The sequence below is a fragment of the Carassius auratus genome, chromosome 22, assembly GCF_003368295.1.
Source record: "Carassius auratus strain Wakin chromosome 22, ASM336829v1, whole genome shotgun sequence".
NCBI classification, from domain to species: Eukaryota; Metazoa; Chordata; class Actinopteri; order Cypriniformes; family Cyprinidae; genus Carassius; species Carassius auratus.
The window spans coordinates 16,371,683-16,443,771 of NC_039264.1; the positions used below are offsets into that span (position 1 = coordinate 16,371,683).

The following is a 72,089-nucleotide window of genomic DNA, read 5'->3' on the forward strand; positions in this document are numbered from 1 at the left end:
TGAAAAAGGTTGGGAACCACTGCTTTAACAGATTTTGATATTAGAAACATATTAGTATGTTATGTGTAAGCAAAGGTTAAAGAAATGGGTCTTTAATCTAGATTTAAACTGACAGAGTGCGTCTGCCTCCCAAACAATGTTAGGTAGGTTATTCCAGAGTTTAAATAGGAAAAGGATCTGCCGCCCGCAGTTGATTTTGATATTCTAGAGATTATCAAATTAAATGGGTTTTGAGAACGCAGCGGACGTAGAGGATTATAATTTAAAAGGAGCTCATTCAAATACTGAGTTGGTAAACCATTCAGGGCTTTATAAGTAATAAGCAATATTTTAAAATCTATACAATGTTTGATAGTGAGTCAGTGCAGTGTGGACAGGACCGGGCTAATATGGTCATACTTCGTGGTTCTAGTAAGAACTCTTGCTGCTGCATTTTGGACTAGCTGTAGTTTGTTTACTAAGATTGCAGAACAACCACCCAATAAAGCCTTACAATAATCTAACCTTGAAGTCATAAATGCATGGATTAACATTTCTGCATTTGACATTGAGAGTGTTGTGGCAAAATTAAATAAACTCTCATCAGCATAAGAGACAGACTCGCTCTCAGGTATAATTAAAAAGAAAGCTTTTATTCTTTGCAAAGAAGGTCAGACAGTCATACAGTAACGCTGCAGAGTGCGACGAGAGGGGAGGGCAGTCCTCCACCTTATATCCCTCTGCTGTGTCAAGGTTACAAAGTCTTAGCAGCTGTAAATTTCCATTGATAACATAAAACACACTCTCTGTGGTTTGTTTCTCACACATTTAGGACTTAAGTGACCCCCTCAGGTCATCTTCAGGCATTGTCCCCCCACTATATGGCCCAATGACCCTCTCAGGTCATTCTCAGACATCTGTTTCCCCCCCAGGTGTCGTCCTTCTGAACCCACACAGCAGTTCTAAGAAAACATGCATATATTTTATCTCTTCTTAACAGACCTTCTGCACCTTTTGAGAGCACACCTTATGGAGGACCAGATGAGCTGCCCAATAGTTCAGTGGGCAACAACCCAACTCTGAATAAAAACACTTCTCAATCAACTCTGAGCCTTTAGGAATCCAAACTCCATAAAGTTTGGCTTGGTTCATTAGAACAATTCTCAAGCTGTTTTTCCCCATTTGTCTTCACACATCAAAATGTTCACTTTGCCCACAATAATAGTCATAATATATTTATTAAAATATTATTATATTATATATTGCTATATGATATAATATATAATATGTTAATATGTGTATTATTATCTTTATTATGTATTATTATATTATATAATATAAAGAAAAAAATATTTTACTTTTTAATTATGTACTTTTTGAAATTTTAATAAAAAACTAGTCATAGCATTTGCATATTATTGCTCTTTTGTTGGTTTTGATTGATTCGATTGTCCTCATTTGTAAGTCGCTTTGGATAAAGGTGTCTGTTTAATGACTAAATGTTAAAAAAAGTAATAATAATCGGTTGGTCTAATTTACAGCACGTGAATTAATCAGTTTCTCCCAAAATACAAGTAATAAGTGGCCGGTGAACTGGGTGAAGAATATGTTGAACTTTATAGTTACTTACACTGCGTGTATCTGATATGAATAAAACACATCGCCAAATTAAATTTGAATGGATTGTTTTTGTTGCTTCCATAGACGTGTGTATTTTTCAATCTATAAATTTATTGTTTTACTAGTATTTATGTGTATTTAAATGTATTTAAAAATTAAAATATGTATTATGTGGTTAATAACACTGGATAGTTGTGATAATTTGATAAGAGCAGTGCACTTCTCTCCCTGGCTCAGCGCCAGCCAACGGGCGAAAACGCAGTTTGAATTTGACAGTTATGCAACGTCACCGAATGTTCCCATATGTGGGACAAGACTCCCAGGAGCACAGGAATAAGAATCCCATATATGGGACTGTACCGCTCAAAAGGTTAAAAGAAAAGTATCAATTGAATGTGAAGTGACCCACACTCCAGAAACCTGACGGTTAGGATGCTGAGCATGGAACTCTGCCAAAATGGCAATAGGGCTGGGTCAAGGATGCCATCATGTGTAACCCCCAATCTTTTCTCTGGGCCGTATCCTACCAAAGGTGTCGAGGATGGGATTGATGTAATATATGTGCTATTCATCTGTAATCTCTGCAAAAAGAGGAATGTCAGATTAGCCATTTCATATAAGATACGAGACCAAAGGGTGAGTGAATAGTTTAAGCAGGGAGGTGTGAAAGGTAGGTGCTATGTGGTAGCAAGAGGGGAGGTTGAGTTGGTAAGTGACGTTTTTTATCTGCCTTCTGATGGTGAAGGGACCTATGTAGTGGAAACTCAGCTTATGACAAGGCAGGCAGAGACAACTGTCCCTGGTGGAAAGCCAGACCTTTTGTCCCAGAGTCCCAGAACCACTAACTCTTTTAGAGCCAGTGGTTCACAGCTGGAACGACGGCTCACCTGACCAGGGAAATGGGCAGCAGGAAACCAAATATACACTGGAGGGTGGCAGGCCAGTGGTACTTTGCCATACAGAGTTCTGTGCATACTCACCCCAGGGCAGGAAATGGCTCTATCTGTGCTGGTGGTCATGGCAGTAGAATTGCAGGGATAGAGCCCGTATTCATAAAGATTCTAAGACATTTAACTTGTAAGCACAAAACACAAGATACTTCTCTTTTCAATATGAATAAGGCTTTATTAAATAAATCTAAGACATAAACTAACACATAAGCACACACACTCACATATTCATACAAGTTGCAGGATCTTTTCTCCGAATTCAAATTGTCAATAATTGTTCTAATGGTGTTAATTAGAAGCTATTCTGTGAAAGGGTTGGTTTGTTGTTCAACCACAGTCCAGGGGCCTGTACCATGAAGCTGGATTAGGTGGCTAGCCAGCTATGTTTCAGCTTAGTTTCTGTCAACCCTGGGTTTTAGGTACTATGAAAGTAGCTCGGCTTTAATCGGTGTTCGTGGCCATGGTCTCTTACGCTGCATGGCTAACCTGCTCCGGGGCAGGTTATGTTCTGGATTAGAGATCTCAAACTGAAGGTGAACCAATCAGATGTGAGTGAAGTGACACATGTCTGACACATTAACTCCTTTGGCTTTAATGATAATAACGGAGTCATTTTATGATTTATATAATTATTGTGATTCATATTATTAGTATTATTTATCTTTTACACACATGCAATTTTAGTTATTATAAATTATTTTAAATAATGTATGCAGATCATTTACTATAAATAAGCTGTAGTATCAAAAGATTGCATCATTTTAAAAATTACAAATCTGACCTTACATGTTCAAGTCTCTACCACTATATATTTTAAAATGTATGAACTAAGTTAACAAGTTTCACTTGTGACTTCACTGATAGAGCAAAATATATATTATTAGTCCACCTTCATTTTTCATATGACATTTAAATTTGTCATATTATTCAATCTCTTAACTTTTAGCAAAACCTTTAACCTTTAGTTTTGAATCTCGCTGGGTCTCTCACGAGAAGTAAATCAAACTTTCTTTTTGTTGCAAGGGTCGTGATTGGCTGTTTGTCAGTGATGTCACACATTCATGTGCACGCGCTCCACAAACTCAGGATCAAAGCCTGAATTGACAAAGAAAGTTGATGAACAGCATCATGGTACCAACAAAGCCGGATTGGAGAGGTTTGGTTTTGTCAACTCAAAACTAATCCTGTAACTCTGAATTTGTTCAGCTACCATCATGGTACAGGCCCCTGATCGACTCTTTAATTTGTCTGGTTCATGTCTGATACGCTACGGTGGTTTCTGTATGAGGAGAAACATTTGGTTCTGGAAGTTTCTTTTTATCCTTTCTCTGTTTAGTCAACTGTTTGTCTGGCCTCCTAAAACACTCCACAACCTCTTTTTCCAATGCCACCATTTTGTCACGGTTCATGAATGCACCGTCTCCTGCTCGTTTCATGTGGATGTTACCACTGATCATCTGATCAGCGGCAGCTGCAGCTCATTCCACCAGTCTACTTAATGCCCTGTCTTTCGTCTCTTGTTTGTCAGATCATTGTTTGAGGTCCTCCAGTTCAACTGCTTCGTGTCTTGTTCCTGTTTGGTCAACCTTGGATTACAGTCATCATCAAGTTCTATCACCATCACCACCACCAGCGCACTCAAACACTTACTCAACTGTCTGTGCTGCCTTCGAGGTCCCTGCATCACCCACCAGCATCTCCTCATCATTTACTCATCTTTAAAATAAATTAAATTAAATTTATGCATTTAGCAGACGCTTTTATCCAAAGCGACTTACAGTGCATTCAGGCTATCAATTTTTACATATCATGTGTTCCCGGGGAATCAAACCCCCAAACTTGCGCTTGCTTGCTTGCTAGCGCAGTGCTCTACCAGTTGAGCTACAGGAACACTATCCTTAATAAACATTCTATACTTATATTTGCCTCCTGTCCTCCAACGTAACGTCACACATTATCTCCTTCACGTATTCTACCATCTTAACAAATTTTTACGCCACACTCTCTCTACAACACATTTCACAGTTAAAATGACTTTAGACAGAGTCTTTAAAATCCTTCTACAGTTTTAAAACAATGTTTTTAAGAGAAAGCACTCCAGCACGAAGTCAAAGTCACAGTGAGGAAACATCCTTTTATCATTAAAATCTGCAGTAAAAAAAAAAAAAGTTAAAAAAAGCAGCACTTCCAAAATGGGTTGTAATCTTTTAACACTTTCTCAACACAGTTTAAAATCTAAAAATGATCCCCTTAATGGCCACCATATGTAACGCTCAGCCGAGTGGGCTGGGTTACTAAAATTTAAATGGGGTCTGATTTCTCTGTGTGAGAGTTAAAATGTGTTAAAAGAATGACAATAAACAAAAATATGGTTTCTCTGTGTTTTTCCTTTTCTTCGCTTACTATAATTTTCTTTCCCCTCTAGTCCTCATCAGGAAACTCACCTTTTTTCTCGCCAAGAAGGCAAAACCGAAGTGTTTTCATTGCTTTGTAAACATGGTTGTTGATCAACTAGCGGCATTTTTGTTTATGATCAATGCTCAAATTACTACATGTTTTCCGATATTTACTTCTTTTTAGAGAGTTAATGAGGTAATGCGTACGCTGGAAGCAAAGCTTGCTTAGAGTAGTTCTGGTTCATGAAGTGACAGTAACATTGAAAAGAAAGCTTTTCAAACGTGGGTATCCATTATGTGCCGGTGCAATAGACGGTAGCCTCATCCCTATTATTTCTCCCCAGGAGGATGCTGCAGCTTTCTACAATCGTAAGGGGTGTATTTGTCTTGTCGGTCTTCAAGAGAAAGAGTAAGACGAGGAGGAGAATGAGTAGGAGGACAAGGACAAAGAGGAATCAACAAAGGAAGAAATGGAGGCCATGCTAGAGGTAGAGGAAGAGGAAGACAAGAAGGTGCTCAAAGAGGACCGAATCTGACAAATGACATCCACGCAATACTGGTTGACCACATTGTCAACCACGGCCTGACACCGAGGGAGGCTGGACTGCGAGTACAGCCAAATCTAAGCCGATACACAGTGGCAAGTGTGAAAAGAACATTTTGACTGGAAAGTAGGTATTGTAAAAATGTCATCGTATCAAAAACATCTGCACGGTTTCAGTAACCGCTTAGAGTACTGTATTCTATGCATTTGTTACCTTTTCCTGTGAAATTACTATTGTATACTGTTTTTTTTTTACTATTTTTGTTCTACATATGATTGAGGGTCAGGAACGACCAGGGGGAAGGCCTCCTATGTTCACAGAACAGCAAGAGAGGGAGCTAGTAAAAATGGTTTTGGCCAACAATGCTATAAGACTCAATCAGCTCCAAGCTAACATAGTCAATAACCATGCCAGTTTCAACGATTTCCATCAGGTCTCAACATCAACACTGGCACACATCCTAAAAAAAAGGTGATTCAGCATGAGTTCATTTACATAGATGAGGCTGGGTTGCACCTGACGAGAACACGAAGAAGGGGAAGAAACATCATTGGCCACAGGGCTATAGTCAATGTCCCAGGGCAACATGGGGGTAACATAACACTCTGTGCAGCCATTACACAGAATGGGGTCATCCACCACCATGCCCATATGGGCCCTTACAACACCGCACTCACACTCACAATTATTATTATTTTATTTTTTTTACAGTAAACGTACAGTACAATACATAAAGTGACATTTTGTTACAATATTATGAATCTCCATGTCAACATTTTGGGTGTGTTGAGAAATGAATTAGTTTCTTCAGTCTGCAACATCGGCCTTGTTTGTTGAATTTACATTATATTTGTACTTTGTTGATGGTAGACTACTCTAATCATAGGGAAGTAGAAGTGCTAAAAGTGTTTTAGGTTTATCACAGCTGAGTGTAACTCGTACAAACAGAGTATAGTAGTGTGAAATGTGTGTGTTTCATATGGTAACAATGTGTGGTTTTTAAACAGAAGTGTATAGTTTATGCAAGAGTGTTTAGTTATACAAATGATCTATAGTGTTTTGCTAATTGAGTGTGTGCTTGTGCTAATTGTGTATAGTGTTTTGAAAATCATGCTTAAGCAATCCAAAAACAAATGTAAATCAGTCATTGGACTGGAGTTTTCTGGCTTTTTTAGCAGAGGGTGGTTGAGGGGATTAATAACCTGAGGTAATAACCTGGGGTTTATTAACCTGAGGTAAGCATGTGACACATGGTAGACAAAGAACACATTGTCCAGCAAAGTACACAATAGCATAGTTATTTGACTCACCAAATTGCTTTCCCTGGAAATATGCTCAATGATCTCCGAGCTGGACGCAACTGTGGACACCAAGGTGCAAGAAGAAGTGGCTACGACAGCAGAATCGTCTAGTTCTCCTGTTGTCTCATGTTCTTCATTCCTACATGGAGATGACGACATACTGCCCAGTAACATTACTGGGTTAGCCAAGTGGCTTGTTCCCAATATGCTGTAGCATAAATCGTAGAAAGGCCAGTCTAATCTTCCATTACCGCTCTTTTTTTTTTTTTTTTTTCTAAAAAGACAGCTTACTGATGTCCTGTGATTTTCTCTCTCGAGAAACCATGCTGATGCATTTTTATTTTTTTTCCTCACACACCATCACATCAGGTACCGTTCCACCGAGATAGCAAACGATATCAGCTTCATCACGGATACTGAGGAGCTCCGTGGTCTTGGCTTCTGTCCAGTTTGTGCAGATTTCTGAATGTTTTATTTTAGTATACAAACACCACTCTCTGCGTTTAAAACACAGACTTTACGACTTGCCTCACATTCACCCATTCATACAACTTATTAATACCACAACGGTTGTGGTGTCAGCCATTCAAGGCACCATCCAGCTCGTTGGTAGCAGCTGAGGTTAGGTGTCTTGCTCAAGGACACCTCGACACTTGGTCAGGTGGAGCCGGGGATTGAACCACCAACCTTCCGGTTTGTAGACAACCTACATGAACCACTGAGCCACTGCCGCCCAAAATAAAAATTAAAATATTTGCATCATTTGTCCACAGAGAGGCATCTCCTTTCAAACCGATGCCTCCTTAAATTTCTGAGCTGAATTGAAACTTTCAAAAGACAAAAATATTTTTTTTATATTACATACTCATGTTGTGCAATTACACTGGGGCAGTACTTAGGGGTGTGCTGGTTTCAGAATTGGTGATGACGGTTATGACGTGAGTCAAATGTGACGGTTCATAACATAACCGTTGGGGGGGGGGGGTTCTGATCGGTAAAGGGGCAGAGATTTCAGACCTCCGTTTATTAAGGAGATCTGTCACAAAACTCATCATCCGCACCATCGTTTTTTGAGCAAATTTCAAAGGCGCACCCGCCCGCCATCCGCTGATTGTTTTACGGTCTATGGGCGATGCAATGCTTTGCTGATCCGAGCCGCAAAAAAAAGCCATTGTCTGTTCTAGAAAGGATGCAGCAAAGATATTTAATGCTAATGTATGAGGCATAGGCCTACGCTGAGTTTCATTTACGATGAGATGTGCTCTAGTTCACAGTGCAGTGCAAGTGAACGCGGCGCGCTGGTGCTTCCATGTCACGGTTATCATTGTCTGCTTTACTTGCTTTTTATTTATTAAAATACATGCAATTGGTTGATGAAACATTTATTAAAATTAAGATAAAATTTGTACAAAACGAAATTCGTTTTTAAGAAAAGTTTTCTACAAAGCAAAATTTTATGAAGTGGTAAATATGTCTGACGATTTACAAAACTTCATTAAGTGGTAAAAATCATGTCTCCCGATATATTGCGCATCTGATGATCCTATCTAAAAAATTAAAATAATTTTTTATAAAAAATGTTTGTAAAAAATATTTTAATGACACGGTCTCACGGTTATATACTAACCGTCACACCCCTAGCAGTACTATTAAGTTATCATTGCACCTTATGTACCTGAAATGGTACATATTTGTGCCTTGAAGACATATTTCTTTAAAAGTACACTGCAAATTTTCTACCTTTCTAAGAGTAGATAAGACCCTTATGTATCGGCTGGAATTGTGTATTTTCCTTTGAAGCAACACTGAAACTGCATTGAATTCGAACTTTTAAGTCCACTATATGAAGAAAAACCCTTGAGTTTTTCCTCATAAAACTAAATATTTTGTGACTCAAGAAAGAAAGACATGAACATCCTGGATGGTACGGGGGTGAGAAAATTATCAGGAATTTTTTATTTGGAAGTGAACTTATCCTTTAACCATGCAACAAATATACAATTTCAATACATCCTTAATAACTGCATACACAAGAACCACTTCAACATTTTTAGACCAAAATGTAGTATCTGGAGTTTCTCTTCTTTTTAATTTAGCAGAAAAAAAACATATATATCTTTGCCAGTCACAAAATATACCCTATTGACAGCAAATAATCATGTTAACCCTCCATAATAGACAGTCTTTGAAAAAACATGGTTTTAGTAAAGGTTGATCACACAAACATTTGGAGCACCACTGATTTGGTATTATGGAAGTCAGTAGTGCCAAACACCACACTTTCTTTAAAGTATCTTCCTTTATGTTAAGCAAAACTACTTTTTTATACTGGTTTGGAACAACTCAAGAGTAAATGATAACAGAATTAAATGTATTGGGTGAACTATGCCTTTTAGCTTCTCAGATATATTAGTAATTGGAAAAAAAATAACACTTGTTTTTTCAAGCCAATTGGAAGGCACTACATCAATTGTGTTGGACCTGGGGGTTCCAAACCCTTGCACTGCACATAAAAACATATGCACAAGTATTTAGTTCAGTGTTCTTGGTTCATTATAACATTCTACCTATATTCCACTCTCAACATTAACTTTAGCTGGCATTCTGCAATATACAGACAAGTCCTAACATTCTGTCCCCTTGACATTTTACACTCAATATTTCCACAGTTTGCCATTTAACAGTTAACTAAATACAAAACAATCAAAACATTGAGAATTAAAACTTTCATCAAAAACCCTCATGCTTTGTGACCTTCTATGTAGCATGTAAAAATATAATGTGAAGAATAGTATGACTTCTTTTTGCTACAAAATGAGGATGGGAGAAGCTTTTCACATAACTCCAAGACAGCACTGATGCATGTAATTTGAAGGAAATTGCTGAATCATGTCTGTTTGGAGCATCCAAAAAGGAGACAACCAGATAAGCGATTATGCTCCTCCTGAAGCTGCTCACGGAAAGCCGATCTGTTCTGAGAGTAGCATTTGTCGTCTCTGGGTATACAACCCTCCTGCCATCCCAGAAGCATTTCTGTGTTCACTTCTCACAACCGAAATAACCTGAATATTGCTTTTTGCATTTAATAAGTGCTTTCCCAGGTGTATCACAACTGATACAGTGCAAATTAACTCATGAATGACCCATCAGTTTTTAATCCATTCAGTAAAATGTCCCTCAGGTCATGTACTACATCTGTCAAAAAAATAAAATAAAGATTTGTAGAGTTTGAGACACCAAATCAGATAGCAAGAGGAACGAGCATAAGGACTCAACTTGATTTGGAATAAAACTGGCCAAAGTGACTGACTGCTACTTTTAAGTAGTGGCAAGCCATCGATATTCAAAGAAAGTCCAGACAGTCTAATAGGGTTCATATTTAAATACCTACACAGCTGTTCTTTGTATCCAAAGTAGAAGTATTCCATCCCAGATTTAATTTCTCTGTTCACATTTTCACATGTTCCAAGTAATGTTCTTGCAGTTCTTGGGAGCCCTGGGTGTTGTTCGCCAAGAATTTTAAGAAGGCCATCCACTGCATTGTGTTTGACCTGGAATTCATTGTCCCACGTGTGCAAGTCTAACTCCTAAAGAAGGCCTGTCATCCAAGTCTGCATCATCAGAATTTGAATCAGAATTAGAACATGAATTTGCATGAACCCCCTGCATTTCAACATCACACTCAAATTCTCTGTGTTACCTCAATGGGCTGTGCATACTGGAGGGGCTCACTAAAGCTGGTGTGTATCTCATGTTGTCTACATGCCACAAATCCAATTTCTGCTGAGCTCTTTTCATTCTTTTGTCCCTCACAAACTATGCCAGACTCCATCTGCATGCCTGTCTCTGTGTGTATGAGAATAAAGAGAAATTATAAACATACGGTACACTTTTGATTGCTCTGTATATGTTTGTATATGTATGTGTGTGTGTGTGTGTGTGTGTATATATATAATATATATATATTAAGGGTGTAACGGTTCACTTCATAAACGGTTCACAAAATAAACTGGTGTCACGGTTCTGTTCGGTATGTTTTAGATACAGCAAAATGAAAAAATTGTCAGATAAATTTCCTTGATTTAAATTTTTTATTTATTTATTAAAACTAACAAATAATGTTTTTTTAATTTTTTACATTGAACAATGATGGAGCTATTCTTTACCCATCTTCTATGGTGTTTTTAGCAGCATACTGTATAAAACAAAAACAGCTCCTTATAAAAAAAAAATGAAAATGTCATATTGTTGTATTAGTTATGAACAAATACAAAGATATAATTTTTTCCCATTTTAGTTCTGCCCTTCGTAAGCAACAGAAATGGTAAATGGTAAATGGACTGCATTTATATAGCGCTTTCAACAGACCACATGGCCATCCAAAGCGCTTTACAATTTGCCACCCATTCACACACTCATTCACACACCGGCGGTGTCTGCCATACAAGGCGCCATCCAGCTCATCAGGAGCAGCTGGGGTTAGGTGTCTTGCTCAAGGACACCTCGACACTTGGTCAGGTGGAGCCGGGGATCGAACCACCAACCTACATGAACCACTGAGCCACTGCCGCCCCTATACAGAAGATACTTGTATGTTTCCCAGTACACAAATTAAGTCCTTCTGGAGCATCAGTGAATACTTGAATCTTTTTAAATAGTTGTGTTTGAGTCCCTCAAATGTCCTCAGTGTGATAAGATGTATCTCAAAATCATTAAGTCACTGCTGGAAAGGGTTCAAATATGCAAAGATGCTGGAAAACTGAAGAATCTGCAGGACCTTAAAGATTTTTCTGAAGAACGCTGCTCAGTTTAACTGTTCAGAACAAACAAGGGACTCATGCACAACCATCACAAAACAGAAAGACAGTCGAGGATCATCAGGTAACAGCACACAGTATTAAGAACCAAGGGTTCCCAAACTTTTGAGGGGGTTATTTTAATAATTTCAGCATTTTTTTTTTTGTTAAATGTTAATATCTTTTATGTACAATATCTTACTCAGGATATATATATGTACACATTATATAAGTACTTATGTAAATAATAAAACAAATATATAACTTATATATGTATAAAGTAGTACATTCACATCTCAGCTAGAATTTTTTCTAGTTGGCTGAAGTGCTTAGAGAATCATTAAAATAAAATAATTAAAACTAAAATAAAATAAATAACAGAATTTGAAATGTATAGAAATAAATACAAACTACTCAAAAAAAAAAAAGTAAAATTCAGGTGAGAATAGTAAGATTTAATATAAAAAACTGACCTCTACACTGAAAATAGAAACCAAATTTTATTGAAACAATTTTCACTCAGAAATTGCTAGTGAATTTCACAAATACAAACAAAGCAATCAACACATTGTATTACACATGAAATTTTGAAGTTGATAAACTAAAATAGTATTTTCTTGTAAAATTTAATACTCTTAGTTTTAAGTTAAAAAATATATTTTTTACAGTGTAAATGTTAAAAATGCACATGATTGTTATGTACTGATTATTAAGATGAATTTACTGAAGAAGCAAAACGAATTAAGATAAATACTTGTTTTCTGACAAATGATTTAAAAATAAGTAAATTTATATTCAAGACAAGAAAAATATTTGCCATTGAGGTCAGAAAAAGAAGTTTGATTCACTGGGAAAATTGTTCTTCTTTTAAACAAATGTGCAACATTTTTCAGAAAACATTAGTATTTTTTATTTTTAAATATTTGAACTAGAAAATTAAACAAAACTCTCAAGAAGAAATTAGTTTCACACCTAAATCCTTCTTGGTTTCACTTCTTATGCTCTGGAGTTTTTTTTTTTTTTTTTTTTTGTATTTTCACCCAATTTGACCTACCCTAATTCAGATGTTTACCCAATACATATTCATGGGGGAAATGGAAAAAGAATCGTGTCAATGTATAGAAAACACTTTGAACTACAAAATATGATTGTAATTCTTCATAAATAACATTATATGTTTTAAATATTACAATACACACAAATAATTTTTTTTTAAGTCTGTAATTCAGTTTCTCTTAGGGCAACTATTATACCATCTTATTTAATTATTACAGAAAAATTGTCTTTGTGTGTATCCTTTGCAAAAACAGGTTTTATAAAGCATATTGCCCCCTGAACCCTATTTTACTATGTGTCATAGCACTTTTCTGGATTATTTGACTGAAATATGTTTCATTTTCATGTTTGACTTAGTAGTCATATACAATTTGGCATAAATATAAAATTTTCAGTTTTATACAATCAGTTTTTTTATTTCAAGAGGCATAAGACTATAAATTATAAAATCCTGAAACGCTACTTGTATTGTACTTTACGGTCAATACATGTTTTATCAGATTGTTAGCTGTGCTTTTATGAAATGATTAAGTAATGATAGTATCAATAGTGGAGCACAATCGCTCATATGCGCTCACCAGATGCGTGTCCTCTCCTCTCCACGGCACTGCCACGGCAAAGTTCTTGATCAACTTTAGCATAAAATAGCATATAATAATTCTTTTTTATTTACTTGGAATTTTTTTTTTTTACTCTGTTCATAAAATATTTTCAATTGAAGTATTTTTCTCTTGTTTTCAGGTAAAAAATATATAAAGATTCTTAAATCAAGATAAGTTTACTGAAGAAGCAAAATGACTTAAAATACAAAGTTTTGTATTCTGACAAAACAAGCAAATGTATATTTAAAATGGAAAAATATCTGCCAGTGGAGTTAAAAAAAATTCATTGACATTCATCAAGTATGTTTATGTATTTATGTTTATAACAGTTTTAAATTTTCAATATGGGAAACAAGACAAAAATAAAGACAAAGAAAGAAATTTTTGCACTGCTTTGATTCACAAAAAGCAATCCGATTTGCATCTTTTTTGTGAATGATCTTCATGCAGGTTTGAGGTAGTTATAAAGTGCCTTTAGACCTCCCTGCAGAACCTCTTTAATGGGCTTGACCAGTGGGTTGTGGATGATATGCAGGCCTTTATCCAGCGGATGGCAGGCGAGCTTCTCCAGCCTGTGAAGCTTGTAGATCTCATCTGGAACGCTCTGCAGCCGGTTGAAGTCCACGTTGAGCAGCTCTAGTCCCGTCAGACAGCACAGCGTCCTGGGAAGAGTGTGCAGTGAGTTCTGTTCCACAATCAGGATCTTCAGTTTCACCAGCTCCTGGATCTTATCAGCCAGGTTCTCCAAACGGTTGTTGGCTAGATGCAGGAATATCAGGCTCTTCATGCTGTAGACGCAGGCCGGAATGTGTTGGATGTGGTTGTGGCTGAGGTTGAGCTTGGAGAGCCGGCGCAACTCCGACAGGCTGTTGGGAAGTGTGACGATCTGGTTGTTGGCCAAACTCAGGACCTCCAGGTTGGAGCAGCATCCCAGTTCCTCAGGAACATCAATCAGCCGGTTCCTGTGGGCAAAGAGCACTCGCAACTTCCTGAGCCGCCCGATCTCCGGCGGGAGGCTGAGCAGCTCGTTCCCCCACACGTTAAGGATCACCAGGTTCTCCAGGTTCTCCAAGTTGGATGGGAGAACAGAGAGGGCGTTTAAAGAGAGGTTGAGCTTCTGGAGCTCCTGGAGCTCCCACAATTCATCTGGCATCTCCTCCAGACCTCGCATGGCCAGGCTGAGCGTGCTGTAGCCCAGATGCCTGGTCGCATGTTTACGGATTCGATCGACCGACGATAAATTCTCAACACAGCTGGTTTTTCGTCGGATCTGTTTCCTGGAGTCGTCGGAGTTGGGTTTGCGTCCAGTGGTTCTGGGTGCGACGTCACTGCTCGCGTGCTGCTTTGAGATATTCTGTCTCAAGAGAAACATATTTAGATTTTTAACGTTTCAGTCCATCAATGGGTTTGTCCATTTAGCTAGTTTTGAGCTCTGAATCGTCCTGCAGTCTGATTTAGGATGAGATACAGACGTGAAAATGCTCAGTGTGACGTTTGCACAAACAGCTGTCATTGTCACTACAGCTAAACCAAAGCCGTTAATGCAGATAAGTAATGGAATCACTGCAAAGTCATTAAACCCTTTTCCACACACGCTCTCACATGTATTTATATACGCAGACATGCATGCCAGTGCTATTACTGTCAGCTGAAACTATATAAAAAAAAAACATTTAATTACTTGGAAAAAAAAATTAACAAACTAAAACTATAATAAAAACATTTGCTTTAGACTTGAAATACAAATATTTAAAAAGTACATAACGTTTTTAGGAAGTTGTCAAGGCAACATTTCTTAAGTTATTGAGTAAACTGATAAGTAAAACTAAATACAACATAAAATAAATACTCTATAGACATATTAAAACAATTATTTATTAAAAAACTAATAAGACAAAAATTACAAAAAGACAGAAAAAATTACAACTTTAAAACATCATTTAAAATATAATTAAAAATATTAACAAAAACTGTAACCGTATACCAGTGATTTGAAAAAACCTACAGAAATCAGAACTGAATGCAAACTAATACATGAAAATACAACTCTATAGACAATAAAATAAAATCTAAAACTAATAAAAATGACAAAACACAACAAAATCAGTACAAATTTAACTAAAGTTTAAGGGAGAAGAGAACATATACAAATTACATATAAAATATTAAGAGAAACTATAATATTTCAGTGATGCTGAAATAACATTGACATGCTGAACTTGAGTTGACGCTCATATACACTGTATGGCTATATATATATCAATGTGCAGTCACGCTCATGACTGAAAGTACAGTTAAGCCAACTGCTCATCATATTTTCCATTTTTATCTCATGGGTGAGACTGTACAAAAAGACGTCTACATTTTTTAAGCACAATAATACTCAAAGATTATTGAAGAACGTTTACAAGAAAATAGTATTTCAGTCTTTCAACTTCAAAATTTAACTCAGTGTGATACTGAATATTTCTTTGAAATTTACTAACAATTTCTGACTTAAAATCGTTTAAGAGTAAATCCAGTTTGAAGCATCCGTTTTCTGAAATTGGTTTCAAAATTGTTTATTCTTTAATAAAAAAAAAAATCTGTCAATAATCTTCAATTCAAAAGGAAAAAGTAATTATAATAAATTTTACTGTTATTCCTTGTGAGGTATAAACATTTGCACCTGACCACTTAAATTTGTCTTTGCAAAACGGAAATAAGTCCAACCTTAACCCTTAAGGTGAGTTTTTGTGGATTTTTTTTTTTATTTTGTCATCAAGATTTCAAAAGCTTGTGGCTTGAAAGGGCTTAAAGATAGAGATTTACTGTCAATTAGAAAAATGTTTGGCATGATCGAAAGTTCATGTGGGGTGTAAATATACTCATCTAATTTGCATATTATGACGTCACCGGGGGGGGCCATCTCGAATTTCATAATATTCAGGAAATATTAGATATTGAATTGATGTTTGAACTTATTTGCATGGGGTTTTTTTTATGTGTCTTTTTTTTCCTCATTCCAAATTATCAGAAAACAGGAAGCCAACAATAAAACAGGAGAAACTACTAAATTATTACTATATTACTACACTATATAGTAGTAAAACGCAAGTGAATCAGTTCAGTTCATCAGTAATATTCAGGAAATAATAGATATTGAATGGATGTTTGAACTTATTTGCAAGTTTGTTTTTGTTTTTTTTACCACGAGAAGTGCGTTCATGACAGCCGATCGCACTTCCTCTGCTTTTTCCTCGAACACTTTGAACAGAAAGATGGCATAATGTTGCTCTAGAATCAAAGTACTACATGTCTGCCATCTAGTGGAAGGGAATACAAATGAGATATTACACCATATAAGGACTTATAGTCTATTTTATTATGTATTACGTCTTGTCGCAATTTTGCGACTTTGGCGCTTAGAGGGTTAAAATCCTGCACTGAAAGCAAATTAAACAGAGCTCACGTCAATGAAAGCAAGATGAGTGCTGCATTTTATACATTATCAACTAATTTCAAGATCAAAGACCGCTATAGGAGATAGTGTAGCATTAACACGTGCTTTCTCATGAGAATAATGTGACCTGTGCTGACAAAATAAGTCACAATGAGAAATAATAAAAAAGACATTCTTCATTAAAAGACCTTCAAAATTATTTATGATTTGTTGGAATCGGACAAAAAAACTCCCATTTTAAGTTGATACAGTAGGTAGACATCCATAATGGGTAATACCGCTGCCGCACAGTAGTTAAAATGCGTGTTAAAAACATTCACGAAACTACCCCTAGGTGGCGCAAAGGGACGGCTTGCGAAATTAATGTAATTGTAAAATTAAGTAAAAAGAGGAAATAAAACAACAATAACATTATGATATAACATTGTATCTTTGGCTTCAGTCTGTGTGTGTATATATATATATATATATATATATATATATATATATATATATATATATATATATATATATATATATATATATACACAGTATTGTTCAAAATAATAGCAGTACAATGTGACTAACCAGAATAATCAAGGTTTTTCGTATATTTTTTTATTGCTACGTGGCAAACAAGTTACCAGTAGGTTCAGTAGATTCTCAGAAAACAAATGAGACCCAGCATTCATGATATGCACGCTCTTAAGGCTGTGCAATTGGGCAATTAGTTGAATTAGTTGAAAGGGGTGTGTTCAAAAAAATAGCAGTGTGGCATTCAATCACTGAGGTCATCAATTTTGTGAAGAAACAGGTGTGAATCAGGTGGCCCCTATTTAAGGATGAAGCCAACACTTGTTGAACATGCATTTGAAAGCTGAGGAAAATGGGTCGTTCAAGACATTGTTCAGAAGAACAGCGTACTTTGATTAAAAAGTTGATTAGAGAGGGGAAAACCTATAAAGAGGTGCAAAAAATGATAGGCTGTTCAGCTAAAATGATCTCCAATGCCTTAAAATGGAGAGCAAAACCAGAGAGACGTGGAAGAAAACGGAAGACAACCATCAAAATGGATAGAAGAATAACCAGAATGGCAAAGGCTCAGCCAATGATCACCTCCAGGATGATCAAAGACAGTCTGGAGTTACCTGTAAGTACTGTGACAGTTAGAAGACGTCTGTGTGAAGCTAATCTATTTTCAAGAATCCCCCGCAAAGTCCCTCTGTTAAAAAAAAGGCATGTGCAGAAGAGGTTACAATTTGCCAAAGAACACATCAACTGGCCTAAAGAGAAATGGAGGAACATTTTGTGGACTGATGAGAGTAAAATTGTTCTTTTTGGGTCCAAGGGCCACAGGCAGTTTGTGAGACGACCCCCAAACTCTGAATTCAAGCCACAGTACACAGTGAAGACAGTGAAGCATGGAGGTGCAAGCATCATGATATGGGCATGTTTCTCCTACTATGGTGTTGGGCCTATTTATCGCATACCAGGGATCATGGATCAGTTTGCATATGTTAAAATACTTGAAGAGGTCATGTTGCCCTATGCTGAAGAGGACATGCCCTTGTAATGGTTGTTTCAACAAGACAATGACCCAAAACACACTAGTAAACGGGCAAAGTCTTGGTTCCAAACCAACAAAATTAATGTTATGGAGTAACAGACCTTAATCCAATTGAGAACTTGTGGGGTGATATCAAAAATGCTGTTTCTGAAGCAAAACCAAGAAATGTGAATGAATTGTGGAATGTTGTTAAAGAATCATGGAGTGGAATAACAGCTGAGAGGTGCCACAAGTTGGTTGACTCCATGCCACACAGATGTCAAGCAGTTTTAAAAAACTGTGGTCATACAACTAAATATTAGTTTAGTGATTCACAGGATTGCTAAATCCCAGAAAAAAAATGTTTGTACAAAATAGTTTTGAGTTTGTACAGTCAAAGGTAGACACTGCTATTTTTTTGAACACACCCCTTTCAACTAATTGCCCAATTGCACAGCCTTAAGAGCGTGCATATCATGAATGCTGGGTCTTGTTTGTTTTCTGACAATCTACTGAACCTACTGGTAACTTGTTTGCCACGTAGCAATAAAAAATATATTAAAACCTTGATTATTCTGGTTAGTCACATTGTACTGCTATTATTTTGAACAATACTGTATGTATATATATATATATATATATATATATATATATATATATATATATATATATATATACACACACACACACTATAAAAACATTGGTGGATAGGTGCAGCGTGTCCCACCTCTATGTAATGCTCCAACACATTTGTTTGCGCCGGCACATCAGAAAACATTTCTGTAAATTAGGACAGCAAGCTAAAGAGCTCTTGCCGTTAGTTGGTTTCCAAATGTTTAACCCTTTAGGCACCAGAGGTTTTTTCCTAAAACGTTCGATTTTGACATCTTAATTTTAAAAGGCTATATCTTAAAAGTGATAAGAGATAAAGACTTTCTGTCAATTATAAAAATATTAAGGATGACCCAATGTTTATGTAGGGATTTTCCCATCTAATTTGCATATTATGACATCATATGGTGGTGGCCATCCTGAATTATAGAATTTTCCTGAAAAGTCACGTGTTTAAATGATAAAATGCAGCACTTTTTCCCCCAAAATGTCCCCCACCTTCTGTGTGCTATATTGCACAATACTGAATGCTCAGGTAAATAGGAAGTAGTAAACAAACTGTGTAAATCATTACTAATAAATGGTAAAAACAAACCAAATGCATGTAGCTGTTGGCCTTTTGCTGCAGAGATTTTCAATTTACTACATACTGCAGGCACTCTGATTCCGTGTATGGGGCACATATATATTATTCATATGACACACAAACACAAGTAGACAAGACCTGTTTAGTTCAAAAGCTATGACCCGTGTCACACCGCCTTTGCTCCTGCTACGAGTAGCGTGGCCAGATCTGCCTATATAGAAATAAATGTATTTCTGTGTGATTAATTCTGAGCCCTGATAAATTAATCCATTACGATCAATGTATCACTTATTCTACTATAGTAAAACATCGATGCCTTTGAATTTTAAGATTTACCAAAGCATGCAAAAAAACGGCAGCTTTTATCATCTTCGTTTTGTGATCGCACATGTTCCAGTGACTTATTTCTTCGTTTTCTGATAACTTCTCTTTGTTGGTGAAATGAAGGCGTTTCGTGAGTGACGTTGTTCCAGAGAGTCGTGTAAAAGGCGTGTTTTAGTGATGCGCAGCAGAGCTTCTGGCTCGATTGTGGAAATCCTGTGCTATTCTGGCCTCGTGCTACTGGCCCGAGGCTATTAGCCCCGCCCGACCCATTTTAAGACCTGGCTCGCACTGGCCCGACAGTGAAAATGCGGCTATTGATGCCATTAGAGTTCTTTAATCACCGAACCCATGGACTTTGTGCGCAAAAATGTAATTTGTTAGGACTACAACCGATACTTTGTTGAGTAACCTCCCTGGCTGCCAACATCAGCCACGGCAGGCCCTCCTCCCAGTCCTGATTCAATTCGACACAGTAAGCCCTGAGCATAGTTGTTAATGTTGAATGAAAATGTTCAAGAGCTCCCTGGCTCTGCGGGTGGTATGCTGTTGCCTGGTTGTGTCTAATCCCTAGCTGATGTAGTACTTCAGCAAACATGCTCGAAGTGAAATTACTTCTCTGGTCGGACTGTATAATTTTGGGTAATTCAAAAATAGTGAGGGTTTTCACGACAGATATTGTGGTAATGGAACGAAAACGGGTAAGCTGCCAGATATCAAGTAACCTGGCAAATCACCGTCAACAATTACTCACTCACAGCTTTTGATCGAGGAAGTGGGCCTACGCAATCAACGATGAGATGCTGGAATGGTTGACATACTGCTGGAATTGGGCGCGGGGGGGCTGGTCAGTGAGCTGACATCTATGGCAAATTTGTACACAGCTGGCAACAAACCTTAATGCGACGGCAGTAAAAATAATGGAGAATTCGATCACATGTTTTCTTTGTAACAGAGTGACCCGCGAGATGGTTGTGGGCCATTTTCAGAACTAACGGACAAAACTTACTGGGCACTATGACCTGGATAAAGTGATCTCCCACACAACTGCCATCATGAGGAGACCACTTTCTCAGTAGCACACCATCCTTAATATAATAACCCTGTACCCTGCTATGAATTTCTGCGTTGTCAACATCTTGCTCATACAGTGCTTTTAACGCTTCATCACTCTGTTGTTCTTTTGATAGCTTGTCATAAGAAATGGTCAGTGGGAAATCAGAAAAGAGTTGCTCAGTTGCTTTTTTTCTTTCTAGAATCTTTATCTTACTATCACTGTTTTTTAAAGTGATAAAATATAACTTATTTCACACCATATTTCTGATATTATCGATCAATTTTATCAGATTAATTTTGATCGTTCACTTTTATTTTATATCCTTGAGTGCAATTCACCTGCATTGCGATAGCACTCGTTAGCTTGTCATTAGCTTTTTCATTCAAACCTATCACGGTTTTCTTTTCTTCTCTCTCGCTACAGTTTTTCACAAGTTCATCAAACAACTATGGTAAGAATATTTCATCAAGCACGGGGAGTAATGGCTTCTCCTGCTATTGTTATTTGCACCTCTTGTCACATGTACAGTTTATCTATCTCTGTCGCAGATGAGGGATTCACATGTGATAAATGCAGGGAAATAGTTAGGCTGACAGAGAAGATTTCAGAATTAAAGACATCCATCCAAACTTTAATTGAGGACAATAAGAATGTTAGGGCCCTAGATACGGCTTTGGATGCGTCTAGCTCAGGGATTCCTGTACATTGTCCAGTTCCAGCAGAGCCCCTGCATCAGGGCAACTGGGTGACGGTGAGGCAGCGTAGTCGTGGGTCAAAACGCTGCTATTCTGTTCCGATCAAAACATTAAACAGATTCTCCCCACTCAATGATACACCGAGAAACCTGATGAAAGTGCTCTAGTTATTGGTGATTCTATTGTATGTGAATATAGAGACACCAGCCACCATAGTTAAATTTTTACCGGGAGCCAGAGCGCCTGACATCTTGGCAAATTTAAAAGTGCTGGCTAATGCTAAACGTAAATACAGTAAGATTGTTATTCATTCCGGCGCTAATGATGTTCGACTTCGCCAGTCGGAGATCACAAAAAATAACATTAAAGAGGTGTGTGAACTTGCAAGCACGATGTCGGACACTGTAATATGCTCTGGTCCCCTCCCTGCTTACAGTGGTGACGAGATGCATAGCAGATTGTCATCACTCAATGGCTGGATGTCTAAGTGGTGCCCACAGAATAACATAGGTTTCGTAGACAATTCGACAAGCTTTTGGGGCAGACCTGACCTGTTGAAAAAAGATGGTCCGCGCTGTCCTTATGGTAATTCTATTGTCCGGCAATCATTAAGAATTTGGTTCAAATTCCGAACCCATTTTGGTCTTCAGCGCTTACCATTGGTTTCACCTATAAACCGCAACCCCTTATTCCCCCCTTCACTTAATGACAAAGCATTTAATATTTGGCAGAGAGCAGGGATTTCAGTTGTCAATGATATTTACATGGATAATATTTTTCCCTGTTTTTCTCAATTGACACAAAAATTCTCAATTTGCACAATTTTTTAGATATTTGCAACTTCGAAATTTTGTTAAAAACTCATTCCCTGACTTTCCTAATCTTTCCCCAAAATCTACGCTCGATCAAATTCTTGAAGGATCCTGTTACGACCCTCTTAAAATGGTCTAGGGGTAAAAGGAGTAACATTCAAAAAAATTGTGGTAAAACCTGTAAAACTGATGGAGGCAGCAAGAGACAATGCAGAGACACTAATTGCCAACAAATGTGATTTATTGTACAACGTGAAAATCCAAATGACTACCAAAAAGAATATAAATCATTAAAGAGACAACCAATATATAAAAATATTTAAAACTCAGGAAACAAACAAATAGAATACAAATAAACCCAAGAGAAAGAGGACGCTAGTGACGCCAAAAGAAAGAAATAAACAAAACAAATGCACTTCTAACTTATTTTAAACCTCTGACCTAACTAAAGAAAAGAAAGCAAATCTTTAGCGCCAGGCGCCATAAACTTCCCTATTCTCAACTAATAAAAAACAAACATACAGGGGGTGGCGTTCACCTCTTACCTAGGGTGTCTAAACAGATCGAGTTACCTAAATGTTGCACAATGGAAGTCGCACGACATCTTTTCTATCCACCTTCCTCTTGGGTAAGGAGTAAACGTCTTAGAGCCTAAGCTCAGCAAAGCTCAAAGAGCAACGCCATCCAAGTCACAAAGTGACAAAACCAAACAAAATGGCAAATCAAAAAGAGGCAAGGTAAAAAGAAAAATGTCAAAACAAACCAATTGAAATTTGGCATAAACAAAGAAACAAGTAACATAACCGCAAAACCCCAGAAAGCAAAAAAGTCTTCAGTTCACTTCCTTGCACGTCCTTTTATCTGATGGTGGAAACTTTACTGGCACTGGATAGGTCTGTGTCACATTGATTAATGAAGACGGACAGCTTCCAGAGCCAATCAGCAGACAAGGGAGGCGCCTAAGAGATTGACAGCCAAGGAGGGAAAGAGAGAGAGAAAGCAGGCACTCACAGGAATATTTATGGATGTAATACTCCCACCCTTAAAAACAAACTCGTTTGTAAAAAAATAAACACCATACCCAACTATGCTCTTGAGAGAGCATCAGCTAAGACATTCTCTGAACCCTTCTTATGTCTGATTTCTAAATTGTAGCTCTGGACAATAAGAGCCCAGCGCATTAAACACTGATTGTGTTTTTAAATAAAAGAGGTGTGTTGTCTACGCTATACAAGCTAATTTCCTCCATTTCCTATTCCTATCTCTCTTTTATTAAACAACAATGGAAGTCAGATCTTTGTCTTACATTTGGTGATGAAACTTGGAACCAGATTCTGTCCCGTGTTCATACCTCCTCTATTTGTGGATAGAGTCTTATCCAGTTAAAATTTATTCATCGAATTTACTAGACAAAAGTGAGATTGGCAAAAATCAAGCCTGGTATTGATCCTCTCTGTGACCGTTGCCATCAGGCCCCAGCAGACTTAATGCATATTTTTTGGACATGTCCATCGTTAAAATCTTTTTGGCTATCAATCTTAAATTGTTTTTCTTTAGTGACAAAGAAACCGATTGAGCCTTGCCCATTGGTAGCACTTTTTGGTCTTTCGTCAAATGTCACTGATTTGCCTGGAAATACTGCAAAGTCTTTTGCATTTTTTACATTATTAACCAGACGGCGCATTCTCCTGCTGTGGAAACAAAAACTCCCTCCATCTTTCGATGACTGGTTGAGAGATGTCATGAGTTTCATTCATTTGAAAAAATTAGATATACGTTAAAGGGCAAGACTGGTATGTTTTCTGAGATTTGGAATCCCTTTATTATTATTTTTTCTGACCATAACTGTACTTCTAGAATGTCAAATTAAGATTTTATTATTTTTGGTGATAATGCTTGACATTCTTTATATTACAGTAGGTATTGTGTTTTTTTTTATGTTCTACTTGGTTTAACTACATTTTAATTTATTTTATTATTATAATTTTTATTTTAATTTATTATTATTATTATTTTTTTCCTAGGGGGTGGGAAGGGGTATAACAAAGTATATGTATTTTTTCAGGATTCTCCTGTATCTTTATCCACTCTTCTCTCTAGAAATATGGCAAATAGTCTTAGTGTTTATACTTGACTAACTGGGGCCCAGGTCAGGAAGCAGACAGACTGGCTAAACCGACTGTCTGCTAGTTGCCTCACGTAACAGAGGTCAGCTAATTCTCAGCACATAGAGACTCTTTCACCTAGATATCACACTATAGAGACTGTGTCTGTTCCCCGAACTAGAAACTACAAAAAACATCCAAACCAAGTTAAGATGAACAATTTTATTGAGGATCAACAAATAAAAAACAGATGCAATATGGATTAACAAATGATAAAACTTGGCTTATTAAATATCAGATCCCTTTCTAAGAAAACACTTTTTATAGTATGATCACTGATCCTAATCTAGATGTGTTCTGTTTGACAGAAACCTGGCTAAAACCTGATGATTACATTATTTTAAATGAGTTCACGGTTACAGTTATAATCATGAGCCGCGTCTAAAAGGCAAAGGGGGAGGAGTTGCTTCAATTTATAACAACGTTTTCAGGATTTTCAGGAGGACAGGCTTCAAGTATAACTCGTTTGAAGTAATGGTGCTTCATATAACATTATCCAGAGAAACAAATGTTAATGATAAATCCCCTTATGTTTATACTGTCTACTGTATACAGGCCACCAGGGCACCATACAGACTTTATTAAGGAGTTTGGTGATTTTACATCCGAGTTAGTTCTGGCTGCAGATAAAGTTTTCATAGTTGGTGATTTTAATATCCATGTTGATAATGAAAAAGATGCACTGGGATCAGCATTTATAGACATTCTGAACTCTATTGGGGTTAGACAACACGTTTAAGGGCCTACTGATTTGCGAAATCATACTCTAGATTTAATACTGTCACATGGAATTGATGTTGATAGTGTTGAAATTATTCAGCCAAGTGGTGATATCTCAGATCATTATTTAGTTTTGTGCAAACTTCATATAGCCAAAATTATAAATTCTACTTCTTGTTACAAGTATGGAAGAACTATCACTTCTACCACAAAAGACTGCTTTTTAAGTTATCTTCCTGATGTATCCGAATTCCTTAGCATATTCAAAACCTCAGAACTACTTGATGATGTAACAGAAACTATGGACTCTCTCTTTTCTAGCATTTTAAATACAGTTGCTCCTTTACGCTTAAGGAAGGTCAAGGAAAGCAGTGTGACACCATGGTATAATGAGCACAATTGCACCCTAAAGAGTGCAGCCCAAAAAATGGAGTGCAGCTGGAGGAAAACAAAACTAGAGGTATTTCATATTGCTTGGTGGGAAAGTAAACTATCCTACAGAGGAGCATTAAAAACTGCTAGATCCGATTACTTTTCTTCTCTTTTAGAAGAAAACAAACATAACCCCAGGTATTTATTCAATACAGTGACCAAATTAACGAAAAATAAAGTGTTGACATTTCCCAACATTACAGCAGTAATGACTTGATGAACTACTTTACTTCTAAAATCGATACTCTTAGAGATAAAATTTCAACCATTCAGCCGTCAGCTACAGTATCGAATCTGAATAAAATACCATGAAAAATAAGACTCCTGCAAATATTTTCTGAGACTATGTCTACACCCCCCACCCCCCAAATATAAGAAAATATATTTCCCAATAGTATTGAAGGCCTCTACAACTATTTAGTCAGTAAATATACCACGGCATAGTTTTTTTCAGTTATAAAACAGTAGACAGAAACTTAGACATCATATAAGTGATTTATTTTATCACTAGAAAAATACAATAAGAATAATTTGATTAAGAAAAATAAGAATAATAAGAAAGAAAAAAAACATCTGTTTGCCAATTACAGAAAATCCTGAGATTGTTAGAAATGCAGTATTCACAATGAATTACGATGCAAATAAGTGCTGATGTGCTGATGGCCACTTATACAGATGGTAATAACACAAATGTGCCATAAAGTAAATAATCCACTCTCTATTCATATAGACGCATTCCCTTTGATAGCCGTGATCATACAGTAATAGCGAGCTGATTTGGGCTGATTTGCACTCAAACAGATGTTAATCAATCAATCACCTTTATTTATATAGTGCTTTAAACAAAATACATTGCGTCAAAGCACTGAACAACATTCATTTGGAAAACAGTGTCTCAATAATGCAAAATGATTTACATTTATTCATTTAGCAGACGCTTTTATCCAACGCGACTTACAGATGAAGACAGTAGAAGCAATCAAAAACAACAAAATGAGCAATGATATTTAAGTGCTATAACAAGTCTCAGTTAAGTTAACACAGTACATGTAGCATGGGATTTTAACTAATATAATAAATAAAAAGAAAACAGAGAGAATACAAAAATAAAAGAATAGAGCAAGCTAGTTAGAGGTCTTTACACATACACACACACATACATACATATACAATTGCATAATAAATGAAAAGAAAATAGAATACAAAAAGATTAGAAAGGTAGTTAGATTTTTTAAAGAATAGAATTAGAATAGGGAGTGTTAAAGTTAGAGGGTCAAATAAAGATGAAAGAGATGTGTTTTAAGCCGTTTCTTGAAGATGGCTAAGGACTCAGCTGCTCGGATTGAGTTGGGGAGTTCATTCCACCAGAAGGGAACATTTAATTTAAAAGTCCGTAAAAGTGACTTTGTGCTTCTTTGGGATGGCACAATCAAGCGACGTTCACTTGCAGAACGCAAGCTTCTAGAGGGCATATAAGTCTTAAGTAATGAATTAAGGTAAATGGGTGCAGAGCCAGTGGTAGTTTTCTAGGCAAACATCAATGCCTTGAATTTTATGCGAGCTGCTATTGGAAGCCAGTGCAAATTGATAAACAGAGTTGAGACGTGTATTCTATTTGGCTCATTAAAAATTAATCTTGCTGCCGCGTTCTAAATTTATTGTAAAGGTTTGATAGAATTGGCTGGAAGACCTACCAAGAGGGCATTGCAATAGTCCAGCATGGACAGAACAAGAGCTTGAACAAGGAGTTGTGCAGCATGTTCCGAAAGAAAGGGCTTGATCTTCTTGATGTTGAATAAAGCAAATCTGCAGGATCTGACAGTTTTAGCAATGTGGTCTGAGAATGTCAGCTGATCATCAATCATAACTCCAAGGCTTCTAGCTGTTTTTGAAGGAGTTATGGTTGATGTGCCTAACTTGATGGTGAAATTGTAATGGAACGATGGGTTTGCTGGAAAAACAAGCAGTTCTGTCTTGGCAAGGTTGAGTTGAAGGTGATGGAAGGTGATCATCCAGGAAGAAATGTCAGTTAGACAAGCTGAGATGCGAATAGCTTCCGTCGGATCATCAGGATGGAATGAGAGGTAGAGTTGAGTGTCATCAGCATAGCAGTGGTATGAAAAGCCATGTTTTTGAATGACAGAACCTAATGATGCCATGTAGACAGAGAAGAGAAGTGGTCCAAGAACTGAGCCCTGAGGCACCCCAGTAGTTAGGTGTTGAGACTTGGACACCTCACCTCTCCAAGATACTTTGAAGGACCTATCTGATAGGTAAGACTCAAACCATTGAAGTGTTGTTCCTGAGATGCCTTTCGCCAGTATCGTTGATAGGAGGATCTGGTGGTTAACCGTGTCAAAAGCAGCGGACAGATCAAGCAGGAAAAGTATTGAAGATTTGGAGTCTGCTCTTGCCAGTCTTAGAGCTTCAACAACTGAGAGCAAGGGCGTCTCAGTTGAATGTCCACTTCTGAAGCCAAATTGGTTGCTGTCAAGGAGATTGTTGTGTGTAAGAAATGTAGAGACTTGTTTGAACACAGCTGGTTCAAGTTTTTTTGCAATAAAAGGAAGAAGGGAAACTGGTCTGTAGTTCTCTAAAAGAGATGGGTTGAGGTTGGGTTTCTTAAGTAGTGGAGTTATACGTGCCTGTCTAAATGATGAGGGAAAAACACCAGTGTGGAGGGAAGTGTTGATGATGTGAGTGAGTGCAGGTACAACTTCAGGAGAAATGGCTTGAAGGAGATGAGATGGAATTGGATCAAGCGGGCAAGTTGTAGGGTGATTAGAAAGGATGAGTTTTGACACTTCTGCCTCAGAGAGTGAAGAGAAGGATGTAAATGAGTGTAAGTTTGGTGGTGATAAGAGCTTGACTGATTGGTGTGGAAAATTGTGCACTAATGTGTTTAATTTTATTAATGAAAAACGTTGCAAAGCCGTCAGTTATTAGAGATGAAGCAGGAGGAGGAGGAGGAGGACAAAGAAGTGAGGAAAATGTTTTAAAAAGCATGCAAGAGTTAGATGAATTGTTAATTTTGTTATGGTAGTATGTCCTTTTAGCAGAGGAGACATTAGCAGAGAAAGGAGATAGGAGTGACTGATACACAATAAGATCAGTAGTATTTTTGGACTTGAGCCACACCCTTTCAGAAGCTCTAAGCTTAGAACAGTGTTCGCGTAGAACATCAGATAACCAAGGGGCAGAAGGGGTGTTATGGGCTGGCCTGGAAGATAAGGGGCAAACAGTGTCTAAACAAGATGTAAGAGTGGAGCAGAAAGTATCAGTAGCACTGTTAGCATCCAAAGATGCAAACAGTTTAGGGGAAGGAAGTGAAGATGAAACCATTGCAGATAGCCGGGAGGGTGAAAGTGTGCGTAGGTTACGTCGAAAGATGACATGTGGAGGGGTAAGTGATGTGTCAGGGATCATGTTGAGGTTAAGAGTGAGGAGGAAGTGATCCGACGTGTGCAGTGGAGTAACCAGAACATGATCAGTAGAGCAGTTTCGTGTATAAATAAGGTCCAGTTGGTTGCCTGATTTGTGAGTAGCAGTAGTTGACACTCGGTTGAGATCAAAAGAGGCGAGCAGAATGTGGAAATCGGCAAACAGACGTTTATCTAGATGAATGTTGAAATCTCCAAGCATAACTAGGGGAGTACCATCCTCAGAAAAGGTTGAGAGCAACACATCTAATTCATCCAAAAAGTTACCCAGTGGTCCTGGGGGTCGATAGACAACTAAAAAATTTATTTTAAAAGGGTAGGTAACAGTAACTGAATGAGATTCAAAGGAGCTGTTGATACCCAAAGATGGTAAAGGATTAAATTTCCAATCATTAGAGATGAGCAGACCAGTACCTCCACCTCTTCCAGTCAAACGGGGAGAGTGGGAAAATGAGAAATTATTGGAGAGTCCTGCAGGTGTAGCAGTGTCCTCTGGTTTGATCCAGGTCTCTGTTAGGGCCATGAGATTAAGCTTTGAATGACTAATAATAGAAGTAATGAAATCGGTTTTGTTTACAGCAGACTGGCAATTCCAGACCAATAGGAAAAGAAAGTAGTGTATTAGCAGACATAGGCAAAGTATGCAGGTTGTTAAGATTGCGCTGTCTACATTGTGTGTTGCATGGTTTACGAGTGGTAATGATAGTAGGGATCTGGAAACACATAGTAAGATTTGGTTATAAACAAAAAACAACTGAAACAGAAATGAAACAAGGAAAAGGAAAAAGATTAATCAAAACAATACTTATATCCCCCTGCCGGTGTCCCTGCCCGGTGGAGTCGCACGGTAGAGTCGATGGTCTTTACACTCTTCAGTCTTCACAAGAGGAGGGCTTAAACTGGAGGGCTGCCTCAACCACTGCCGCGGTATACTAATCTTTTTTGAACCCGACAAAACGGAAATTGAATTCAGCTGAACACACTTTACTGTTTATCACAACAAAGGTCTAAGCAAGCGCACAACACTGACAACGTATGCGATAGAGTACGAGACCAAACGCAGCACGTCTCAACACAGTAAACAAAAAAGTGTTTCCTAGCAACGACAACTGCGCTAAACACTAATGAGACAAGAAATAAATACACTTACGATCTGCTTTTAACTCCCGCTGATTTAACTGCTTCTCACAAAGGGTATTTCTTTACACTCTCTTGGCTGGTGCTTGAACACACTTTAATGTTTATCACAACAAAGGTCTAAGCAAGCCCACAACACTGACAACGTATGCGATAGAGTACGAGACCAAACGCAGAACGTCTCAACACAGTAAACGTTAAGGCAGTTCATCATTGAATTCAGTGATGTCATCTCTGTTCAGTTAAATAGTGTCTGTGCATTTATTTGCAATCAAGTCAATGATATCACTGTAGATGAAGTGACCCCAACTAAGCAAGCCAGAGGCGACAGCGGCAAGGAACCGAAACTCCATCGGTGACAGAATGGAGAAAAAAAACCTTGGGAGAAACCAGGCTCAGTTGGGGGGCCAGTTCTCCTCTGACCAGACGAAACCAGTAGTTCAATTCCAGGCTTCAGCAAAGTCAGATTGTGCAGAAGAATCATCTGTTTCCTGTGGTCTTGTCCTGGTGGTCCTCTGAGACAAGGTCTTTACAGGGGATCTGTATCTGGGGCTCTAGTTGTCCTGGTCTCCGCTGTCTTTCTGGGCAGTAGAGGTCCTTTCTAGGTGCTGATCCACCATCTGGTCTGGATACGTACTGGATCCGGGTGACTGCATTGACCCTCTGATCTCGAATCAGACTGGATCTGTATCGAAATAGGAAAAGGATCTGCCGCCCGCAGTTGATTTTGATATTCTAGGTATTATCAAATTTCCTGAGTTTTGAGAATGTAGCGGACATAGAGGAGTATAATGTAAAAGGAGCTCATTCAAATACTGAGGTACTAAACCATTCAGGGCTTTATAAGTAATAAGCAATATTTTAAAATCTATATGATGTTTGATAGGGAGCCGGTGTGGACAGGACCGGGCTAATATGGTCAAACTTCCTGGTTCTAGTAAGAACTCTTGCTGCTGCATTTTGGACTAGCTGTAGTTTGTTTACTAAGCGTGCAGAACAACCACCCAATAAAGCATTACAATAGTCTAACCTTGAAGTCATAAATGCATGGATTAACATTTCTGCATTTGACATTGAGAGCATAGGCCGTAATTTAGATATATTTTTGAGATGGAAAAATGCAGTTTTACAAATGCTAGAAACGTGGCTTTCTAAGGAAAGGATGCGATCAAGTAGCACACCTAGGTTCCTAGCTGATGACGAAGAATTGACAGAGCAACCATCAAGTCTTAGACAGTGTTCTAGGTTATTAAAAGCTGAGTTCTTAGGCCCTATAATTAACACCTCTGTTTTTTCTGAATTTAGCAGTAAGAAATTACTCGTCATCCAATTTTTTATATCGACTATGCATTCCATTAGTTTTTCAAATTGGTGTTTCACCGGGCTGCGAGGAAATATAGAGCTGAGTATCATCAGCATAACAGTGAAAGCTAACACCATGTTTCCTGATGATATCTCCCAAGGGTAACATATAAAGCGTGAAGAGTAGCGGCCCTAGTACTGAGCCTTGAGGTACTCCATACTGCACTTGTGATCGATATGATACATCTTCATTCACTGCTACGAACTGATGGTGGTCATACAAGTACGATTTAAACCATGCTAATGCACTTCCACTGATGCCAACAAAGTGTTCAAGTCTATGCAAAAGAATGCTGTGGTCAATTGTGTCAAACGCAGCACTAAGATCCAATAAAACTAATAGAGAGATACACCCACGATCAGATGATAAGAACAGATCATTTGTAACTCTAAGGAGAGCAGTCTCAGTACTATGATACGGTCTAAATCCTGACTGGAAATCCTCACATATACCATTTTTCTCTAAGAAGGAATATAATTGTGAGGATACCACCTTTTCTAGTATCTTGGACAGAAAAGGGTGATTCGAGATTGGTCTATAATTAACAAGTTCTTTGGGGTCAAGTTGTGTTTTTTTTATGAGAGGCTTAATAACAGCCAGTTTGAAGGTTTTGGGGACATATCCTAATGACAATGAGGAATTAATAATAGTCAGAAGAGGACCTATGACTTCTGGAAGCACCTCTTTTAGGAGCTTAGATGGTATAGGGTCTAACATACATGTTGTTGGTTTAGATGATTTAACAAGTTTATACAATTCTTCCTCTCCTAAAGTAGAGAATGAGTGGAACTGTTCCTCGGGGTCTATAGTGCACTGTCTGATGTGATACTGTAGCTTACGGCTGAATGGTTGCAATTTTATCTCTAATAGTATCGATTTTAGAAGTAAAGTAGTTCATAAAGTCATTACTGTTGTGGTGTTGGGAAATGTCAACACTTGTTGAGGCTTTATTTTTCGTTAATTTAGCCACTGTATTGAATAAATACCTGGGGTTATGTTTGTTTTCTGCTAAAAGAGAAGAAAAGTAATCAGATCTAGCAGTTTTTAATGCTTTTCTGTAGGATATGCTACTTTCCCGCCAAGCAATACGAAATACCTCTAGTTTTGTTTTCCTCCAGCTGCACTCCATTTTTCGGGCTCCTCTCTTTAGGGTGCGAGTATGCTCATTATACCATGGTGTCAAACTGTTTTCCTTAACCTTCCTTAAGCATAAAGGAGCAACTGTATTTAAAGTGCTAGAAAAGAGAGAGTCCATAGTTTCTGTTACATCATCAAGTTGTTCTGAGGTTTTGGATATGCTAAGGAATTTGGATACATCAGGAAGGTAACTTAAAAAGCAGTCTTTTGTGGTAGAAGTGATGGTTCTTCGATACTTGTAACAAGAAGTAGAATTTACAATTTTGGCTATATGAAGTTTGCACAGAACTAAATAATGATCTGAGATATCATCACTTGGCTAAATAATTTCAACACTATCAACATCAATTCCATGTGACATTGTCGAAATCATACTCTAGATTTAGATTTCATACTGAGTAGGTCCTGAAACATGTTGTCTAACACCAATAGAGTTCAGACCTGTTTAATGTTTTGATCAGAACAGAAGAACGGTGTTTTGACCCACGACTACGCTGCCTCACTGTCACCCAGTTTTCCTGCTGCAGGGGCTCTGTTGCCGGAAACGGACAATGTATAGGACTCCCTGAGCTAGACGCATCCAATGCCGTATCTAGGGCCATGTCCGGGCAGGGACACCGACTTACTGTCCTCAATTAAAGTTTGGATGAGTGTCTCTAATTCTGAAATCTTCTCTGTCAGCCTAACTATTTCCCTGCATTTATCACATGTGAATCCCTCATCAGCGACAGGGGCGCCCCCAAGGGGGGGGGCACCCCTGTATAAACTCTGGCCACACCTGTGGCCACCCCTAGGATGATTTGCAGTGGGTACTATTAATTTAAATGCAGAATGTAAATTCACAATAGTTTAAGAAGTGAAAAAAAAAATGCAGCACCTGCTGCAGCCACAGTTTTGAGTCTCTGAGCAACATTAAAGTGCTTCGTTCCTGAATGAATCAACCATTTAAATGATTCGGTTCAATCGCAATGACTCACTTATTAACAGTGACTCGCTGCCACCTATTGGCGGTTTCAATTTCACATCTTATGGAACCTTTTCATTTTCTTAATAATTTCAAACATCAGTTTTCAATGTTTTATCTTTAAAATATCAAAACATTATTTATTCATTTGTAACTGTAGGCTAAAGTATTCCATCTTCCACAGAGCTGCATTAAACAGTGTGTAAAAACATCTAACAGCTTCTATTTTATCTGCATTGCAAAGATCAATTTTGTTTATAATGATTGCATTTGCTTGGTAGAAGCCCAAATGCAAGTATTTGACCTAAAAGATGGTGCACACTTTTAGAAACAATGGTGTAAAGGTAAAAATAAAATTTAAAAAAATCAGGTGTCAGCACAATTTAAACATAAGATATCAGCGCAATAACACTCAGCAAAATAGTCTAATTATCATTATCGATAAAATCCTAGAACTCACAAAGATATAACTTTTTGTCTATATCGCAAACCCTTAATTATTTTTCCTTTATTTTAATGTGCCACCCCAAAATTTACTGTGGCCTCATTTGGCCACCCTGTCAAAATTTTCTGGGGGCGCCACTGATCAGTGACAGAGATAGATAAACTGTACATGTGGCAAGAGGTGCAAATAATAGCAGGCGAAGCCATTACTCACCGTGCTTGATGAAATATTCTTAATGCGGTTGTTTGATGAACTTGTGAAAAACTGCAGCGTGAGAGAGGAGGAGAAAAGAAAAAGCTAATGACAAGCTAACGAGTGCTAACGCTTTGCAGGTGTAATGCACTCACGGAAAAGTGAACGATCAAAGTTAATCTTTTAAGATTGATCTATAATATCAGAAATATGGTGTGAATTAAGCTATATTTTACCACTTTAAAAAAACAAACAAACAAACAGACAGTTATAGTAAGAAAGATTATAGAGAAAAAATAAAAACAGCTAATCATGTAGATAATCATGTAGATACATTCACATTCAACATAAAGCACACTCTCACATATATTAAAACTGTAAAAAATAAAACAAACAAAGGAAAAGGAGATCGCTGTAAGTTCCGCTTCCATCAGCTGACAGGTGCATCAGAACACGTCATGAGGGAGCGGCAAATTCAAATAAACTATCTTTCGCCTATATTTCATTCATTCCTTTTTCTGGTGGATCGCCTCATTCTGTTTGTGACACTGTACGCTGCAAAACCATGCCGTTTTTACTACCAAGACGCAGTTTCCGACCGTGAGTTATTCCATAACGGACATTAACAGTTCTGTCGCTGAAGAACTGAAACGTAAACAAAAGGAATTATGATCCATATTACAATTTTATTTCTTCATTGGACTAAACGTGCTTCATGAGATGTCTTTCAGTGGACCCTTACCTTCCTAACTGAACCGGGATTTACAACTGTGGATGTGTTTATGACTCGTTATTACGACGGATCTGGTATGCACAGCATTTCTAATGTTAATGTTTTTAATGTGTACTGTTTACACAAATGTAGCAAATACAGTCTTTATAAGCTTTCCATTGAAAAACAGTGATCTGTCGCTGATGCTTGAGGCTTAGATCTTTATAATGATACATAGTTTGTCAAGATTAAATTTGTCCCGTTTCATTTAATCTATTCATAAACATTGATATTTTATGTGTGGTATATTTGAATTCATATGAACCTCACAGTTGAATCTGCTGGTTTTGAAGATCAACTTTATTCACTGTGCAAATTTTAGAAAATGTTTCATTATCACGTCACTAGTAATGAAAGTTTTATCCAGATTATTTTTGCTTAATACATTATTGTGTCACATTTGAAGGGAAGGCAGCATCAGATCTGAAGTTGATCTACTTACTGTGTTTGTTTTGTATATGTCTGTTTAAAGCAGATGAATTATTAAAACACTTCCCACATGCAGTACAGTTATAAGGTTTCTCTCCAGTGTGAATCCTCTCATGTCTTTTCAGATTTGCAGAATCACTGAATCTCTTTCCACAGTGTGAACATTGGTAAGGTTTTTCTCCAGTGTGGATCCTCTCATGCCGTTTTAAACATTTTGATGTAGTAAAAGTCTTTTCACACACAAGGCACATGTACTCTCTCACACCAGTGTGTATTTTATGGTGTACTTTCAAATATTGCAGACATAGAAAGTGCTTTCCACACAAATTACATGAATGTGGTTTCTCCTTTGTATGAACTTTCATATGCTCTTTAAGGTGTCCTTTTAGTGTGAAACTCTTCCCGCACTGATCACATGTGTACGGTTTCTCTCCAGTGTGAATCTTCTCATGTCTTTTCAGGATTCCTGACACACTGAAGCTCTTGTCACAGTGTGAACACTTATAAGGTTTCTCTCCAGTGTGGATCCTCTCATGTGCTTTCACGTGTCCCGAATTACTGAATCTCATTTCACAGTGTGAACACTTGTACGGTTTCTCTCCAGTGTGGATCCTCTCATGTGTTTTCAGGCATCCCAAAGTACTGAATCTTTTTTTACAGTGTGAACACTCTTCAGTGTGGTTCCTCTCATGTCTTTTAAGGTGTCCTGACCGACTGAATCTCTTGTCACAGTGTGAACACTTGTATGTTTTTTCTCCAGTGTGGATGTTTATGTGATCCTTAAGGTGTGATAATTGTGCGAAATTCTTCCCGCATTGATCACAAGTGAACGGTTTCTCTCCAGTATGAATTCTCATGTGACGCTCAAGATTAAATTTGCATTTCAAACTCTTTCCACACCGAGTGCAGGTAAAAGCTTTCTTGGCTCTTATTTTCTTTAAATCTTTCTGTTTGGTTTGAGAGCAACTCAAGGGTTTTTGTCCAGTTTCAACAAGATTTTTCTTCTCAACTTCACTCAATTCTTCGTTCTTTTTTTCGATCATCTCTGAAATAAAAGTAAAAATGGTTTATTTTCAGTAAAGTAAATCTAAATCAGCTTGTAGCTTTATAACTTTCACCATTATTAAATGGATAGTTCAACCAAAAATGAAAATTTGATGTTTATCTGCTTACCCCAGGGCAGATTTGCAAGGACACTGATAAAAGGTACACCACAAACCGCTTTTGTTTATTTCTCACCAGAACAAAACAACTTTATGCAGGGGATATTAAACATTAACTTATAGCTAGTATAAGTATCAGAAACTGATTAGAATATACAGCTAATTTTACAATACAAGCCTCTGTTACTCATAATTATATTGAAATGTAAAGCTTACCATGCATCATCTTAGTAAAAAAGCTTCTTGTTTTTAAATATGTTCTGTATATTGTCAGCGTTATTCTCTGAATGATGCTATAATGTATTTATTATGGTTCTGACTGAGCAACATCTATTTCAAATGTCCAAAATCTTTGGCATTTTAATAGCATTATAGTTTCCATAGAATCCAAATGGTATAGCCAAATGTTATGCATATATATTGAATTAATTATTAATGAAAAGCAAATCCAAAGTTTATTTATAAAATCCATTTCATACACAATAGACATACAGGTATACTTTAGATATATAAAAAGCTGACAGAGCAACCAAAAAAAAGCAAATCATGATCAATTGTAAAGCCACATGGCATTATAAGAATAATATATATGAGAGCAAACTGATATACACTGTGTGCAGAATTATTAGGCAAATGAGTATTTTGACCACATCATCCTCTTTATGCATGTTGTCTTACTCCAAGCTGTATAGGCTCGAAAGCCTACTACCAATTAAGCATATTAGGTGATGTGCATCTCAGTAATGAGAAGGGGTGTGGTTTAATGACATCAACACCCTATATCAGGTGTGCATAATTATTAGGCAACTTCCTTTCCTTTGGCAAAATGGGTCAAAAGAAGGACTTGACAGGCTCCGAAAAGTCAAAAATAGTGAGATATCTTGCAGAGGGATGCAGCACTCTTAAAATTGCCAAGCTTCTGAAGCGTGATCATCGAACAATCAAGCGTTTCATTCAAAATAGCCAACAGGGTCGCAAGAAGCGTGTGGAAAAAACAAGGCGCAAAATAACTGCCCGTGAACTGAGAAAAGTCAAGCGTACAGCTGCCAAGATGCTACTTGCCACCAGTTTTGCCATATTTCAGAGCTGCAACATCACTGGAGTGCCCAAAAGCACAAGGTGTGCAATACTCAGAGACATGGCCAAGGTAAGAAAGGCTGAAAAACGACCACCACTGAACAAGACACACATGCTGAAACGTCAAGACTGGGCAAAGAAATATCTCAAGACTGATTTTTCTAAGGTTTTATGGACTGATGAAATGAGAGTGAGTCTTGATGGGCCCGTGGCTGGATCGGTAAAGGGCAGAGAGCTCCAGTCCGACTCAGACACCAGCAAGGTGGAGGTGGAGTACTGGTTTGGGCTGCTATCATCAAAGATGAGCTTGTGGGGCCTTTTCGGGTTGAGGATGGAGTCAAGCTCAACTCCCAGTCCTACTGCCAGTTTCTGGAAGACACCTTCTTCAAGCAGTGGTACAGGAAGAAGTCTGCATTCTTGATTTTCATGCAGGACAATGCTCCATCACACGCGTCCAAGTACTCCACAGCGTGGCTGGCAAGAAAGGGTCTAAAAGAAAAAAAACTAATGACTTGGCCTCCTTGTTCACCTGATCTGAACCCCATAGAGAACCTGTGGTCCATCATGAAATGTGAGATTTACAAGGAGGGAAAACAGTACACCTCTCTGAACAGTGTCTGGGAGGCTGTGGTTGCTGCTGTTGATTGGTGAACAGATCAAAACACTGACAGAATCCATGGATGGCAGGCGTTTGAGTGTCCTTGCAAAGAAAGGTGGCTATATTGGTCACTGATTTGTTTTTGTTTTGTTTTTGAATGTCAGAAATGTATATTTGTGAATGTTGAGATGTTATATTGGTTTCACTGCTGAAAATAAATAATTGAAATGGGTATATATTTGTTTTTTGTTAAGTTGCCTAATAATTATGCACAGTAATAGTCATCTGCACACACAGATATCCTCCTAAAATAGCTACAACTAAAAACAAACTAAAAACTACTTCCAAAAATATTCAGCTTTGATATCAATGAGTTTTTGGAATCATTGAGAACATGGTTGTTGTTCAATAATAAAATTATTCCTCAAAAATACAACTTGCCTAATAATTCTGCACTCCCTGTACAAGACTTAAGGCCTTTGCACACCGAGTCCGAAATTCCCATGAAAAATTTTCACAAGGGTTGGGTACCGAAAACCACTTGTGTAATCAGAATGCACCGAACCAAATAAGAATGCAGATTTCAGTGCCTCTTACACACCAGGCGCGAATTAAGCGTTAAACGCGAGTGATTTTCATGTTAAGTCAATACAAAAATGCAAATAGACATCCTGCCGCGCGAATTGAGTGTTTAGGGCGTTTTGACGTGCGAAACAAGCGGGTTGAAAAATCTGAACTTTGGTGAAATTTCATGCTGCGTTAACCAATCAGGAGCTTGCTTTAGTAGTGATGGGAATATGATGTAGCGAGCGGAGGGAAAATCTGAAACAAATATGGAGGACAAAGTCATAGTAGCTGTATGTGGATACCCGGAGCTGTAGGATACTTCTTAATATTTTTGCAGAAACAGGAATAAAAAAAAAAAAAGTATCTTGCTTGGAAGAAATAGTTCAATTGAATAAAGATCAAAGATTACCTGTTAGATTGACCCAAAATTGACTTTATTTTATGTTTAGCCACTAAAGAGACATCAAAGCCAGCGGCACATATCAGAAGGTCTAGCCGAGGTGAGGCTGCTCTCGGCGGATACATGAGCACTGAGCTCCCGCTGATAGCATGGAGCTGATAATCTCCGAAATTCGGCGAAACACATTTTCATAAATAAACCGCAGATTTGAGTTTAAACCAATTACATTCTCACCTGAAATTCTTTTAAAACTACATTTCATGACACTATAACAGTAATATTTAGAAAATTATCCGAAAAAATGGTGGATGAAATCACAATGCTGCGTGAACTCAACTGGCAGAAGCCCCTTCTATGACGCAAATTCGCGTCTGTTGTGAAGTTAATTTCATGTGCGAATGAAGTGAATAAACTCAATGTTCAAGCGTCCAACTACGAGCGAATAGCGCGATATTATATGGCATGTCGTGTCTGGTGTGAATGAACAGTAAGATTGTACTTTACACACAACATTGTAATTACTTTATAAAGAATGACCATACAGTCATTCACAGAACTGATTAAAGACAGTGACAGCACTCATTTTAACTAAATATCAGAGTGATTGACAGAGATACAGTAGAAACATTATGTGTGGTTTTGTATTAAATAATGACCCAGATCATGAAATACATTTATTAGCCTTAAAGTAAGGGAAGCTTGTGAAATAAGAGCATCCAAGGAGCATGAACTATGGATTTATTTTAAATCTTTTTAATTATCTTAAATGTTATCCTTTTAGGCTTTTTAAATTTATTTTCATAGAAGCATCGGTTCAGGCACTGTTTGGCGACGGTACCATTTTAAAAGTAACGAAATGGCACCGGTATCATATAAAACCCTATTGATACTCAACCCTAATTTTTGCATTTCAAAAAATAAATTCGACCTCATGTTATCTCAATCACGCTTGCACACTACCTCCGAAACTCATCCATCAAAAAAAATACAAATCTCAACAGGTTTGATTTTCTGCGTTTTTTGCATCCATAAAAACCATAGACTGTATAAAAATGCATTTTGAGAGACGTTTTGACAATTCAGAGCCACGGTAAAACTGCTGGCAATGGTGGTGAATGAATCACCAGTGCTTAGATACCTACAATTATATATACAAATATTGTTATAGCTATAATCATAGCACACTAAGGCCTTGTCCACACGGAGAAGGAGCTTACCCCAATCCGATCTTTTTTTTCCTCGTCTCAAGAAATATTCGCATCCACACGAAACCGCAAAATGATGTAGTATACATGCCAGACCAGTATGTGGTGCTGTAATTCTGACACAGAGATACACTAAAAACAGAGAAGAAGACTTGGACTATGCTCTTGCGGGTGGTACACAATCGAACATGGAATAATACATTTATTAATCTGTGTTAATGTTAGTTAATAAAAAGACAATCGTTCAGTGTTTGTTCATGTTTTTGTTGCTGTTACGTGACGTAGAGGTGTCTGACTAGGGGGGAGACGATGATGTCATCGTTTCTGAAAATATACGGATTAGCCGTCCAGATGAAAACGCAAAGACGGCATTTTCAAATTTATCCACTTTGGGACCCGGTTTCAAAAAATAGCGGTTTCACCTTACGAAAACGCCGGATGCGTGTGGACGAAGCGCCTATCCGATAAAAAATTTGTGCGTATTCACAGAAACGCTTCTCCGTGTGGACGGGGCCTAAGTCCCTGTAAACCGCACATGTGTGTGCGTGCGGGGGGGTCCATACTTTAGACATACTGCCAGTCTCTGTTCAGGATCAATTGATTCACGGAAACTGGTCGTCTTCTTTCTAATATGTGGCTCCTGTATCGTAAGCAAAACATCAAACTGCGCGACTGACATCCTGAAGTAAACTTCGAATCGGTCTGGGTAATCCATCCTCCCTCTCTACGTGATTGCAGGAAAGGATGGACCCAATATTTCATCTTTCTTTTTCTCTTTTTAAGAAGAGAAGACAAAAAAAATCATCCTTCCTACTCGAAGATGCCATTTTGTATTGTTTTGCTGTTTATTTTCGTAACACAGTCATTAATACGCATCGGATTCAGTGTGCAAGGTCTTTGTCCGTGACAAATTTTTCAGATCACGAATACGAAAAAACATGCAAAAAATGTCAGACTCAGTATGACATGACTTTAACAGTTTTTGACATTGTTTTTTGGAGAGGAACTGTATCTTTGAGTGTATATGAATCTCACAGTTGAATCTGCTGGTTTTGAAGATTAACTTTATTCACTGTGAAAACTTTAGGAAATGTTTCTTTGTCACCTCACTAGTAATGACAGATTTATCAAGAATATGTTTTGCTTAATTCATTATTGTGTAAAGAGCATATGAGCATAAAGAGCATAAAATTTTAAAATTTTAAGAGAAGGCAGCATCAGGACTTAAGTTGATCTACTTACTGTGATTGTTTTTTATATGTCTGTTTAAAGCAGATGAATTATTGAAACACTTCCAACATGCAGTGCAGTGATATGGTTTCTCTCCAGTGTGAATCCACTCATGTCTTTTCAGATTTGCAGAATCACTGAATCTCTTTTCACAGTGTGAACACTTGTAAGGTTTTTCTCCAGTGTGGATCCTCTCATGCTGTTTTAAACAGGTTGCTGTAGTAAAAGTCTTTTCACATACAAGGCACATGTACTCTCTCACACCAGTGTGTATTTTATGGTGTACTTTCAAATATTGCAGACATTGAAAGCTCTTTCCACACAAATGACATGAATGTGGTTTCTCATTTGTATGAACTCTCAGGTGCTGCTTCAGGACTGAAGCTCTCAAAAACATTTTCCCGCACCTATCACATGTGTACAGTCTCTGTCTAGTGTGGATCTTCATGTGTTTCTTAAGATATTCTGATTTTATGAAACTCATCCCACGTTGATCACATGTGAATGGTTTCTCTCCAGTGTGAATCCTCTCATGTCTTTTCAGATTTGCAGAATCACTGAATCTCTTTCCACAGTGTGAACACTGGTAAGGTTTTTCTCCAGTGTGGATCCTCTCATGCCGTTTTAAACAGGTTGCTGTAGTAAAAGTCTTTTCACACACAAGGCACATGTACTCTCTCACACCAGTGTGTATTTTATGGTGTACTTTCAAATATTGCAGACATTGAAAGTGCTTTCCACACAAATTACATGAATGTGGTTTCTCCTTTGTATGAACTCTCATATGCTCTTTAAGGTGTCCTTTTAGTGTGAAACTCTTCCCGCACTGATCACATGTGTACGGTTTCTCTCCAGTGTGAATCCTCTCATGTCTTTTCAGGATTCCTGACACACTGAATCTCTTGTCACAGTGTGAACACTTATAAGGTTTCTCTCCAGTGTGGATCCTCTCATGTGCTTTCAAGTGTCCCGAATTATTGAATCTCATTTCACAGTGTGAACACTTGTACGGTTTCTCTCCAGTGTGGATCCTCTCATGTGTTTTCAGGCGTCCCAAAGTACTGAATCTCCTTTTACAGTGTGAACACTCTTCAGTGTGGTTCCTCTCATGTCTTTTAAGGTTTCCTGACCGACTGAATCTCTTGTCACAGTGTGAACACTTGTATGTTTTTTCTCCAGTGTGAATGTCTATTTGATCCTTAAGGTGTGATAATTCTTCATTATTTTTTTCAATCATCTCTGAAATAAAAGTAAGAATGGTTTATTTTCAGTAAAGTAAATCTAAATCAGCTTGTAGCTTCAAACAACAAGAGCGCTTCTTGCTCTCTCTCTCCCTTGTGCATATTAACCAAAATCATTGGACACAACATTAGACAAGAAAAATGCTCAATGTTTCACGTGGAGCATTCAGAGATTTTTTTTTTCTCCATGACAGGCTGCTGGCTCCCACTGTTAATTAAAAAAAAAAAAAAAAGCACTCTCTGTATTAGCTTAAAGCCCTCAAGTTTACATTGGTTACTGTATTCTTTCAATTGCTCTAAACAAGTATTTTGGGTGACCTTTTTTATTGAATGCTAGACATCAAGTTTTTGTTTTATTTTACATCTTTTATTTTGTAATTTTAAGAGCAATAAACATATTGCAATGTTAAGGAATTCATGTTTTTTTCATTCAGATATGTAAACCAACAGGTATAAATTGTTAGTAGTCAATTAACGGGGAGATAATTGAAATCGAATCGGTCTGAAAAAAATTCATCGTTAGATTAATCGATGCATTGAAAAAATAATCGCTAGATTAATCATTTAAAAAAGAATCGTTTATCCCAGCCCTAATTTGAAATGGTTTAGTAAAGTGATGAATTTTGTTGTAGCTGAAAGGCAAAAAACTGTGTGAGGAGTTATACATTTGATGAAAGATAATGTTACTGTTTGTCTCCACAATGTTACTGTTATACATTTTTCATGAAAAAGTGATGAATCTTTTGATATGAGCTATTACTGTAAATTATATGAGATTAGGTTGTTCATAAACTTTTAATAGCAGACATGAATGTTACTGTTCTTTTTTAACTGAATGTTAAAAACTGAATTTTTCACAAGTTATCTCACTGTTGTAAATCTGACTGATATTGTCATGTATTAAATATAGCACGTCCTATGTGTTCCTTGTACTGAAAGAGAGTTGAGAAAAGAAATGTTCCAAGTGTTGGGAATATATATTTTACTGTTAATAAAAGGTTCACTTGAGATGCCTTGTGTTTCTTTGAAATCATTCTGAATTGGCCTATATCAATTTATTACATTAAAAATGCAATGAAACATTGAAATCGTACTATGTCATACAGTAAAACAAAATATGTCATATGGTAAAACATTGAATTTTAAAATAAATAAAAATAAATACTTTGTTTACATGGTTAATGAAAATAATGGAGGAGAGCTAGTATGATTATATATATATATATATATATATATATATATATATATATATAACTTCAAGGCATTTTTGACTAATTTCTACCAAAAAAATAGAACAAATGTCCATAGATGACATGCTGTGGTCGTTATAAACAAAATATGTAGTATTTGTGGTGTGGGTGTTTATATTTTGCAACTTGTTATAGAATACTTACGGTAAAACGAAGTGATTTTTAGAAATAAATTAATATTGATATTCATGACACGGTTAAATACAACCAAGAATGTAATAGTTGATCTGTATGACATTTTCAAGGACTGTATACAAAGAAACACATTAAAATGTCACATATTGTTATTTTTTTATAAAGGGCACTTATAAAAACAAAAAATATACACACAGATTTACACTAAAAATGCTAGATTTAATTTGTCTTTTAATTTTTATTTTTTTACTGTTTTGAAATTCTAAAACTAAATCACATTTGCAATCATGTAGATGTTTTGATTTTTAGTTTAATTATATGAAATTCTATAAAAGGCCCAATATCTTGAATTTTGTGATGCATTTTAATAGACAGAATCATGCAATGAAAAAGAAAACGCAATCTAAATGTGCATGTGCACTAATCTAACCTAATAGAATCCACGTCATGTACGTGTGCACTCTCTGTAGGTGTTTCATTTGGATTTTGCAATAACCTATCATTTCAAACCGCACATCATAAAACAACAATTACGAAATGTGTAGATTGGATGACGAACGCTGTTACTTGCAAACTCCGTCCCACAGGCTTTAAGGTAAATGCAGTGCATAGAACCATTTACATAGCATAGCCACTTGAAGACTTCGATCCACTCATCCATGGCTGGTGGATCAACACTCACCACATGATCGTTATCACCAGCACCATTATTTGTAACTTTAGGTGATTCACATAAGAAATGTGTCAGTGTTTCTTTTTTAGTTATTTATTTAATTTCTCTCTTCTTCAGCCCTTTACATTCCCAGTGGTAGTTAGCTCCATCACCTGACAGTGGAAAACACTGACTGGGTGATTGACAACTAATTTTAAGCAATTTAAAAACTACATTAAAGTTAAGAATGTAAAGTTGAAGTTTAATTGGTTAATGTTCATAGACCAGCAGAAAGGTTACTGTATCAACACAGAAGGCATATACTCTGAACGCTTTTATAGAAATGAAAACAGGTCGCACAACAATTACATGCACTTGCAGTATATGCGTAAATGGTTGCAATTTCGATCTTTGTAAGGATATGATCATTAAAGTTTTATACACTTAGAACGCACACACATATCTGTCAAAGCAACTGACAGGGCAAGCCATTACGCTAATTAAATATCTGAAAGTACACTCTTAACATCAGCCAGTCAAGCATTATGATAATCAAGTATAATTTAATAATAGAACTTTAGTATTTCGTAGTAATAATAACTTTAGACTTAAACTTGATAACCATGTTTGAATGCTTATTAGTCATTTTTACTAAACATTTTAACTAGGGCTGTGCGATATCGACAAAAAAAAACCTATTACAATTTTTTGATCAATTTTGCGATTCCTATAATAATTACGATTTTTGACACACACAGACATGCTTTACAGTCATAAATGCATTCAGTATAAATTTTAAACATATTTCCAAAACAAAACCAATGAGAGGTTTATCAAAAAGTTGTAACATGTCTCTAGAAACCGACAAATGCTAAAATAATCACTAAGTAAAGATGTCAAACCAAATGTCTAGACATAGGTAAAAAAGTTAATAATAAAAAATAAAATAAAACGATGCAATGGCTATGTGCGACCAAGCGATGGCGATGTGTGTGCCTTCAGACTAGAGATTATGGTACGTCAAAAACAGGTGCGTTGCACTTCCATTCAGATGAACTGAAAAATATCACAGATTGCTTGATGGAGAGTGAAACACTGAAGCCATAGAGTATTCGGTGAATGAACATACATCTGAACTAAACTTATACTTAGCCTCCAACTTGCACATTGGCGAGTAAAATCAGAGAATTTATTAATTATTGGCTAATATTAGACATCATTAAGTTGCCCAGAGTGAAGAATTAGTTGCATATGCGAGAGATTCACTCGCAAATGAAGAAACAAAGTAACTGAACGTTACATCTTGGATGTCCTGGTTGTAAGCAGATAAACATCAAACTTTCATTTTTGCGTGGACTATCCATTTAATGAAGATTTAGGGTTCATCATAATTCATCAGGGTTTCTTTGTTTGGTCATTTTGATGCATTTTATATATAAATTATACATCCCTGAAACTTGTAATGAATGAGGTACATTGGTCTTAATTTTATTATTTTTTTAAACAGTATAAAATCCCAAATCCCATGTTTCTATAAAGATAACTATCAAATGTTTGATAGACTACATAATTATATAACATGCATATTATAAAAAATTATTCATTTGGATTCAGCTGGATTTTTAAGCTCAAATGTAAGACTTTTTTTTAGACCTGCACAAATAAAATTAATACCATATGAGCGGGGATAGACAAGGTATGTAATTCCATATTAAACTTTTAAGTGCATAATTTACAAGTAAAAAAATAAAAAAGTTCATAAAATGCTAACCTTAACACTCCTGCCTATAAACAATTTTTGAGAAAATGGATGAGTCAAAAGTATTATAAATTTTATCAATTAAATAATAAATTAGGGGTATGCGAATATTGACAGAAAATTATATCTGAATTATTTTCTGGGATTTTATCGAAAATGGTAATTAGATAATATTTGGCTATAGAGTGTGTTATTGTGCTGATATCTTAGGCCATCCTTAAAAATATTCTTGTTTGCCATAACCCGACCGACCCTTTCAATTTAGCACCGACTCAATTATTATAAATTTTTTTTTGCTTTTAGTTCGACCGACTTGCCGATTGTAAATTTGCGTTAAGACGACCAATTTTTTTTTTTTTACTCTTCAAATAACTAATACAAATGCAATAAAATACTATTAATTATATTTAAGTATTGTAAATATATAAATTGCCTTAGCCTACATACAAATGAAGACTGTGGCCTGTGCGTTCGCTTCGTCTCCTCTCATTCTCTTTCAGAGTCAACCGTTCGTGCTTGGTAATTATGGCTGCGGCTACAGTAAACTAAATGTTCACGGTCACGGTTCAAAGTCATACGGGTTCGGGCACCATAATACATCTAAAAAAAAAATCATTAAACAGCTCGACACCACTTTAACTTTGCACGAAGTTCTGGAAAACTGTGCCCAGATCTTTTCCCATCCCTTCTCCTCTCTAGTCTAAAACCGTGACCGTGTCGACTGTCACTTTATGTTTGAAAATCTATTGCACGAATCAAGCATGAATCAACCAACACAAGTTTAGAAAACGAAAGTAAGAAATTGATTTTACCGACCTTCTCTCGGAGCGCGTCCAGGTTTTTTTTTTTTTTTTGAACAGGCGTCACACAGCAACTGCAGCTTTGGACAAACACGCATAACAGCAAATAACACTTCTGCACATGGTTTCTCTTTTTACAACAGAAATGTGAATTCTGCCGGTATTCAGACAGTCTCATGCATACAGATAGGCTATGGATTTGGGTTAGAATCACCTAGGGCTGTCAAAATAGCTGAAAAACTACATTCAAATTTTTTACTTAAATATGATCAAAATTCGAATTGTATTTGAATTTTAAATGCATAATTTCAGTTAGGTTGAAGAAAAGCTTTTTGATTCTCTTCTGAGGCTCAAGAGCCCATCGAGCAAAATATTACTGCATGTTTATTCAAAGCATTAGAATACATGACTGTGAAAAAAAAACATAATATTTAAAATAATGTTTATGACCCAATTATTATTAATTAAGTTGCTTAAAGAACTATAAACAAAACAGCATCATGTATGCATGCATTGTTAAATAAAAAGGGCGGAAAACCAGTCACACAGAATAAATTTTTTCATTGAAAAACATGAGATGCAGTGGGATGGGGAACAAAAACCCAACATAAAGTCTCGAAATATTTTTAGAAAATAAAATTAAATACATTAATTTTACATGTCTTTCTAAACAAACTGCTCTCTTGTGCGAGACGCGTGTCCAACAGTGTCCCTCTAGAAAATGCGCGAAATATGCGTTCTGTGTGAACGGCTTGGTTTCAGTTTTGATGTAAACAAGATCTTCTCCACATTGATGTTCTTTCTTTTTTTTAAGTGGCTTCAACTGGATAGGCTAACATAACCTTATAATGCAATGGCACATACATCGTCATCGCATCTCGTGCGCCACTGAAATACCTCGGACGGTGCACGTACACGAGGTGAAAGATGAGAAAGCAGATACTGCATGTCGAGCTCTTCCGCCTTTGAAAGTTGTGTCAGCTGTGCGCGTGAGATGGAATTGAACACGTACTGGGGCTCATAAGGCAGCTTCCTTAATGCACACCTAAAATTGGAATGCGCTTTCGAATGTGGATTTTTATTTTAAATTCAACGAATATTCGAAAAAAGATTTTTTTGACAGCCTAAAAAAAAAATTGCCTAAGCAATTTTTGTTGTTGTTGAAATTTAATCGTAAACACAGCCATGTTGAAGCCTGCAGTAAATGTTTTGCATTATGGCAGTCCACTCTGCTTATTGTTTTTCGAAAATGTTGCACTCCTGTTTGTCATTGCGCACGTAACTTCACGCCAATAAATCATCAGAAATATTGGTCTTTACCAATATATTGAATCTTTACATTCCTCCTGCCTGTTGTCCGTGGATTTACCTATATTTGGTGTTATTTGCCGTATAAAACTTTAGACATGCAAAATCGATTTTACAATCGATTCAAATAAAATTTGTCACTCAAAATAAAATACATTTTTTCACAAAAGTGACAACCCAAGAAAGCAAAGTAAACGTTCTCTCATTTGTAGGTTGCATTGATACGTAGCGGTGAATGCAAGTAAAACAGTATAACAGTATTCATGCAATAAACATGTTTTTGACAAAGATTTAAATTTTATTGTGGTCTATATAGCCTGCATCAAAATGAGGTTTCCAATGATGCACCTGAAGGCACAGGTTGAAGACCCGGTCAGTGACGTCACGATATGCTAATTTGTTTAAATTCATACCGACTTCATCACAATCACAAAAATGTACTTTTTTTTTTTTTTTACATTGAAACTTCAAAAAAAAAAAAAATAGACAGACCTAAACCAAAATATTTTTAATGATGGCCTTATCTCTAATTGTCCTGACAGCTGGCCCCTGAATTTTTATCACTTCTGTGTGTTAAGTTCACAGCAATAATATAAATGAATAATTTCCAACTAGTTTTATGCACCACCTTTTCAGTCAAATAGGGCTGCAACCAGGGACGTAAACTATTAATCGATTATTGATTAATTTTCGGTAAGAGATTGTCGATTAAAGCTGTTGATGGTCGTTTAACTGATTTAATGTTGGGCTGCGTGCAGCTTGTGCGCAGAACACGTACGAGCGGCTGTGAGTGATTGTGAATTAATGATGATGCATTTATATACCGTGTACTAATTAAGCTTTTAATGTGATTTAAACTTTAAAAGCAGTAAAGCACATTAAAATAGAAACAACACAAAAGTTCTTCAACATGAAAAGCAATAGAAATGTGGTAACTAAGTAATTTCATCAGATAACTGTGCTTTGCAGGGCTGTGGGACACAGTGACAGATAAGACTATTAACCCTTAAGGTGCCAGGTTTTTTTGGAAAAAATTTTTTTTATTTTGACATCAAGATTTCAAAAGGTTGTGGCTTGAAAGGGCTTAAAGATAGAAATTTACTGTCAATTAGAAAAATGTTTGGCATGATCAAAAGTTCATGTGGGGTGTAAATATACTAATCTAATTTGCATATTATGACATCATCAGGGGCGGCTATCTCGAATGTCATAATATTCAGGAAATTTAGATATTGATTTGATGTTTGAACGTATTTGCATGTTTTTTTGTACGTGTGTGTGTCTTTTTTCCTCATTCCAAATTATCAGAAAATAGGAAGCCAACAATGAAACAGAAGAAAGTACTAAATTAATACTATATCACTAAACTATATAGTAGTAAAACACATGTGAACAGTAGCCTACTTTTTGATCAGTTCATCAGTAATATTCAGGAAATAATAAATATTGAATAGTGCGCGATCAGCAACAGCTCTCCAATGGACACTATGACCACGTTCACCTCTGCCACCCCCATCCCCATTTAGCAAAGAGTCGAAATGATCACTTGTTTGTGCTTCGTGAACACACTCGCCTCGCACGGCGGCACCATTGCACTGCAAAGATGTACCGCGAGACACGCGATCATTAGACGGCCGATATGATAAAAAAAATATATATATTATTAACACATTAATAGGAGAATGAGCCTAATATCGTCTTGATTATCGACAGAAAAATCTGCTCACGACTTCATCTCTGACTTTCATCGATACACGATTCTATCGTCTATTGGCACAACCCTAGTACGTGCTCTCACACACAACCCGTAAAGGTCCCGTAATGACACGTGACATCAGGGTGTGATGTGTGATGTTCGAATCGAAAACACTAGGCACGTTAACTTTCACTGAGATTAGCGAATGATCTCCGCTTCAGTGCAGAAAGTGAGGAACTAACTGACCTCTGCTTCATTACAGTTCGCACATATTTTTTTTTTTGTTGCAAACGTTGATTTTCCTTCAAAACTGCTGGTAAAAGAGTCGCGCGATAACATATGGCATTAGATTTGGCTTTTGTTCACACAGCCTCGTCCCGGGACTGAACCCGGCAATGTTACTAGGTCCCCGACCCAGGTTCAATGCCTAATCAATCCCTGGACGTGTTTGCTTTCACACAGAAGGCGACCCGGCAATGTTCCGGCAATTTGCCAGGTCCGACGTGCAGTGTTAAAGGGGCTTTAAACTGTGCATGCATGTATTATATATCTTTTGAATCGTCTCGTCTCAGTTATAAATTTCACAGAAAAATGATAAAGAATGATATTAAAACTTGTTTTGAACAATTTCTTTGTCATATGAACATTGTTTTTAAGTAGCGTAGGTGGGGGTGGGGTTTATTTAAATTGTAAATCAGTTTTTTTTTTTGTGAAAAAATAAAATATATATATATATATATATATATATATATACACACACACATCTTTTATTTATTTTTAGGCCATCTGAATTTAAAGAATGAGCTAAACTATAAAGGGACACTTTTTTATGAGATTTGGAAAAATAGAACAAAGTGCAAGTGATAAGATTCATATTGTTGTTTGTGGTGATTTTGCATTTAGTTTACCAATACTATACAGTAAAGTGCACTGAAAATGAATACAGCGGTAGTCAGGGTTACTCTGAATACATCTGAATGTAAATAAACATTTTTATGATTTTTTTTATATATATATATATATACATACACACACAAACATGAAAAAACAATGAATAAAAATATGAATATTAACATTTAAAAACATTAATAAACGATTTATAATATTTAAATTTATAATAATTAATGTACAATACAAACGTTTATGTACAAAAGTAATGTATTAAAAAAAATAAGCCAAGTATAAAAGAAACGTGTTAATATGACAGCTTCTTTGCATCTCTCGGAGCGACTGGCTTGAGAGCTCATAAGCAAAGATGAATGAACAATAAAGACCAACCTTCTTGCTCCTCGTGTTTTATTCTCCAGGTTTCTGGCTCGTGATTTATTTTCCAGGTTTCTGGTTCAAGTTTTATTCCCCAGGTTTCTGGTTCCTCGTGTTTTATTCTGCAGGTTTCCGGCTCTGGGTTTATTTTCCAGGTTTCTGGTTCCTCGTGTTTTATTCTGCAGGTTTCTGGTTCACTCGTGTCCTCTTCTCTCTCTTCTTTAACAAACTCCATCTTCACAGCAGCAGATGTCAGTACAGATGATAAACTCCTCCAGATATTCCTGCTTGATTCAACACTCAGTCACGACTGTGAGTTTGGGAATATTACAGATACTGCACTGATTAAAACACGTTGTCTATTTACACAAACAATATGTCTAACCGTTTGTAATAAACCAGTTTGAAGGCAAAACAACAGAGAGCGCGGTGAAAAACTGATCTGTAATGGTGTTTGGAGAACAAATGTACGTGTTTCAGCGCCACCCACTGGACTGGAGTCGAGAGGAGGAAAAATTACAATGCGTTTATAAGGTGAGCTGATTTTGCTTTTTTTTTTTTTAAATCGATCTGCACAAATGAAAAGGAATTAAAATTATATCCTCAAATTTTATTTGATCAACATTCACAGTCTTTGAGATTGAGGATTAGAGAAAAAAAGGAATAAATTATTAGTGAAAGATTTAATTGAAAATCACTATTTGCAGCATTTCAATATGGAAATTAAGATCAACAAAAACACGTGATGATAATAAGATGTAACCTAATTCAAAATAATAATGTATAATAACAATAATAAAAATTTTAACAGCATGAAAAACAAAAATGTTGTCATTTGTCCTTCTAAATATCTGGGACTTAAGACATGGCCTTCTGTTTAGAAGGATATTTTGATATGGGATATTTCTGTGTGTTTTTGTCCCTTCAAATTCAAAACAGAATAAATAAGTGATGATCAAATTCAATTCTGATACAAACATAGGTGCATCTCTATAAATTAGAATGTTGTGGACAAGTTCATTTCAGTAATTCAACTCAAATTGTGAAACTTGTGTATTAAAAGTGCAATAGGAGATCTTGGAAATTGCTAACATTAGCCTGAAAGCACTGAAAGTGAACGTCCCACCCTTCCTACAATCTATGTCCAAAGCCATGCCCCCTGAAAGCATTTATGCTCACAGACCAGAATACCAGAGCCAAGATTACTACAATAGGCTACATCAGCGGTTCCCAATTCCAGTCCATGTTCTAAAGTGAAGTAAACCCCTGCTCAGGGAGTAGGGAGCATTGAACACGGTGTAGGGATCATATCGATTTGAACACAGTTCATTCAAGTAGCTCACATCTAACAAGTAGGTCATCCCATTCGGGTGTGTTAACTAAGCAACACATGTATGTGCACGAGCACTGTAATTGGGAACCGCTTAAAGAAAACTTTAATAATACTACAATACCAGGACATAGCGTTTTGACTGGAAGTACATTTCTTAGTCCTATGCCTTTCACAGAATATACCATAATTCCTCAAATAAAAACCGGTAGTCAAATAAACGCCGGGCCTCTTATAGTGGCCGGGGGCGTGGTCAACAAGGACAAATAAAGGCCGGTCTTAAAGGGGGGGTGAAATGCTATTTCATTCATACTGAGTTTTTTGTTAAACTGTTTTTGTTCACTGTTAAAGAGTTGGAGTTGTACGTTTGAAGGAGTATTTCTGTTCCAAAAATACCTCTTCCGGTTTGTCACAAGTTTCGGAAAGTTTTTTTCGAGTATGGCTCTGTGTGACGTTAGATGGAGCGGAATTTCCTTATATGGGTCCTAGGGCACTTCTCCTGGAAAAGCGCACGCGCCCGTATAGCAGAGCACTGAGAGCACAACAGACTTCACTGATCAGAGCGAGAGTGTCGCGAAATGTCACAAAAGAAGTGTGTTTTTGGTTGCCAGGGCAAGACAACCCTGCACAGATTACCAAAAAAAAAAACAGCATTAAGGGAACAGTGGATGGAGTTTATTTGTACAGAGCATCAACGGAGCTGTGAAGTGTTTTTGTTTGTTCCCTGCATTTCGAAGATGCTTGTTTTACAAACAAGGCCCAGTTTGACGCCGGATTTGCACATCGTTTATTTCTTGAGGATAATGCAGTCCCAACGAAAAAGAATCATGATCGTGTGTTTGAACCGCATGCGGTGAGTAAAACTGCTTCAAATGTCTCTGTGTTGTTAACTTAGCAATCAGCGCGTAAGCACATCAAGTAAACAACATGCGATGTTGTCATCAAACTGCACGAGTAAAACTGCTTCAAATATCTCTGTGTTGTTACTTTAGCTATCGGCGCATAAGCACATCAAGTAAACAACATGCGATGTTGTCATCAAACTGCACTTTCCAGATGTACAGCTTAAAAAAAAAAAAAAAAAAAAAAAGACGATAAAGTGGAACTTAGTCATTTTCCAAAACCGCTAAGCAAATATATACAGTTTCAGTACATACTGAATGCTGATGCTGCTCTTGTTAAATTTCAGCCTCTGGATCTGATTGTGGATCATAAATATACGCTGAATCTGTCTGTTAGCCATGGTTTGTTTTGGATGTTTTTTTCCTCATGGTAATGTCACAGCTTCCAAATTCTCTCAACGCAAAAGCCTACTGGCGCTCGTGATTCTTTAGCTCCGCCCACACGTCACGCCTCCAGCCGGTCGTGTTTTTCCGGGAAAAATCGGTACAGACTATCTTTCTCTTATGAATATAATAAAACTAAAGACTTTTTGGAGTTATAAAGGATGCAGTACTACTCTATAGGTACTCGAGATTAATAGGATATTGAGTGAAAACGAGCATTTCACCCCCCCCTTTAAGGAATGAAAAAGGCAAAATAATTTACATTGTTAAAGATTTATATTTTAATAAGGCTTTTGCCTCCTTTTCTCAACTCAGTGAGAGATTCAGTCTCCCTCTTCTCATTTCTTCAGGTATTTTTAGGTCAGGAACTATGCTTGAATTAATTTTAAATTTTGATGTTTTGTCTTCAGATTGTAAAATGTTTGACTTAAGCCCTATTCGGATGGGACTAGTTTTACAGGGGGTCGTTAGAGAAATCTGCGTTTCACAGACGTACCTGGTGATTTTAATCCTGTCCGAATCTGCAACGTCTGTGTTTTTCTCACACAACCTCTGTGATAATTCCAGAGCAAATTACCTACTGTTTTTCAGCAAACTCCGTGATCCTCTGAGAAAACTAACCAAAGCAGGCAAGGTAGGGGAGGAGAGGAAAGAAATGCGACCGCCTCCGTTTAGAGCTGAAGTAGAAGGTCTATTATAATGATCGTAGCTAAGTAAGTTATTCTGTTGTTGTGGAAGAAAAATGTCAGGCCTCTCTTTTCTGACTGGCTCACTGCACTAATTTCCACCTTACACCTGAAAAGAATGAGATATACCATCTCTGGGAACGCTGCAAACTTTGACAAAATGTGGGAACCATTTTTTTTCTTTTCTGAATAGCCACACGGACTAAACGTTTTTTTGTATTCGTGATCCGAACACAGATTTCGCACAAAGACTTTGCACACTGAGTCCTTTGCATATTAATGAATGTGCTATGAAAAAAAAGCAAAACAAAAAAACTGTCATCTTCAAGTAGTGAGGATGATTTTTTTGTCCTCTTTCTTCTTAAAAAGAGAAAAACAAAGACCAATTCAAAGTTTGCTTTAGAATGTCAGTGGCTCAGTTTGATGTTTTGCTTGCGATACTGGAGCCACATATTAAAAAAAAGACAACCTATTTCCGTGAATCAATTGATCCTGAACAGAGACTGGCAGTATGTCTAAGGCACACACACGGTTTACAGAGACTTGGTGTTCTATAATTATAGCTGTGATATAATAATATTTGTTGTATTTTTTATACAATAGTATTTGTATGTATAATTGTAGCTATTTGAGCACTGGCGATTAATTCACCACCATTGCCAGCAGTTTTACAGTGGCTCTGAATTGTCAAAATGCTTTTTTATACAGTCTATGGTTTTTATGGATGCAAAAAAAGCAGAAAATCTAACCTGTTCCGAATATTTTTTTGATGGACAAAAGTTTGTCGGAGGCAGTGTGCAAGCGTGATTGACATAATGTGAGGTTGAATTTATTTTTTTTATTTTTTTTGAATATATTGTGAATATGTAACTGTGGCAATTGCACTCTGAGGGAAATGTTTTTGTATATCATCATTTTCCCCCTTTTTATGTTAATTTTTTTGTGCTTTTTTACACATTGCACAGATTGTTTTTATATGAAGGGTTTGTTTGTTTGTTGTTGTTTGTTTTTTCTGTATGTTTGTAAAAATCTAAATCATATTAAAAATTAAAAAAAAAAAAAGTATTTACAGTATTTTCAAAGTATAACGATTACAGCAACATCTTGCCTTTTGAAGCATTTACAGGATTTTATTGGCAAATTTAGTTGCCAGGTTAATGCTGAAATTTAGTGCAATTACAAAAAAAAAAAATGTATTCCACAGACAACAATATACTGTGAATTGACTAACAGTATTATACTGTTATCCATTTTACAAAAATTAACAACTATTCTACAGGATTTTATTGGCAACTTTTTTTTGCCAGTAAATTCCTGTAAATTCTACAGTATATTTTTTACAGTGCAGGGCTCACGCAGAGAGAAATGTCTCAAAAGTCTTGAACACCGAACATCTTTTTTGCTCTTGTACCGACAAATACATACAAAATATGTCAAAATACCTCTTGGAAAATATGTTCGAAAAACTGTCGGTTATGTCTTAAGGGAAAGTAAACAATTGAGAAAAAATTTAATGTGTTTTATATTGGATGCATTCATAGTCTCTTAAAGTGAACGCACCTAATTTAGCTACTAGCTGCTGTAATGTTAATCCAAGACAATGAAAGAAAATCACTCAGTACTCTTGACTGAATTACTTCGTAGTTTTAACAAAAATTAATGCAAAGTCAAACCAACAATTATTCAGACACCAGATATAATTTTTTATATTTTATTACTAGTAGGTGAAGGACACTGTAAATTATTTATGTGAGTATAGGAAAATAAAGCGAACAGTTTTTTTCCTGAATTTCTAATGCATTTTTTTTAAACCACAGACTGAACAAAACTAAGCATTGCTTGGTAATTGGTCAACAAAGAATTTATAGTTGTATAAATATTGTCATGCTAACAGTTGTCTGAAGTTTTGGTTGATTGTAATCCATTACATACATTCTATTAAAGTTATCAAGATGAATTTGTACTGACATTTTAACCTGAGTTCTTGTCATATTTATAACTATTGCAAATAAACTGTGATAATGTGAGAAATGTTGAAGGTGTCTGAAAAATTTCTGGTTTGATTGTATATTTATATGTATATATGTATGTATATTTTTGCATAGCTATTTTACATTGAATTATTCAGTTTCTGTACCTTGACACCTACTCACTTGAATAAACTTAGACAATAAATAAATAAACAGAAAAAACATACAAATTAAACAATTTCAAACAGGGTCCACTGGTACAACCTGCACTGTGGCCCAGCAAACCCCAGCTTAGGCCCTGTACGTGATAGATGGCATGTTCAGTGGATGTACTGGGGCTATAGGCAAACTGAAGTCTAAAGTATTCGGGATGGAGGAGTGAATGTAGTTCTTTACCAGTCTATCAAAGACCTTCATTAGTATTGATTTGAGGACAACTGGGTGACAGTCATTCAGACAAGAGGGTTTATTGTTCTTAGGCACAGGGATGGCAGATTTTTTTAAAGGGGCTAGGAAACATAAAGGTAGCAAGGGACTCCTTAGAGATTGATGTAAACAAACCAGCAAGTTGATCAGTGCAGGACCTCAGAACACGGCCAGAAATCCCATAAGGTCCGGCTGCTTTCCTGATGTTCACTCGCTCTTGGGTCCTCTGTGATTGTAGCTACCAGATGCACTGATTGGCAGACTTGTGTTGCTTAGGGTGTACTCAACACTGCCCGTTTGAACCGTGCCCGAGTGCGTTTGACCACCAAAGCGCGGTTTGTTTGACTAGTGTGAGTGCTCCGAACCGTGCCCGGGCGCAGCTCGATTAGCCGGCCCTGGCCCGCTTGGAAGAGGTGGGCCAGGGCACGGTTCAGTTGGACTTGGGCGCGGTTCGCATGCAGTGTGAGCGCTAACCGTGCCGGAGCATGGAAAAGGGCGTGTTGCGTCACGGTTTTGCGACGCTCCAAAACCAACATGGCAGGGAAAGGGGCGCTTTGGTCTACGGCAGAGGTGCAAAACGCATAAAAACTAAAAACTGCAAAGTCCTTGCTGCACTTCAGCTGGTACCTTGCAAACATCCTCATACGAGCAGCACGATTACGTGAAAACCAAACGCGACCACCGTGGACCAAACGACACAAAATTATCCACAAAGAAAACAGAGCGATGGACTCCATTGTGTTCAGAGAGCGCCGCTCCCTGTTTCCTGTTTATCCCGAAACCGTCGCACCATAATGACGTAAGCGTGCTCCGGCACGAATGCTGAAACCCTATATGTGAGTGCAGGCCAGAGGGGGAGTGGGGAGGGGGGACAATCGTACTCGGGCCCGGTTCATGGAAACCGTGCCTAGTGTGAGTACACCCTTAGACTGTTTTTAAAGCGGCTGTAGAAAGAGTTTAACTCGTTAGCCAACAAAGGATCTGCTCTCACCTCTGCAGAGGATTTATTTCCAAAGGCACATATGTGACCATGGACCACAAAATCGGCCGCTTACCTCAAGGACATCCAAGATGTAGGTGTCTTTGTTTCTGCAGTACTTTCAATTTTGTGGGCACACTTTCTGGCTTAGTCTGTGCAAGCACCGTAAAGTGCTGGAAGTGATCTCTCGCGCGTGTATATCACTCATTGTTTAGACAGATTTCAGAAGTGTTACCTTTCACTGTGAAGATCTAAACATATTTAGATGAACAGGAAATCGCAATTGAAGACGATTTTTCGATATATCAACAGTCAACATTGAATTTTTTTCACAACCATATTTATTTGAACCAGAATACACAGATCAAGAACTCAGAGCAATGTGCTGCTGCATCAATCCTCAGAGAGACAGAGATCTCTTCAAAATTATTGGTGTTCTTGTAGCAAGTGTTGTGAGATGCCAACAGCAATGCCACAACTACAAGATGACGACGAGGACATTTACTGTATCCCATCACACACCTAAAGGGTGCATTATAAACCAATTAATTAATTACAATTACTGCATTATATTTCAGACAGTGGAGATTGGTGGCGTATTGTGTGGTTTTGGATTGGATGCTGAAGGGGGAATATCTGGGCAGAAGAAATAGAAAAGTTTAACCCTCTTGTGTAGTGAAAGCCATCCGCGATAAATATCCATCCCTCTCCGGACGTTATGTGGGCTTCACAGAGGCAGACAATGCCTATTCAATGTTGTAGAAATTTGTATTGTACCGTTATAATTTGTCACAATGTTGTATATATTTTAAAATAATTTTTACTTGTAATGTTAGCCTTCTCCTTACTTTACAGGAATTACTGTTTATCATTGATATATGTGCAAACCAGGACTTTCTGAAAGTGCTGCCTGTTGTCATTATAATGTAAACTTCAAGTTTTCTTTGAATTTATAAAATAAAAGCAAATTGCCAGTACATTTCCATTGTAATTTGCACTAATAAACAATCTTTATTTATAATGGCTTCATATGTATATATAGTTATTTAGAATAAAGAGTAATGACACTTTACATAAAAGCCAGTGTTGTAAGTTTAATTATCTTTAGCTGCACATTTACAAATGAACAATATTTTTTAGCAATAAGGGATTCAAATTCTGTTGGATGTTCTTTGGGAAAGGTTGTATTTCCAAATGTGAAGAAGAGTCCTTGTAAATAACTTTGTAACTTTGTTTGTGTTCAAAATGTAGAAAAATGTATATAATAAGCGAGTACACCATGAATCCATTTTCCAAACCGTGTTTTTGGCTTGTCCTGAATCACTAGGGTACATCTATAATAAGTGTTTATATTCTGACTATTTTAGATTGCTTCGGGGGATACCGCGGCGGAGTAAGCCAGTACCTTTGTGATTCTTCATAGACATAAACAGAGAGAAGTAGTTCCGGCTACGATGTTCTTCCGCAAGACGCAAGCAGTTCTGTTTATTAACCGCTAGAGCGTCAAAAGTTCCCTACCGCAGCTTTAAAAGTGAATAAATAAATTAAAAGAAAGCTAAATATTTCTTTAAAGTATTAGGACATTATAGTCAGATATGTATTGTAAGTCAAATTTACCAGTTTTGGTTCCGGCCTGCTGTCTATGAACATTCTCGTTGTGGTCAAGCACTGCAAACTGGGTACGTGCAAGCATTGAAGTGTAATGGAAGTGTATTCTTTGGGGCAGTACTTCAGAAGCAGTGAATGGAACATTTCCAGGTGACCTTTATTAAAAAAGAAGGTAAATAAATATTGTTGGTCTATAAATGAACATACATTGTACATATGTAAACCTACCAGTATGCTTGAAAAGTGCCATCTGCTTGAGGTCCTTCAGAAGACACTGACCAAGGTTAAGGTAATGAATGCCCTGGAAGTTTGGTCGATCCATTTTTTTTCTTTGCTCCTCTGAGCTAAGCACACTATGCATACAATTTTTTGGTACTCCGTCTTCGATCCAGGAATGAACACCTCAAATGTGTTGCAGAAGTTACTTCCACTTTTTTGTCAGCTCCTGACAAATTGAATATAAATATTTAAATGTGTTCTACAGTGTAAAACAAGTTACAGAAACACAATCAGGAGACGTACATCCGAGTCACCCCCACAAGATGAACATGTAAAATGATTGCCAATACTCTTAATCCATGGCTGAAGTGCTCTTTTGTCTTTGTATCTGGACAATGAAGCCAGTTTTTTAATCATTCCTATAACAAAATTAAACATTGTTCATCCTCATCCAAAAAATGTTTCGTTCAACAACATCACAGTCATTAGCTTTATCTGAAGTTTTGGTACAGTTGAATGCTGCATTTTTTCTATCACTACATACCAGTATAAAAAAATGTACATACCAGATTGCAGTAGGCATTGATTTCAAAAACACACCTTTTGCCACATGCCATACATCAAACTCGTGAATAATGTTTTGGTAGTCTACTCGCATTATCTTGCAAATTGATGGGGATCTATCTGTTGTCACCACACTTACTCATATGTTGTCATCTAGTAGTGATGGGATTTATGGCTCTTTGAGGGGATCCGGATCTTCGCGATCCGTTCCTTTCAAAGAGCCGTTCAAAAGAATGGCTCTTTTGGCTCTTTTTAAATATTTAGTCAGTTTTAAGAAGCCAGCTTGGGGGCATCTCAGTTTATCCTGGAAATAATCACTGGGAGGTATTATGAGGTGAGATTTGTAGTCAAATAATTAAAGCTCAGATATCACACACCAATATCTGAGTTTGAATTATTCTGAAATATTGATTGTTACCTCATTTCTCATGTGTGGACTATATTCCATAGGGTTGCACAAATCCCTCTGCTTAGACAGTGACATCATTATTTTGATTTACCTTTAGTACCTTTAGTAAATGTGTGTGTGTGTGTGTGTGTGTGTGTAAAACTACGTTGACTTATGTTATTCATACAATACCTACTCACAAATACACATAAAAAACAAAGCCGGCTGCAATGAATTTCTGTGCAAAACAGCTTTTACTACAAACACTTCCACACAAGAACATTGTTATCACACAAGAACATTTTGATAGAAAACTAATTTTTTTTTTAAGTAGATAAAATTAGAATAAATAAAATGGAAATGTCTACATACTACATACTATTACTACTGTAAACTTTGCAAATAGGACATCAGCCCCTTCAAGTCAATGAACAATAACAAAGTGGGCTGCAATGAATGTCTGTGGAAAACAGCTTTTAGTGAAACATTTCTATACAAGTACAGTATCACAAAAGAACATTTTTAATGATTTTAAAATAAGTTTTAAATGAACACAAAATGCAATGTAAATGCATGAACAACTAATAACTAATATCATCACGCTATAAAGGGTTGGCCTGCGCTGGGTGCGCCCCTCCCCCTATAACTGTTCTGTCTCCTGGCGGAGCTCATTTGTATGAACACGCATAGGAAAAAAGAACGATAGAAAGAACGGTTCCTCTCCAGTCGCGACTCGGCTCCCATCGTTCATGTTTATGAGCCGTTCAAAAGAATCGGTTCGTTCGTGAACGTCACAACTCTATCATCTAGGATTTTGTTGAGTGCTCTCCGGAAACCAGTTGACTCCATTGCTACAGAGCTTAATGATTCTGTAACCTGTAATAAAAATAAAAACGGTGGTTTATACTTGATAAAGTAATTATAAAATAGCCAAAACACTATTATCATGGACACAAACTTGCACCAGTTCAAAGGGTACCACTTTGTCTGTGATGTCATCCATCAAGCTGTAATGTGGTGTACTTTGCTGAATATCTAGGACTGAATTGAGATATAAAAGAAATTCCACTGTCAAAGTTAATTGTAACTAAAAAACTGCATAACATCACATAACAAAAATGATCACATTTACACATAACATTTAAAAGTACCTGTCTGATCTCCCATATCCTGATAAATTAATTTCCTTTCTTTCAGTGCTTCCTGCTTTCAAAGCATCCAGTACGGCACTTTGTTGTTCTTTGAATACCTCATCAATTGCAGATATGAGGTATGAAGACTGTATTGCATTAAAAGTTGTTTTGTGTGGTACCTGAAGGTTAAGCACAGCAGCTCATTCAGAGATGTCTGCATATGTGGACCCCGTAAACACAGTACTTGCTGAAACTAGAAGGGTGTTTGATGGCATTCCACGCACATCAAAACAAGATTTCCAGTGCCCCTTATGTCCTTGTTCACATTGTCAAATAACGCTGATTAGATGTGATTTTTTTCCCAGAGATCAGTGCACCGTAGTCTTGACATCTTCTAAATTGTTGCATCAAAGCTGATTCATTAACAATCCATTTCCGTTCTCCAGTCTTTCCAGTCTCATACTTACAAGCTGGCTCAGCATAATAAGTCCCAGATGTTGAAGGATATGTATGTTTTTCAGATGACTGTGGACTTGTTAGTAGTAACAGCAAATGCTTGTGTGATTTATTTTCTTGTCCAGTGCATGTTCCAGCACTACTTTTCACTGCCTTCTGAGGAATTGATTGTGGAACATCTTTTAGTCCATTGTATGCACCAAGTCATTCTGTTTCTTGACCTTCATCTGACTCGTGTTTTGTTGGCTGGTATGGTTCCTGTACGCTTTCCTAAAAAAAATATTGCTTGTCATTACAAAGTCAACACTAAGTAGAGCTACACGAATATGAATACACACTGTGTATTATTATTATTATTAGTAGTAGTAGTAGTAGTAGTAGTAGTAGTAGTATCATTGACTGCACCCTTATGAGTAGTACACATAGTTTAAGTTTAAGACTTGGTACGAATACATTTATAAAAGTATTTCTTGACAGTGTGTTTTTTTTCTCTCTTTTATTTCTGGATAACTTTATTACTCGCACCGACTAAATGACATGGGAGTTGAGCGCGCCTTCTCCACTACAATAGTACACATAGTTACACATTGGATTGACTAGATATCTCTCTCATGCAAAACCATTCTTACCAAATATATAGTGCCCATATAAAAAAAGTAGTAGTTATAGAAATGTAAGTTAACGCCCCCCAAAAATTGGTTTTACTAACTTACATCAAAACTACATTTTATGGCTCATTTCATGTAATGCCAGCTTTACAAATAGAAAGGACACATACAAATACGTTGTTCATATACCTCCGTTGGACGCAAAAACACCATAGGCACAGCTGATGATGTCAGCACTGTGCGATCCACTCCTTGGTTTGTAAAATCATCTGGGGAAATATTTTCGCTGCAGACCCTTCACAATTTTAGTAAGTTTATGGGTGTGTTGATATCAGGCTGAAAAACAATCAGCCATAACTCCAAAAGAAAAGGCTCATGAATTGGGAATTTGTGAAAAGTCACCACTCCTGGATGAGTTTGCGCAAGCATACGCAATTGCTTTATTTTACGTTGGTTTAAACATCCAGGATAAGCGCAAATTAGTACTATTTCTATTTCTGTGTAAACAATGAGTGAAGTACACGTGCAAGAGATCACTTCCGGCGCTTTCACAGACTAAGCCAGAACGCGTGCACACGTCACACACCAGGAAGACAATCATATCACTTGGACGTGGTGATGTACAGGAGGTAAAAACGATGTAAATACTATTCGTTTTCTCACACAAACCGCTTGTTTTGTATCTTAGGCCATCAATGTGTACTTACGATGGAGAAATGTTTAATTTGGACTCCTCTGTGCATGCTCTTTGAGGTGGTGACCATAGACCTGCATTATATGAGTCACAGACAAGAACGGTTTGACCTAAAAATATAAAATTTTAAGCTGCTGTGGAAACAAAGACACTACATCTTGGATGCCCTTGAGGTAAGCTTAAACATACCAAAATTTAATTTCAAAGTGAACTATCCCTTCGATTGTAATTTCTTTGAAATTGAGATTTATACATCATCTGAAAGCTGAATAAAAAAAGCTTTCCATTGAAGTATGGTTTATTAGGATCAGACAATATTTGGCTGAGACAACTCTTTGAAAATCTAAGGGTGCAAAAAAAATCTAAATACTGAGAAATCAACTTTAAAGTTGTCCAAATGAATTCTTAGCAATGCATATTACTAATCAAAAATTATTTTTTCATATATTTAGTGTAGGAAATTAAAAAAATATCTTCATGGAACATGATCTTTACTTAACATCCCAATGATTGTTGGCATGAAAGAAAAATCTATAATTTTGAACCATACAATGTTTTTTTTGGCTATTGCTACAAATACAATGGTCCTCCGTTCCTGCCACATGCATTGGGAGTAATTGATCTGAAAATGACTCTAAATGTTCCCTGTATCGGAGTTTGGTGGCTCTTATTGTGTGTCGGAGAGCATAGCACAATACTTTGTACTCTTGCTTTGTACTCGTTCTTGTTCCCAAACCAAAAAAGGTGATGTATGTGGCAGTGCGTATGTTTACCGCAGCACAGATTGTTCTGTCCACCCATGATTTCTGATTTGAGAAGTTGTTTCAGTTGCTTGCTCGCTAGAGTGTTTACAAAGCTTAAAGTGTTAGTTCAACCAAAAAGGAAAATTATGTCATCTATGACTCACCCTCATGTAGTTCCAAACCCATAAGACCTCCGTTCATCTTCGGAACAAAGTTTAAGATATTTTAGATTTAGTCTGAGAGCTCTCAGTCCCTCCATTGAAAGTGTGTGTACGGTAAAGTGTCCATGTCCAGAAAGGTAATAAAAAGATCTTCAAAGTAGTCCATTTGACACCAGAGTCAGGGTCTGTTAGAATTTTCTGAAGCATCGAAAATACATTTTGATCCAAAAAAAGCTTTATTCAGCATTTTCTTCTCTTCCGGGTCTGTTGTGAGTGCGTTCACTAAAGTGTAGTGATATCCGGTTCTCGAACGAATCACTCAATGTAACCGGATCTTCTAGAACCCAGTTCACCAAATCAAACTGAATTGTTTGAAATGGTTCACATCTCCAATACGCATTAATCCACAAAGCTGTTAACTTTTTTAATGTGGCTGACACTCCCTCTGAGTTCAAACAAACCAATATCCCGGAGTTATTCATTTACTCAAACAGTACACTGACTGAACTGATGTGAAGGAATAACTAAAGGATGAACACCGTGCCGAGCTGATGATAACTGCGCATGTGTGATTCAGCGTGAAGTAGACTGACACACGAGCATAAGTGGTACCTTGGTCTCCGTAGCCAGCAGATCCAGTCTGTATCCAGATCAGAGGGTCACTGCAGTCACCCGGATCCAGTACGTATCCAGAGCAGATGGTGGATCAGCACCTAGAAAGGACCTCTACATCCCTGAAAGACAGCGGAGACCAGGACAACTAGAGCCCCAGATACAGATCCCCTGTAAAGACCTTGTCTCAGAGGAGCACCAGGACAAGACCACAGGAAACAGATGATTCTTCTGCACAATCTGACTTTGCTGCAGCCTGGAATTGAACTACTGGTTTCGTCTGGTCAGAGGAGTCTGGTTTCTCCCAAGGTTTTTTTCTCCATTCTGTCACCGATGGAGTTTCGGTTCCTTGCCGCTGTCGCCTCTGGCTTGCTTAGTTGGGGACACTTCATTTACTGCGATTTCATTGACTTGATTGCACAGATACTATTTAAAGTGAACTGAGCTGGATAATGACATAACTGAATTCAATGATGAAATGCCTTTAACTGAAAATTGAGTGTTTAATATTGTTCTTTTGCATTATTGACAAACTATTTTCCTATTTAATACTGTAAAGCTGCTTTGACACAATCTGTATTATTAAAAGTTTTATGTAAATAAGTGACTTATTTCCTGAGGTATTAAACATCAAAAATGAAAGATATGAAACATTTCCCTTGAGTACACTAATTTTCTTACGTTATCTCCAATTCCTTGATATGAGTCATCAATTTTGTTTACTTCACTCAGAAAACAAGTTTTTAAAATGTCTTCAGGGTTTAAAGAAAAAGGCCTCATTTATTAAAAAAAATTCTGTAACTTTTGGATACTTTGAGCTATCACCAACGATTTTAAATGAAAACAACTAACATGCTGGGGAACATAACAAAAAATTATTTTCCCTATATTATCCAATGCTTTTCCTGACACTGACTGTTAAATAACAAGGATATGAGCATCTATATCAGCTATTACTATCATGCTATTACTATTTCTTAATAAATCAATAATATTTCTAATATTTATATCAATAGGTTTGTGTATTTCACTCAGAAAAAAGAAACCCCTTGAGAGAGGCAAAAATGTATTCAGTGCTTAAAGGGTCAAAGGAACTAAAAGAATCAGTAATGAAGCCATTCTTTATTATTCCCATTACTAAATCAAACATACCTAATCATTCTGAATTACTATAAAGGTGCTGGTCATATAATTAGAATATCATCAAAAAGTTGATTTATTTCACTAATTCCATTCAAAAAATGAAACTTGTATATTATATTCATTCATTACACACAAATTGATATTTAAAATGTTTATTTCTATTCATTTTGATGTTTATAACTGACAACTTAAGAAAATCCCAAATTCAGTATCTCAGAAAATTGTAATATTGTGTAAAGGTTCACTATTGGAGACACCTGGTGCCACACTCTAATCAGCTAGTTAACTCAAAGACACTTGCAAATCCTTTAAATGGTCTCAGTCTAGTTCTGTAGGCTACACAATCATGGGGAAGACTGCTGACTTGACAGTTGTCAAAAAGATGACCACTGACATCTTGCACAAGGAGGGCAAGACACAAAAGTTTATTGCAAAAGAGGCTGGCTGTTCACAGAGCTCTGTGTCCAAGCACATTAATAGAGAAGCGAAGGGAAGGAAAAGATGTGGTAGAAACAAGTGTACAAACAATAGGGATAACCACACCCTGGAGAGCATTGTGAAACAAAACCCATTAAAAAATGTGGGGGAGATTCACAAAGAGTGGACTGCAGCTGGAGTCAGTGCTTCAAGAACCACTACACACAGACGTATGCAAGACATGGGTTTCAGCTTCACATTCCTTGTGTCAAGCCACTCTTGAACAACAGAGAGGATCAGAAGTGTCTCGCTTCGAAAAGGACTGGACTGCAGCTGAGTGGTCCAAAGTTATGTTCTCTGATGAAAATAAAATTTGCATTTCATTTGGATATCAGGGTCCCCGATTCTGGAGGAAGAGAATAGAGGCACACAATCCACGTTGCTTGAGGTCCAGTGTAGTTTCCACAGTCAGTGATGGTTTGGGGTGCCATGTCATCTGCTGGTGTTTGTTCACTGTGTTTTCTTTAGTTTTAGACTTAAGTTTTAGAGCACTTCATGGTTCCTGCTGCTGACCAACTTTATGGAGATGCAGATTTCATTTTCCAACAGGACTTGGCATCTGCACACAGTGCCAAAGCTGGCAGTACCTGGTTTAACCCCTTTCTAGGCACCCCCCTCTTTTGGCATGGAGACAGAAATTACATACCAAAAATAAAAAGGTTTCTGCTCATGATTCTTTCTGACTAGATACATAATCAACGTATGTTCACAAAGCTGACACTTCAAAGTTTACTGTTCAGGAATCAGAATCACTCAGACTGTTATGATAACAGAGATATATAAGCTCTAACATAAAAACAAAAATAAATGTAATTTAATTTAAATGTATTTAAAAATGTGTTGATGTAAGACATGAGTTTAGAAATAGAGTGTAGCTAAAGCCACAAGTCTTTCAAAACTTCATAAGAAATTTCATAATCTAATCTGTAAAACTGTGAATTTTATTAAATATTTTCTAAGGCCATGTCATGTGTGTTTTTTTAGAGAAGGCTAATCAGATTGATTTATGGCACTTGTCATCTCTGTAAGATCTCACATGTAAACACTGCTGTGTATTTTGTATGTGTGTTTGGCTGTGAAAACTGCCCGATTCATTATTGTATTGTTCTCACCAAACGAGTCTTTCACACCTCCGCCAGGTATGACACATTATCCGCATTATTCTTTTATCATTATTCTTTTGTTTTTATTCCACCTTTTTCAGCCTTTGTTGTGGTTTTTCAATGTTAACAAAGCAACAAAGCAGCGATTTCACTTCAGTCTCTGTATGCATTTAGTCCTTATTTATCAAAAGTCTTACTATAAAAATACAACAAAACATTTTCTTACGACCTTACGTGAATTATTGAGACGAAAATGCATCCTGAAGAAGAAAAGCACCTGCTATTAGTAGCATCGGAGCTAACGTTAGCATCAAGCTACATCTGACAATTTATTAAATTTTTAGTACACTTTTACTCAAAACTCACTTTAAACCCCGATCGAGTGTTTATAATAACTTCCTTTAGCGATCAGGGGTGGAATTTGGTCGTTTACTGTTGTAAAAATATGTTATTTGTAGCCTTTTTCATCGCTGCACAAGTTAGCTTTCCGATGTACATTTTCGATTTTTTTTATAAAAACGCCCCAGATCTCAAGAAATTCTCATACCAAGCTTTACTATCGTAATCGCGGGTTTATTATTCGGATATTTTGTGTGTACAGAGATGTTTCGGTGTTGTTTTGGCCAGATAACTACCAGGAAGTGCACAGGAAGCATGTGACACGATGTGGCGGTGTCCAGATATGACACTCTAAGATTGACACTGGGAAGGCCCAATCGGAGTCTGAGTGACACACAGAACGAGCTGTGACCACTGCACCCACACACAGATCGCTTTATCATCAGATCGCGTAAATCCATGGAAAATGAATAGAAATGACGATTCTGTCTGAAGAAATATTAAGTAAACATCAGTAAATATATCCATATATCTCCGCAGATATGCATCTTTGGTCTGTAAATCCTTATTGACGCTGTTCAGTGAGTCTATGTGAACACAAATAAACCGCTCTTGACGTGACTGAATATGAGTGAGTGGTGAATTTCTATTCAAAATGTGGCATAATACGGATTTATTATTTTGCACTCCTGACATAAATCACTAAATATCTGTCACTGCAACAATGTTTTATCAAAATATTGGTCAAATATCGAAGCTAGAGTCTTTAAACTTTCAATTGATGCACAGTTTGTCCAGATGAAGTAAGACAGTGATGTTTAACGTGCTGTGAAAGTGAAACAATAATAAACTGGGGCCGTCGGTGATGTTTGCACGTAAAGGAGTGAGTTTTGAGTAAAAGTGTGTTAATAATTTCATAAATTGTCTGATGTAGCTTGATGCTAATGTTAGCTACAATGCTACTAATAGCAGGTGCTTTTCTTCTTCATAATGCATTTTTGTCTCAATAATTCACGTAAGGTCGTAAGAAAATGTTTTGTTGTATTTTATAGTAAGACTTTTGATAAATAAGGGCTAAATGCAAAGAGAGACTGAAGTGAGATCGCTGCTTTGTGTCTTTGTAAAGCCTGAAAAACTACAATCAAGGCTAATAAAGGTGGAATAAAAACAAAAGAATAATGATAAAAGAATAATGCAGATAATGTGTTGTACCTGGCGAAGGTGTGAAAGACTCGTTTGGTGAGAACAATGGAATAATGAATCGGGCAGTTTTCACAGCCAAACACACACAAAGAGCACATGAATGTTTACATGTGAGATCTTACAGAGATGACAAGTGCCATAAATCAATCTGATTAGCCTTCTCTAAAAACACACATGACATGGCCTTAGAAAATATTTCATAAAATTCACAGTTTTACAGATTCGATTATGACATTTTTTATGAAGTTTTGGAAGACTTGTGGCCTTAGCTACACTGTGTTTTCAAACTCATTTCCTACATCAACAATTTTTAAAATACATTTAAAACATATGTTTTTAATATTTTTATTTTTGTTTTTATGTTTGAGCTTATATATCTCTATTATCATAACAGTCTGAGTGATTCTGATTCCTGAACAGTAAACTTTAAAGTGTCAGCTTTGTGAACAAAGGTTGATTATGTATCTAGTCAGAAAGAATCATGAGCAGAAACCTTTTTATTTTGGGAATGTAATTTCGGTCTCCATGCCAAAAAAGGGGGGTTACTAGTAAGGGGTTAATGAGTGGTGAATTTCTATTCAAAATGTGGCATAATACAGATTTATTATTTTGCACTCCTGACATAAATTACTAAATAACTGTCACTGCAACAATGTTGTATCAAAATATTGGTCAAATATCGAAGCTAGAGTCTTTAAACTTTCAATTGATGCACAGTTTGTCCAGATCAAGTAAGACAGTGATGTTTAACGTGCTGTGAAAGTGAAACAATAATAAACTGGGGCCGTCGGTGATGTTTGCACATAAAGGGGTTAACGACCATGGTATCCTTGTTCTTAATTGGCCAGCAAACTTGTCTGACCTTATTGTGGGTATTGTGAAGAGGCAGATGCAAAATCCCAGACACAACAAAGCAAAAGAGCTGAAGGCCACTATCAGAGCAACCTGGGCTCTCATAACACCTGAGCAGTGGCACAGACTGATCGACTCCATGCCACACCACATTGCTGCAGTAATTCAGACAAAAGGAGCCCCAACTAAGTATTGAGTGCTGTACATGCTCATACTTTTCATGTTCATACTTTTCTGTTGGCCAAGATTTCTAAAAATCCTTTCTTTGTATTGGTCTTAAGTTGTATTCTAATTTCTGAGATACTGTTTTGGGGATTTTACTTAGCTGTCAGTTATAACCATCAAAATAAAAGAAATAAACATTTGAAATATATCACTCTGTGAATGAATATAATGAACAAGTTTCAAATTGTTTTTTTTTTTTACTTTATTTTTCACAAATGTTATTTTACAAAAGTAACATAACAGCAGACCACAAAACAAAAACAAAAACACAGAGCATATAGTTTGCAAACACACAATACCATTGGACTATTACACTTGATATTACAGCATAATAAAGTAGAGTAATACTTGTCAATACCTAAAGGCAAAGTTTCGTTTCATATAATTGTCCCATTTTTTCCAATAATGTTTACATTTGTCCGAGGCCAACCTTATTGAGAATGTGAGTCTTTCCATTTCGTGAATGTCTGTGATGATCTGGAACATCTTCACAGCCATTTGCGTGTTATGGCTTTCTTTGCACCAGCTAATAGTATTGACAGAAGATACTTCTCTGATTTTGTTAACTCTTGAGGTAGATTACCTAAATAGACTATTGTGAAATCGCAGAGCAAGTCCAGTCCAGCTATGCTTTTTATTTCTTTTACCACCATTGACCAGAACCACCATTGCTCATAGCCCCGGGCCAGTAGCACCGAGGTCAGAATAGCGCAGGGTTTCCATAGTGGAGCTTGAAGCTCCGCTGCACGTCACTAAAACACGCCCTTAACACGCCTCTCAGAACAACGTCATGCAACCTCATAATTTCACAAACAAAGAGAAGTTATCAGAAAACTAAGAAATAAGTCACTGGAACATGTGCGATCACAAAACGAACATGATAAAAGCGGCCGTTTGTTTGTATGCTTTGTTAAAACTATATTCAAATTCAAAAGCATCGATGTTTTAACTATAGAATTGATTTAATTTATCAGGACTCAAAATTAATCACACATTATTACACTTATTTCTATTTCATTTATTTATTTTTAACGCTTATGAAAATAGCC

The 72,089-nt window shown here is 36.9% G+C and overlaps 2 protein-coding genes across 2 annotated transcripts; both read right to left on the reverse strand.

The window, feature by feature from the left end:
* Positions 1-8,918: 8,918 nt before the first annotated feature.
* Positions 8,919-51,901, reverse strand: LOC113039826 (zinc finger protein 345-like). Its single transcript, XM_026197928.1, has 5 exons — positions 51,851-51,901; positions 41,744-42,970; positions 35,505-36,536; positions 10,492-10,637; positions 8,919-10,402 (listed from the first exon to the last, which is right to left on the reverse strand). Exons 2-5 carry the CDS (start codon positions 42,966-42,968, stop codon positions 10,379-10,381), a joined length of 2,427 nt encoding a protein of 808 aa, XP_026053713.1. The 5' UTR covers positions 42,969-42,970; positions 51,851-51,901; the 3' UTR covers positions 8,919-10,378.
* Positions 13,527-14,914, reverse strand: LOC113039827 (leucine-rich repeat-containing protein 30). Its single transcript, XM_026197929.1, has one exon. The coding sequence runs from the start codon at positions 14,615-14,617 to the stop codon at positions 13,688-13,690; it is 930 nt and encodes a 309-aa protein (XP_026053714.1). The 5' UTR covers positions 14,618-14,914; the 3' UTR covers positions 13,527-13,687.
* Positions 51,902-72,089: the final 20,188 nt, after the last annotated feature.

What these genes read in the sequence shown, in the direction of transcription:
- LOC113039827 (XM_026197929.1), bottom strand. Translation starts at nt 14,617, where the DNA reads ATGTTTCTCTTGAGACAGAATATCTCAAAGCAGCACGCGAGCAGTGAC.
- LOC113039826 (XM_026197928.1), bottom strand. Translation starts at nt 42,968, where the DNA reads ATGATTGAAAAAAATAATGAAGAATTATCACACCTTAAGGATCAAATA. An exon ending in ACATATACAAAACAAACACA is followed by an intron (nt 10,638 to 35,504) that starts GTAAGTAGATCA and finishes TCATACACACAG; the next exon opens with AGACAGGCATGCAGATGGAG. An exon ending in AGTATGCACAGCCCATTGAG is followed by an intron (nt 10,403 to 10,491) that starts GTAACACAGAGA and finishes CTGATGATGCAG; the next exon opens with ACTTGGATGACAGGCCTTCT.